Source organism: Onychomys torridus, chromosome 15 (genome assembly GCF_903995425.1).
Source record: "Onychomys torridus chromosome 15, mOncTor1.1, whole genome shotgun sequence".
NCBI lineage: Eukaryota > Metazoa > Chordata > Mammalia > Rodentia > Cricetidae > Onychomys > Onychomys torridus.
In genome coordinates this window covers 27,236,955-27,309,043 of record NC_050457.1, presented here as the reverse complement: position 1 = coordinate 27,309,043, position 72,089 = coordinate 27,236,955, and the positions used below count along the sequence as shown (strand labels likewise).

The window sequence follows — 72,089 nt, the reverse complement described above, 5'->3', positions numbered from 1 at the left end:
CAACAAGACACTATGACGAGGGCAACTTACAAAAGAAAATATTTCATTTGGGGCTTAGAGTCCATGACCATCACTGTGAGCATGGCAGCAGGCAGGCATGGTGCTAGAGCATTATCTGAGACCTTACATTTAGAAATAACCACAAGATGGAGGGAGGGAGGGAGGAAGGGAGGGAGGGGAGAGGAGAGAGCTCAATTTGGAATGGCATGGGTTTTTGAGACTCAAAACCCATCCCCTAGTTACACCTTCAACAAGGCCATCTCCAAATCCTTCCCAAGCAGTTCCACTACTGGAGCCCAAACAGGCTTGCAGCTATATCAATACAAAATACATTTAGTCTAACTTCCAAAGTCTCTTCAGAGACTCAAAGCGAACTCTTAATTGTAACACCCTATAAATTACATACTTCCAACATAGACTGACAGAATATATGTTACCTTTTCAAAAGGGAGGATGGGTGGCCTAGAGAGGAAATACTGGACCAAAGCAAGGCTGAAACTCAGCCAGCAAACTCCAAATCCTGTAGCTTCATGTCTGATGTCAATGGCTTAGATGGCTCTGCCCTTCCAGCTTTGTTGACCACAGCACACTTCTCTCTTGGGCTGATTCTATTCCCAGGGTGCAGCTCTCCTGGCAGATATTCCATAGCTCTGACACCTCCAACACAATCCAGGCTTCACTTTCACACCTTCAATGACCTCCCTGGGCCTCCATTCAGGGACTTCCTGCTACATGCCTGGCCTCGGCAGTATCCCTCAAACCTGGAGAAAGATTCCAGAACCCTTTTACTCCTGTATCCTTCATGACTGTAGAGCCAGAACCATGAGACTGTAGCTTCCAAGTTCTGTTGCCTGCTTAGGATGGAAATAGGTCCCCTTTTTGAATTACATTTGAAAACCTTTGTTACATCCAGAACAGCCCTGGAAAGGGTGTGTGATGAGCAAGGACCAGTGACAACATGCAAAGGGTTTAAGAGTCTGTTGCTTGACTTTTTCTCGTGAGTAATCTGAATTTAAGATTATTGCTGTATGTAAAATGGAAGCCCAGTGCTGTGTTAATCCCAGCAATCAGAAGCAAGCTTTAATTATGGCCAGGTCCATACCCAGCTTGCTGGGAAATCATTTTGCAGCTGCATAAGAAGGAAAATCCATAATTCATTGCATTTACCATCAGGTCCAATCATGTGCAAACATACATCCTGATGTACCTCTAGCCTGTGGACCTCCCGTTCACATGTGATCAAGCACATCAGTGGAGATGGGAACTTGTTTAGGGGAATGAAAAACATGTGGCTTGTTATCTCCCATAAACAGTAACCTCCAGCATTTCAGGAACTATCAGTCCTTGGGTTAGGGGCTTGCAGATCAGAGGCATTTTTTGTTTCTCCTAGGCATAGTCATTTCTAAGACTTAAAATATATTTTAACTTTGGCTCTCAAAGCTGGAGTACAAAGCCTGGCTTTAGTATCTTAGAAGGCTGCTCTAGCAATCCATCGTAAGGTAACAGGCACCAGCTAAGGTACAGAGTAGGGAGATTGGAGAGAGAGGGATCTATGCCCATGATAGGTAAGATGTGCACATTGATGGGGAACAACCAGGGAGAGATGGTGGAAGCATTGTGAATTGAAATCAGGAATAAGAAACTGTGTATTGGGTTTGCTTAGTTTGGAACATTTAGATGTGTTGACCAGGTGCTTGGTGGTGGGGGGAAGGAACAAGGCAGAGATAACAATTCACAGGTCTGAGTGCAAAGGTCACGATGTGACTTCCATATGAGAAGACAAGTCCTCACCATGCATTTTCTGAACTCTGCATTTTCTGAACCCTGAACTTTCCCATTCTTTGCTATTTAAAATTTATGCAGGGCGGTGGTGGCACACTCCTTTAATCCCAGCACTTGGGAGGCAGAGGCAGGTGGATGTCTTGAGTTCAAGGCCAGCCTGGCCTATGGAGTGAGTTCCAGGACAGCCAGAACTGTTAAACAGAAACCCTGCCTTGAAAAACCAAAAACCAAACAAAAAATTTATACTAGCCAAGCATTATATACACATATAACCCTAGCACTTGGGAGACTGAATCAGTAAAGCTAATCTGGGCTACATAATGAGACTGTCTCAAAAAGAAAGAATTTTAAAAATTGCTGCATGCATCAGGATCATTCTCATATTGCCATGTGTATTGTTTAGTCTCAGAAGGTATTGGGAAGTCCTTTTATGTCTACTCTGACACACTGGGTGTGTGTTAGGTTCTCAGTGCTCTCTGAAGGACTCTGCCCCTACAAGGAATTTTACACTTCACCTCTCTAGTCAGGGCAGAAGGGAGGGACAGAGGTGGAGAGAAAAGAGAAGAGAGGAGAGGTCTTATCAGAGATGTTTATATGTGTAGGCTTTTAGGCCATTGTGAGGATGGCTAGGATAAAAAAGGAAAGTGATAAATAGGACAGGAAGAGCTGTGGGCTTTCACAAAGAGCCCCATGCTAACTTGCTTTCAAAACAAGATTGGTTACATACATGCTAACGTACTCAGCTTCTGCATTCAGTACAATTTGTGAATGAATGAACAAATTATGCATGTGCTCTTCAGCCAGCAGCACACTATCATAGGCAACAGTGTGTGTTCACAGGAGTGACATTTCTAGGCAGGAACTTGTAAATTCATTGGAAACTGGTATCAGCAAATCAGAAAGTGAATCCTAACTTGGCTGGCTGGCCCCACGGGTTATAAAAGAGCTGTTCTTGGCTTCAGAAAAAGTTAAGATGTCTCCTGACTGGCAGACTCGGGGTGGCACTTCTTTAATTGCTTGAGGTATTTCGAGCACCGTATGCTGCAGCACTAGGTAGTTCCGCTGCCAACAGTCAGGCTTGCCTGACGGCTGCCAAAAATCCCATCTGCTCCCCATCCTCCGTTTCCCCACAACTCAGTACCATGTTTGCTATTTTTAGGAACAAAGGCAAAAAGATCCCTGCTTTAATTACACTATTTTTTTATTTTAAAATGAATTGGATTTAACTGGATGTGTGTTTTCATGCATTGTTTGTTGATCAATGAGGCAGCTACATTTATGTCAGGACATAGAACTTCCCTGCCTAAATATTTTCAATGCCCCTGGTACTGTGCTGAGAAATGTATGCAGCTGTAATTTCCTCTTTCACCCTTGTTATTTGCAGTATGTCTTGGATGTGTTGCTAACAAACTAAGACTTTCATTTACCAAGCATTTATTTGTATTATAAAATACATTGGCAGGGGCCAAGGAGATGGCTAAGTTGGTAGAAGATTTACCTTGCAAAAACAAAGACCTGAGTTTGATCCCCAGAAACCAAATGAAAAAAAAAAAAAAAGTATGCTGGCTGTTTTAGTTAGGGTTTCTATTGCTATGAAGAGATACCATGACCATGCAGTTCTTATAATGGAAAACATTTAATGAAGTGGCAAGGTTCAGTCCATTATCATCTTGGTGTGAGACATGGCAGTGTACGGGAAAACATGGTGCTGGAGAGGTAGCTGAGAGTTTTACATCTTGCAAACAACAGGAAGTGAACTGAGCCACTGGAGACACTGGATGTGGCTTGAGCATATGTGAGACCTCGGTGGTGCCTGCCTCCTCAGTGACACACTTCCTCCAACAAGGCCATACCTCCCAATAGTGCCCCTCCCTGTGAGCTCATGGGGGCCATCAAAGTGGTGAATACTTGTAATCTCAGTGCTGGAAATAACAAAAACTATTTTTTTTTTTTTTTTTTTTTTTTTTTTTATAAACAAGAGAAGACAGGCAGATCCCAGAGGCTCACTGACCTGTCAGCCTAGCCTAGGTGGTGAGCTGCATGCAGGCTTGTGAGAAACCCTGTCTCAAAAGCAAATTCCAAAAGATGAACTGTGCCTGGTGAATGATACCTGGACTGTCCTGGACTCCACATTCACCAGTACACAAGTGCACCAATACATTGGAAAAAGCCAATTTCTGTTGAAACTCTTAGGGAAGGATTCCACTAAATTAGTACAGTAGAAAAATTAAATAGTAACTTATAATTTGACCTCATTAGTGTCCATTTAGCTTTTATTTTGCTCAGTAACAAAACTAATAAAAATTTCCTTTATTCTAAAAAATCTTGGAGGGTTTATAAAATAATATTCTATAAATTTAAAACTAGACAAATTTTAAATTCAGTGTTGTCTAGACTGTTTTAAACTCTAGTAAGTATAAAAAAGATGGGGTGAGATGTATGTTAGAATTTTGGCTTGTTTTCTTTTTAAACTTTGCATTCCTGAGGCTTGAACCTAGGGTCTTGTATATGCTCAACAAGCAATCTACCACCTACCATTGAGCTACACAACTAGCCTAGGACATTGACTTTTGAATTGGTTATAAACAGAAGGGAAAAAAAGGAATTTCTGTTGTCCCTAAGTCTTATATGGTAGTTCTATATTTTAAAATTCCTAAACTGGTAGCCTCACAAATAGATAATGATATGAGAATAGTTAGTGAAATAAAGCAGGTATTTGGTCTATTCATAAAATTCTAAATGGAAATTAGGGAAGTAAAAAGTAGAACAATGCTTGTGCAAAACACAAGGTCAAATGGAAACCATTTTATTTATTCTTCATGTGGTATGCTGTGTTTGTGTTCAGGGATGGCACACATATGACACAGCATACCTGTGAGGGGCCAGAGGACAACCTTGGCTTTCAGTCCTCGCCTCCTGCCTTGACACAGATTCTCTCCTGCTATTCACTGTTGCATGCATCAGGCTAGCTGGCCCTGGAGCATCCCAGGACTCCCTTGTTTCCTTCCCTCTCCCATTTTACCAGAGGGGCTGTGGGATTGTAGATGCATGTTTCTGAATCAGCTTTATGTGGGCTCTGGAGATCCAAGCCCAGGTCCCAAGCACTTTATCCACAGAGGAATCTCACCAGCCTGCAAACAGCATTTTAGACAAGCATAGGTACACTGTGGTTCACTCTCCCTCTCTTTTCCCCTCCCCCTTCCCTTTCCCTTCATCTCTCAGTTTCTCTATCCCTATCCCAACCCAAGGGGTCCTATTACAGACCCCAGACTATTTTCAGTCTCCTGATCCTCCTGTTTCAGGCTCCCAAGTGCTGGGATGACAGGCATGCACCATCATGCTAGGTTCCAGGACTTTTTTTGAATGCCATACATTCAAACATTTTGAGGAAAAGAAGTCATCTTAAGTCAGTCATTCTTGAATATGACAGCAGGAAATTACCTCCCTGCAACCACCAGGGAAGTTTTTTGTTTGTTTGTTTGTTTTTCAATGCATACACATTCCACAGCATGCAAGTAAAGATCAGAGAACTTTCTCTCCTTCCAACCTTCTTCCAAAGGGGTTGTAAGTATTGAGCTTAGATTGTTGAGCATGGCACCTGGGCCTTTACCCACCTAGCTATCTTGCAGATCCCAGCAGGAAAGTTTGGATGCAGACCTTGTGTATAACTCAAAACCAAATATTGAAAAAGCTTGGAGTATTCTACAAGTACATCTCTGAATTCACTGCACCTGAAAGTTATTTTTTATACTAAATGGTTTCACTTGACTTTGCCAGTGTTACATTTTTACTTTTGTCTGCAGGCTAATACATATATCTATTCTAGAATTTAACACAGTCTTCCTGAGTGCACAAACACACTCCGAGATGCATAAGGTGACCTTCCGTCTCTGACAGTCTAATTGGAAGCCTGAGGGGGTTTTGCCGTAAGTCATTGAAAAGTTGTTTCTTCCTTGACTTCCTTGAGCTCCAGAGCATCCTGATCTGATGGGTAAGGGTAAAATGCTGTGGGGAGAGTTCTAAACAGAAAAGGGTAATTTAGTTTGATTTAACCATGTTTCCATGGGAATCTATGACACAGCCAGATACTAAACTATGTATCAAACTCTTAAAAAGGCTCAAGTTAACAGTTTTTCTCTCATTGTAAAATGCAGCACTGTTCTGTCTCTTGACACTGGGGTCAGCGTGTGTGCACAATAACCATGACCTTCACAGGTATGGTGAGAACATGGTCTCTACTTTCATTTCATTCATGTGAAGAATCAGAGAGAGACTGTGACCACTTCCTGGAGAATAGCTGTGAAGACACTTCTGGGGTTTTCTTACCTTTCTCTGTGGTAGATGATCTTCAAATGTAACAAACTTCCCCTTAACAAAGTATTTTCCAACAAATTTAATTAGTTAAGACATGATCACGAAAGGGGAAATTACTAAATGCTGAGTTCCTTGAGGTCAGAGAGTTAACTTACTCTTGTGTTATTTCTTGAAAGGATTAATTAATAATGTTAAGTTGGAGTGTGTCTTTGAGAAAGGTTTATCTCCTCAAGGACCATGTTTCTCGGGCTGGAGAGGTGGCTCAGCAGTTGAGAGGGCTTGCCACTCTTGCAGAGGACCCAGGCTCTATTGCCAGCATCTATATCTGTGGCCCACAACTGCTTGTATCTCCAGCTCTAGGGGTGTGACCCAATATCCTGGCTTCCTTGAGCGCCTGCACATGTGACATACACTCACACGTGTGTGCAAAAAAATTTGAAGGCATATTACTGTCTAGCCCGCCACCCTCTGGAAGGAATTCCTAAAACTTTGGACAGGTTCTCTGTCTATGCTGTACAACACCATAGCTGGCAGCTGCATGTGACAGTTGAACATTAAGATGTGGCTAGTGTGAGAAACTCCATTTTAAAATTACATCCAACATGAATTAATTTGCATTTAAATAGTAACGTGTGACTAGTGGTTAACTGTATTGGATGGTACAGATCTCGTGAACAGAAGAGTTCCCAAATGCTAAGCCTGACTGAAAAAATGCTGGAAAGATCAGGAGTCTCTGAAGGATCCAGAGGTGTCAGGGGCCATGAAGAATGAGTAGGCATTTCTGCATGAACAAATAATGAATTAAATAATGCACCTCTCCTAATTTACATGTTGGAGTCCTAATCCCCAGCATGTCACAATGGGACCTTATTTGGAAATAAAGTCATTGAACATGTAATTGGTTTAGCTCATAAAAGGGGAAAAATTTAGAAACATGCATACATACATATATGTACACATGTATAAACACAGAGAAAGAGAGACAAAGAGACACAGAGAGAAAGTTGTATGAAGACAGGAGGCTCCCTCAAAGGTTACCACAAGTCAAGGAACTCCCCGCAGTGAGGCTTGAGACCTGAAACAGTTCCTTCTTTGGTGCCATTATAGGCAGCATGGTCTGGCTGGCACTTTGCTCTCAGCCTCTCCACCCTAGAACTATGAAACAACAAACTTCTGTCCTTTGAACGGGATGGTTCATGACACTCTATTATAGCAACCTGAGCAATCTGGTACGGCCTCCCAGACCAGTGAAGACTCATCAGTCCCAGGTATCCTTCTCCTCAGAAGAGGAATATCGGACTTTTTTGTGTTTTTCTAGCAGTTCCAGGTACTAACTGACTCACGGGAATGAGTTAGGAATAATGAGCTTTGGGTGGCCTCAGTTCTCATACTGTGATAGTCAGGGTTCTCTAGAGGAACAAAACAGATAGCATGGATGGACACACTAACGGGGCATTTATTAGACTGGCTCCCAGGATACAGTCTCGGTGGTTGAACAGTGACTGTCTTTTGAGTACCTGGTAGCTGCTCATCACCAGGGATGCCTCAGCAGTCCCAGTCTGGCACTGAGGATGTCTGGGGGGTCACTGGTCCTCAGTGCACTTAGAAGGTGGAAGGAGCTGTCTTCTAATATCATTAAAGGATGGTACCGGTGGTGGAGTCGGCAGCAGATCATGGGGGCAGCAGAGTAGGTAGGCTGGACAGCAGGATGAAGAAGGGAAAAAACAAACCTGTTCTGCTGATCTTCCTGATATCCCGGCTGCTGGAATGTGCTGCCCATCTTCAGGGTGAGTCTCCCCTTCAGCAAATGGAACCCCAAATCCCTCATAGGTATGTCCAAGGTTAGTTGAGTCTAGACTGTCCCTCCCAGGTATGACCAAAGGCTTGTCTAATGGGCCTTGTCCAATAGATCCTGTCAAGTTGACAGTATTTCCCATCATGCTTACGTAGTACAGACACCACTGGACAAGAAGTGTGACTAATAGCGTGGCACACTGGAGTAGCTAGCAGCCTGACAAGGCTGGAGTGTGGCGTGCTCTGAAGATGAGGATGAAGGAATATAGATGCAGCTAGGGAACTGGCAAGGGCAAAGGGCAGCAGACTTCACCTGGGGACCAGGAAATGATAATAGATCTCTTTGGCGCGGGGTGTTGAGTGTTAGCAATGTGGGATATCTACAGGAGGTGACGGGGGTGACTAGGTGTTCAAATCTGGCTTGAGGTACAGGTCTGGGTTGAGAGCACTGATTGTGAGGTGTTGGTATAAATGTCAAAAGTAAAGACAATCAGGAGCAGTTAAAAAAGGAAAATCAAGGGGCTGGAGAGATGGCTCAGAGGTTAAGAGCACTGGCTGTTCCCAGAGGCCCTGAGTTCATTTCCCAGCAACCACATGGTGGCTCACAACCATCTACAATGAGAGATCTGGTGCCCTCTTCTGGTCTGCAGGCTGAACACTCACTGTATACATAATAAATAAATAAATCTTTAAAAAAAAAAAATCAAAAGTGGGCCAACACAGGGTTAGGGATAGAAAAAGGAAAAGAAGGAAAGAGGGAGATCCAGGAAAGGCACAAAACTACACAGAGAAAACCTGTCTTGAAAAACTAAAAAAAAGAAAGAAAAGAAAAGGGAGGAGGAAAATGGAGGGGAGAAGAGGGGGAGGGGAGAAGAGGAGGAAGGTAGGTGATAAGGCTTCCTTGAGAACAGAAAACTTCTAGAAAAAACATTACAGCTCCCAATCCTGCAGAATGAGAATGTCTGACGTTTTCTGAAAAGAGCCGTTAGAGTGGAGTGTGGGACACTCCCTTTGTGACACAGTGGAAGCTGAAGTCCTTCGGTAAAGGAGGAGGGAAATTGGGGTCCAATATTAGAAATACTGGGGTCTATGAGAAAATTGAAAACTGCCTATTACAAACACTAGGAAAGTTTATGCAAAACATCAAAAATGATGAGTACATTACTAAGGTCCTCCCATCCCTCTGTCTCCTCCATCCCTCCCACACACGAACACAGGAAATAGCAATCAACAACTTCCAGGAACCTAGAGAGAAATGCAGTCTGCATTTGACTAAGTGCTTGTCTCAAAGGCTGAGGCTTCGGGGACTAAGATGTGACTCCAATACCCAGATTTAGGAAATCAACAATTCTGAGGGAGGAAAAAAGAAATTCATAGGTAAACTCATCATAGTGAAACGGAAAAACTAAGCTGAGGATAAAATTCCTAAAAAAGTTACCTTCACGGCTAGGCAGTGATCATGCACGCCCTTAATGCCAACACTTAGGAGGCAGAGGCAGACGGATCTCTGAGTTCAAGGCCAGCCTGGTCTGTCTACAGAGTGAGTTTCAGGACAGCCAGAACTGTTACATAGAGAAATGCTGTCACAAAAACAAAACAAAAAAAAAGTTACCTTCAAAGGAGTCATGGTTTGATGTACAGCTGACCTTTTTTTTAAAAATCAAAAACAATACCTGACGGTTGAGTCATAGCAAGACTGACACAAAATAAACAAAAATAAAACCTACAGTGCCATAAAAACAGTCACTATACACTACAAAATAGGTGAGTCTCAAATGGGTTATACCAGATTGTAAGCAGTCTCAACACACTATGCATTACTTGGGTTCATTTCCATGATATCCTAGAGAAGACGGACCTGCAGAGATTGGTTTAATTTCCATGACATCCTAGGAAAGACAGACTTGCAGAGGTGGGAACCTGAAGAGAGGATGTCGAGGACTGGAGAGGTGAGTAGGCTTTAACTACAGATGGGTGTGTGACAGAATCTTTTGGGTGACGGGGATACTTGGCACATTTGTTGGAATGGTAGCTCCATGAAACTCATCTATCAAAACTCTTCAGTGTCTCTTCGAAAATGACAAAGGCATTCTAAGAAAACTATTGATCAGTATCATTATTAATACAGATGTGAAAAGCTCCAACAAAACTACTAGCAAATTGAACCCAGAAGCCTAGTAAAAGGATAGTAATCATGAACCACCCTTGCGTTCTGGAGTACTATCATGCTTGATCTAGAAAAAAAGTCATCTGACAGAACCCGACACAATGTTATGGTTTCAGAGCTTCATCTTTCCTGTATTATATCATAGGTGTACAGTCACCCATCTGGTACTACCTATGTAACAAGTTCTGGTCAGCTGCTCCAATCAGGCATTTAGCTCCAGAAGTGAGATTCCCTTGGGATTCAGTGTCCTGCTGCATCTGGCCAGTAGGAAACATTTCCCTACCTCGACGGGACTCTGATTCAGAGGCACTCAGTTACAATTTCACAGATGGCAGCTTCACTCCATTGGTTCCTCAGCCATGCACATACACCAAATGTTTGGACCTGCAGTATGGAGCACGATTGCCATGGCAACAACACACTATCAGATTACCTCATTATGATTTAAATGAACTAAGGTCTGTACAGGACTAATTGATCTTACCCGTCCCTGTCTTGGGCCATCCGTGCCAACAGCAGCCATGTATTTATTTCAGGAAAAGCAGTTTCTCTTTCTGGCATTTAGTCTGACTGTTGTTGGTTCACTGCCTTTTCAACACTGGTGACCTTCCAGGGAGATTCCTTCTGCATGGGAAGAACTCTAAGAAGACTTTCTAGTATGGAAAGAGACCCTTGAAGAAATAGGACCACTTATACAATAGGTTAAAACTACACCCATTACCGGTCCTTCCTTAACGTAAGTTGTTGACAAGCACAAGATGTATGGCAGCATTTTTAAAGGAAAAGAGTAAAATAACCAACAACAAGGGAAAATGAATGACATTAAACATTTTAAGTTATATCTTCAAAGGTTTTCAAAGCTCACATGTCCATACAGAACAGAGCAGTAGAGTACTGCTTGCTTCGTGCTCTGAACTCAGCTTTGATCCAGGCCAAGACCTCAGCCTTCATTTTCTGTAGTGAGCTGTTGCTTTTAGGTATCTGTACTTCTGTTTTATATTCAGTATATGTTTATCAGATGTCAGGAACTACTTGCCAGGGTTTGGATAAGGGTGACGGGTGTCCCCAAAAAGTTAAAGTTCTAGAAGATCCCCACTGTGGTAATGTTGAGATAGGAGACGTCCTAATTAAAACTAATTAGGTCATAGGCATGCACTTCTCCAAAGGAACTAATGCTAGTTTTGAGAAATGGATTAAGTCACGTGAGAATGGGTTGGTATAAGGTAAATCCGTAGCCTCAGCTTTCTCTCTCGATTTCTGTCTTATCATTTGACACAAGTTCCAGCTCTGATGCCACCAGCATGGGGCCTTCATCAGAGCTAAGCTGGTACCATGTTCTTGATCTTCCAAAATCATGAGCTAAATAAACCTCTTTTCTCTATAAAGTCAACTGTGTTAAGTACTGAAGTTATAGCAACACAAAACAAGCAAAGACATTACTGAAGTTTTCAAGAGGGTTCAACATGAAGACACTGGTGCTTATAAAATCAGTATAAGGGGACTGGAGAAATGGCTCAGTGGTTAATAGCACTGGCTGCTCCCCCATAGTCCCCAGGCTTAAGTCCCAGCACTTACCAGTCAGCTCCCAACTATCTGTAATTCCTGTCCCAGGGGATCTGATACCCTCTTCCAAGGGTACCAGGCATGCATCTGGTGCATAGACCTACATGCAAACTAAACACCCCTATGTGGAAAATAAAATAAAAAAATATTCAAAAACCAGTGTAAGACTAGATGTATGAGGTACCAAGATACATCTATTAGAATGGTTCTCAGAGCATTATTTTTAGAAAATTAGCCTGCTTAAGGAAATTTTGTTTCTGTCATGTTGGATTTGGAAGTTGCTCCTTTAGGTTATGGTTCAGGAATTACATTGTCTTAGCTGTGAGTCAGTATCAGAGCTGCCATGGGCACTGTTATAAACAGGTTATTTACATATGTGTATGCTTCTATACACATATATGTGCTTGTATTACATATGTGTAGGCAGTAATTATAACCGGGGATTGGAATCTGCTGCCACAGTACTTGTGGAGCCATTCTGCATCTGCTACATCTCCACTGATAACAGCAGCGGGTGCTCTGTGCCCTATTGCCTAGCAACCTGGAAACTCAGTACTTAAGAGTGTTCACACAGCTGCATACACAAACAGTCCTGGGACTCCACAGTCATGCTGTTAACAGCAGCATCGGAAAGATACGGACACGGGGCGTCTTCACCTCCACCTTCCACATCTAACACCTTTCCTTCCCTACATCTTCTCCTCTCTTCTCTCCACCCCCCTCCCCCCACACTATTTGGGATTGAAGCAAAGGCCTGGTACACACTAGCTGGGTATTCTACCACTGATCTCTACCCCCAGTTATAATGATATTTTTAATTAGTCATATGAATCAGGAATATTGCTTCTAGGCACTTAGTCAAGAAAAATAAAAACATGTCTACATATGACATCTTGTCATCAATGTTCTTAAACATTGAGACTGGATATTATACAATACAATCAAAGTTTCAGTAATTAAAAAAATACTAATTTATTTGTGGGGGAGGGGAGGGGCACACGCATGCCATTGGCATGTGTGTACGTAAGAGAGCAACCTTATAGATTCAGTTTTCCCTTTCCACCTTTGTGTGGTTCTGGAGGCCAAATTTAGGTCATCAGGATTGAACAAGTGTTTTTACCCATGGAGCCATCTCCTTGTCCCTCCATATATAAATGCTGTGTATAAGAGTATGACTTCATTTACATGAATATTTAAAATTATAATCTAGTAAAAATGATAGTTACTGGAGGCTGTAGAACTTGCTCAATGGTTAAGAGCACTTACTTCTTTTGCAGAGAAATGGAATTGGGTTTCTGGCATCCATGGTAGGCTGCTCACCAGCCACCTATAACTTCAGCTCTAGGGAATCCAACATACCCTTCTGGTCTCCACATACATCTGCATGTAAGTGCACATACATGCACACAGACATCCACGAAAACAAATAATAAAATAAATCATTAAAAAATAACTCCTTTGAGGAGTTATTGAATGTAAGGGATATAAGATAGCCTTGGACATGGAATATATGGATATGTTGTTCTGGGAGGATGTTTCAGGAATAACACAAAAGAAATAAGATAAAAGAATAAAGGAAATCCAAGTTAGAAAGCCAGAAAGCAGAAAAAAATACATTTTGAAATTGAATGAGATTGCTGACATTCTTTGTGAAATTGTGGAATAAAGAGAGAAGACGTGGAACTGAAAAGATGGCTCTGCATTAAAGGCTAGGGCCACGACCAAAACCAGAAGAAAGAAGGTATGGTGAGAAATGCAGAACGGGACACAATTACACATCTCACAAAGACAGAAATCACACAGGGCCGTCCTTGGTGCAGACCTGTAATCCTGGCAGGACTGTAACCAGGGAGATTTCAGTTTGACGCCAACTTGGATTCCATACAGCGATCCTATCTCCAAAGCAAAAGAAGGGCTGGAGAGATGGCTCAGAGGTTAAGAGTACTGACTGCTCTTCCAGAGGTCCTGAGTTCAATTCCCAGCAACCACATGGAGGCTCACAACCACCTGTGATGAGATCTGGTGCCCTCTTCTGGTCATACATGCTGTATACAAAATAAATAAATTAATTAAAAAAAAAAGAAAGAAAGAAAGAAAAAAAAAGAAAAAGAAATGAGCCAAGCAGTGGTGGCACATGCCTTTAGGCAGGCAGATCTCTGTGAGTTTGAGACTAGCCTGGTCTACATAGCGAGTTCCAGGATAGCCAGGGCTACACAGAGAAACCCTGACTCGAAAAACAAAACAATAAGAATGAAATGGCAAATATCATAAAATGGAATCGAAAAACTTCAGTTTAACAAAAAGCTTGTTCAAATACTCGTGTCTGGGTCTTCTATTTTATTTAACTGATCCTCATGCCTGCTTTTATGCCAGTAAGATATTGTTTTTAGGGGTTGGGGATTTAGCTGAGTGGTAGAGTGCTTGCTGAGCAAGCACAAGGCCCTGGGTTCGGTCCTCAGCTCCAGGGAGAAAAAAGATATTGTTTGTATTACTATTGCTCTGCAGTAGATCTTAAAGTCTGGAATAGCAATACTGCCAGTATCACTCTTTTTGCTCAGGGTTGCTCTGGCATCTGTGCTCTTTTCTGGTCTCATATGAATTTTAGAATATTTTTTTTCTATTTTTGTGAAGAATATTGAATGTGTTTTGGTTGAGGTTGCATTGAATCCATACATTGCTTTAGGTAAAATTGTCATTTTCACCGTATCAATTCCACCAACCCATGAACACAGGTGTCTTTTCATTTTTTATCTTAATTTCTTTAGAAATTTGAAGTTTTCATTGTAGGGGTCTGTCACCTTCTTGGTTAGTTCATTCTAAGAAATTTTATTGTCTTAGATGCTATTGTAAATGAGAGTGTGTCCATGATCTCTTTCTCAATGTGTTTGTTGTTGGTGTAAAGAATGTACTCACTCACAGGAAGATATTAGATGTAAAACAAAGATGACTAGATTGCTACACAACTCCAGGGGGGCTACCTAGAAAATGGGACCCTAGGAAAGACACAGGGATCACCCAATGACAGAGAAATAGATGAGATCTACATGAACAACCTGGACGACAGTGGGAGTAATGAAGGGCAGGGTTCGAGGGAAAGAGAGCTTAGGGGAGCAGGAGATCCCAGCTGGATCAAGAACAGAAAGGGAGAACAAGGAATAACAGACCATGATAAATGATGACCACATGAGAACAGGAATAGGCAGAGTGCTGGAGAGGTCCCCAGAAATCCACAATGATATATCCTCTGTAGACTGCTGGCAATGGTCGAGAGAAAGCCTGATCTGACCTAGTCTGATGATCAGATGGCCAAACACCCTAACAGTGGGTCTGGAACTTTCATCCAATAACTGATGGAAGTGGATGCAGAGATCCTCAGCCAGGCCCCAGGTGGAGCTCCAGGAGTCCAATTGTCAAGAAAGAGGAGGGACTGCAAGAGCGTGAATTGTTGAGACCAAGATTGGAAAAGCACAGGGACAAATAGCCAAATGAATGGAAGCACATGAATTATGAACCAAAGGCTGTGGAGCCCCCAGCTGAAGCAGGCCCTCTGGATAAGTGAGACAATTGAATAGCTTTAACTATTTGGGAGGCACCCAGGCAGGGGGACTGGGACCTGTCCTTAGTGCATGAGCTGGCTGTTTGGAACCTTGGGCTTACACAGGGTCACTTTGCTCAGCCTGGAAGGAGGGGACTGGACCTTCCTGTGCTGAATCCACCAGGTTTAAATGAATCCCCAGGGGAATCTTGGTCCTGGAGGAGATGGGAATGGAGGGGAGGGGCTGGGGGGAAGGTGGGGGTGGGGGTGGGGGGTGGGAGGGGAGGACAGGGGAACCCATGGCTGATGTGTAAAATTAAAACACAAATATAATAAATTAAAAAAAGAAAAAAATAAATGTGATCTCTTTCTAAAGAAGAAAAGGGGATATGACATAGATATAATAGGATAAAAGGGTAGATTAAGGAACTTACTTCTAAAGAGCAACAACTTGTTTAAAATGTTTTACATTGGTATAGATTTTAGTCTATTGATACAAACTTAAAGTTAATTTTGTTATACTGTGTGTATATTTCTACTCGTGTTTAAGGTATTATGTTTGTATAGCTCATTTTAAATTGTAATGGATAATTAAAAATAGATTAATAATTAGTCATCTATGATAATCATACTCATAGCCATGTTAGTTAAGTCTTCTACATATACATAGAGATATTTCAGATAGATAGGTAATCTTCAAATACTTCAAAGACCTTCAGAATAAGGCATTTAAAATATTTTTAAAATTTAGACTTTCTGGACTGTGAGACATATCTGCTCCTGGCAGCACCGATTTACTTCAGAGAGGAGAATGAGCATTGAAGACACTTCACATCTTATCTTCACCTTGGCAAAAATAGCCATTTGGGCAAGAAACTGTTCTTGCCTGGACTGCTTGATCGACTGGACATGCAGGACCCATAGAAAGGTGACCACTGAACTTTGCTTGACAAAATGGTCCTTCAGGTTCCTGCTTCACAGAGGAAACTGCCAGACGTTCTACAGGACACTGAGAGAAGTGATTGAGAGATTCTAGCCCTATGGGCTGAAGACAAATGCCCCAACTTTACAAAGGAACATTAGGTGACTCTCCAGGCTGCCAGCTGTCTCTGTCTACCCTGCAAGACCCGAAAGTTGCTTGCATCCTTCTCCCGGTTCTCAGGTAATATTATATCCTTCTGAGGTCTTTGATGTGGTTGAAGACTAGATAGTTATAATTTCCTCAGTTATGATAAAAGATAAGTTAGATATAAAACCTTAGACTCACAAATATAAGATAGATAGGATATCTTCTTTAATATTGTAACTGTAATTCTTGCTTGATAATTGTTTTGTTATCTGAAATTTTACTATATAAAAGTTAAAACCTTGCTTTTTGAAAAAAAAGAAAAGGGGAAGTGCTGTGGGATGTTCTGTATGTCAATGATTGATTAAAATAAATAAAGTGCTGATTGGCCAGTAGCCAGGCAGGAAGGATAGGGTAGGTGGGACAAGGAGGAGGAGAATTCTGGAAAGTGAAGGCTGGAGCAGGGAGATACTGCCAGCTGCTGCCATGACAAGAAAGAGATAAGGTACTGGTAAGCCAGGAGCCACATGGCAAAGTATAGATTAATAGAAATTGGCTAAATCTAAGAGTAAGAGATAGACAATGGTAGGCCTGAGCTAATGGGCAAGCAGTTTAAATAATTAAAAAAGAAAAAGAAAGGTTACTGATTTTTGGAAACTGATTTTGTACCCTGCCACTTTGCTGAGATTGGTGAGTTTTTCCCAAAAAGTTTTCTAGTGGGCTTTTTGGGATTTCTTATGTGTAGCAGCCTACCATCTTCAAATAGGCACGATTTGGCTTCTTTTCCTATTTGTGTTTTACTTTTCTTCTCTGACTTACTGTTCCATAGTGTTTCCAACACTATGTTGACAAGGAGTGTGGATGGTGGGCAGCCCTGTTTTATTCCCAGTATTAGGGTGATTGCTTTGAGTTCTTTTCATTTAGGATAATGTTGGCTCTGAGTTTGTCATATATAGCCTTTATTATATTGAGGTATGTCCCCTCCAGCTCTATTCTCTGCATTGTCTTTTATCCTCTGATATTTGACCAAAGGAAAGAAATACATGGGAGAAAAGACAGCATCTCCCACAAATGGTACTGTGCAAACTGCATGTCCATATGCAGAAGAATGAAAGCAGACCTGCATCCATCACCTTGGACAAACGTTAGCTTCGAGTGGATCAAAGACCTCTATGTGAAACATGAAGTGCTAAAACTGCTAGAACAAAACATAGGTAGGAACTCCATAAGACATAGGTATGAGAACGGACTTTCTGAATAGGACTCCATTGGCCCAAGAATTAAGACCAACAATTACAAATGGGACCTCAAAAACCCAAAGGCGGGGCTGGAGAGATGGCTCAGAGGTTAAGAGCACTGACTGCTCTTCCAGAGGTCCTGAGTTCAATTCCCAGCAACCACATGGTGGCTCACAACCATCTGTAATGAGATCTGGTGCCCTCTTCTGGTCATACATGCTGTATACATAATAAATAAATAAATAAATAAATAAATAAATAAATAAATAAATCTTAAAAAAAAAAAAACCAACCTCAAAGGCTTTGTACATCTAAGGAAACAGTCAATCTAATGGATAAGAAACCCACAGAAAGGGGGAAGTCTCTACTAGCTGTACATCTGCAGAGGGTTAATATCCAGAATATACAAAGAATGTCAACCAAAATAAATCAAGAAAACAAAAGGTCCACTTTAAAAACGATAGACTGGGGATCTAAACTGAGAGATCTCAAAAGAGGAAATAAAAATGGCAAAGAAATACTCAAAAAGTGTTCGTTCTTAGTGAGTAATTAGGGAAATGCAAATTAAACAACTTTTACATTTCATCTTACCCTCCTCAGAATAGCTAAGATTAACAAAACAAGTGACAACAAATGCTGGCAAGGTTCTAGGTAAAGGGGACCCCTCCTTCACTAATAGTGGGGATGTAAATGTGGTGGAGCCACTCTGGAAATCAGTATGGAGAATTCTCAAAACTCTAAATATCACTATACTACTCCTTGGCATATACCCAAAGGATTCCACCTTCTGCTCCATAAAACCTGCCCAGCAATGTAATTGTGGCCCTATTCACAACACCCAGGAAATGGAAACAACCTAAATGTCCTTCAACAGATGAACGAATAATGAAAATATGGTACATATACGTTATGGAATACTATTCAGCGGTCAAGAAAAATGAAATCATGAAATTTGCAAGTAATTGATTGAACCTAGAAAAGACTATGTTGAGTGATGTAATACAGACCCAGAAGGAGAAATGTCACGTGTTCTTTCTCATCTGTTATTCCTAGTTCTTCATCTTCAGATGTGAGTATAGAATCAGGAGTAACTACAAAAACCAGGGAAATATAAAGGGAACATGGGGTTAGGGCCATGCGAAGGGAATAGTAGGGTACAGAAGAACTGAAGCAGGAAATGGACAAATGGAGAGGGGGCTCCAACCAGGAAGTGGGGGGCAGTCAATGCAGAAGGAGAAGGATGGAGGAGGGACAAGTAATGTCAAAGTTGTCTGATAAAGTCTCAAGCAATCATTTTATAAAATTATTTACAATACACCTGTATGTACACACACACATACACACACACACAATCTCTCTCTCTCTCTCTCTCTCTCTCTCTCTCTCTATATATATATATATATATATATATATATATATATATATATATATATATGAACTTATGTATACATATGTATATATATGAATTTATGACACTTGGTCTGACAATGTTCCATACAAGAACCATAGACTAAAAACCCCAGTACCAAGCAAGAGAACCTTCCTTTTGAATGGCTGGTCAGGGTAGGCCAAGTCACTCCCAAAACAATACAGACTATTGCTGTTACCCTTAGTTGCTTTTCAGAGGTTGATGGTAAGCCCCTATTTGATGCAAATACCACACACTTAGGAAACAGGACTTGAATGGTTAACCCTGATCTAATCAGAAAGCCTCCTTTTATCAGTCTAACTTCCATGGCACCAGAAAAAGACTATGCAAGATGTCAAGGGAGGGAAGCAATTAATAGTCCTACCCGGCTGTGACACCTATGAACCACAACAATGACCAGCAAAGCAAGATATCTATAAAGGTGCAACAGTGGCCCTCATGTGTTTGTGGTAGCCAGCTGCTGTCTAAATGGACTTAAGGCCCACTCAACAGGAGGGAACTCAAGCCTGGTACTAGAAATACAGCCAACTTCCTGGGGCTAGTGAGGTCATGGATCTTAGAAAGATCTACTATTGCCACATTGCTAGACCAGCATAATTCCTAAGTATACTCTAAATCTTATCCTTAGACCCACAGATAATTGTAACTACCACCCCACTTCAGAGAAGCTTCTCATTATAGCAAATGAGACCATCAGGGAAAATCATAACTGACCATAATGCAGAGGTCATGGGAACCAAGCCCCAATGGATGCGTCTACATCATATTTCTTGCATCTATGGCTCAATGAACATTGCAAAAGGGGGAGAAGAAAGGTTGTAAGAGTTAGAATATCAGGAAGACTGATGTTAAAAGTCTCTCCTAGAAATGGCTGCATAAACTAGACCAGAACAAAGATAATATCAATAGATAAGGTAACACAGAAGGGGGAAAATGTCATGGGGTTCTACCCCTTGACTAAGAACTATAGGCAACTTATAACTGGGGATAAATCCCTTATTGGTCATCTAATACAAAATGGTTGGCCCTAAAACCATATACATACAAACAACAAAAACACATTTAACAGGTAGTACTTATAGATTTATGCATATATATACATACCTATATATGTAACAATGATAATCAAAGAAAAAGCCAGGCATGTTGGTGAAGCCTTTAATCCCAGCACTCAGGAGGAAGTGGCAGGAGGGTCTCTTGTGAGTCAGTGGCTAGCCTGGTCTACATAGTGAGCTGCAGGACAGCCAGGACAGGGTAGAGAAACTATCTCAAAAAAAAAAATTAATAAAAAAGAGGTTATCACCTTGAGAGTGAGGGCTATGAAGGAGTTGGAGGGAAAGGCTAGGAGAAGAGGGAGGAGGGAAAGAAATGTAATTCTATTTTAATTAAAATGTATATATGTGTGTGTGTGTGTGTGTGTGTGTGTATGTATAAAAGCTTATTCAAATTCTTGAAACACATATGCATGTACATACAAATACATGTTACTTAGTTACTTTTTTATTGCTGTGATAAAATACCATGACAACTCACAAAAGCAAGCATTTAACTTGAGGCTCACAGTTCCAGAGGGTTAGTCCAGGATCACAATGATTGAGAAGCATGGCAGCAGGCAGGCCACTAGAGCAGTAGCTGAGAGCTCACATCTGTATCCACAAGCTCAAGGTGGGGATGGGGATGTTAAGTGAGAAGGGTGTGGGCTTTTGAAACCTCAAAGTCCACTGCCAGTGACAAGTCTTCTCCAACAAGGACACATCTCCTAACCCTTCCTATACTGTCCCGTCAGCTAGGGACTAAGTGTATGGGGGCATTCTCATACACACACACAGGTGAGTGTGTATGAGTGTGCAGTCCAGAGGGGGACATCAGGTGTCCTGCTTTATCACTTTCCACCTCATGCCCTTAAGATAAAAAATTCTTGATAAACCTGGAGCTAGGTTGTCAGCTAAGTCCAGTGATCCTCTTCTCTCCAAAACTGCACGGCACCGGGGTTGCAAGCATGCACACACCTGCCTGGCTTTTGAAACACAGGTTCTGGTGATTTTAAATCAGGACCTCATGCTTGCAATTCAAGTGCTTTACTCCTTGGCTATCTCCTGAGGGGCTGCTCCGCCTACTTAATTACACCGGGTCAAGAAGAAATGTGAAACCTGAGATCGTCTATGAATAATAAATTATTAAATAAATTGTACTTGAAATCTTTTCTTCCCTTCTTCCCATCCCAAAACGAGAGAGGGAGAGAGGGTAAGAGGGAAGGGAGGAAGGGAGGGAGGAAGGGAGGGAGGGAGGGAGGGAGAGAGAGAGAGAGAGAGAGAGAGAGAGAGAGAGAAGGTGAATGAGGAGGAGGAAGTGGGAGGAGGGAGAAAGGAAGGAAAAAAAGAGACTTGAGCTGGTTTTTCTAGTGAATTTTAAAGACTCGTAGAGAAGAAAAAATACTGATAAAACAGATGCATATCTGACTGATATTTTTATCTGTGTGAGTGCATGCATGAGTATGTGGATGTGTATATACATATGTGTATCTGTGTGATGGGCATTGTGTTCCCTGAAATATTGTGTGTTCCCCGAAATAAACACATCTGGGGGCAGAGAACAGACAGCCACTAGAACAAAGCCAAAAATGGTGGCTAGAAAATGGGAAGAGTAAGCCATAATAGAAGTTGGGCGGTGGTGGTGCACGCCTTTAATCCCAGCACTTGGGAGGCAGAGCTAGCCGGATCTCTGAGTTCAAGGCCACTTTAGAAACAGCTAAGCATGGTGACCCACGCCTTTAATCCCAGAAACCCAACCTTTAATCCCAGGGAGTGGGGGCAGAAAGAGAAAGGGATATAAGGCGTGAGGACCAGGAACTAGTAAAGTAAAGCATGTAGTTAGTTGAGAATACACATCTGTGTGGAAGTTAGAGGTCAAAGCTGGGTGTTCTCTCCAATTACTCTTCACCTTATTTTTTGAGACAGGATTTCTCACTGGCCCTGGAACTCACGATTGCTTCCAGGAGTAGGCTTTCCCCTTTCATATGGTTTCTGGGGATTGAACACAACTCATCAGGCTCAAGCGGCAAGAGCATTTTTGTCTTCTGAGCTGTCTCACTGGCCCCCAAGCCTGGCTTTTTACATGGGCATTGGAGATATGAACTGAGACCTCATACTGGTACAGCAGGTATTTCACCAGCTGAGGCAGCCCCTTGGAGTAACGTTGAGTCCTAGACAACAAATCCCTTTGCATGTTTCCTATTGCTACCCAGGTGACATGTAGATGGATTTTCCTTTGGGCTGCCAGCTCACAAATAACAACATGGAGACTTCTTATCAATTATGGAAGCTTGGCCTATAGCTTAGGCTTGTTCCTAACTAGCTCTTATAACTTAAATTAACCCATTTATATTAATCTATGTTCTATCATGTGGTGTTCCTCTCTTCCATCTTGCACCTCCTGTTTCCTCTCAGTGTCTCCTGGCTTCTCCTATGTGCCTTGATCCTCCTCCTCCTCCTTTCTCTCTCTGCTCAAAAGTCCCACCTATACCTCCTGCCAGTCAGCTCTTTATTACACCAATCCCAGAAAATACATTTTCACACAGTGTACAAATATCCCACAACAGTGACCATTTTGGGATATATAGACTCAGGACTTTTAGTCACATAAATCCTTTTAGAAAGACACTTAAGGATATACTTTAGCAAAACATGGAAAAAGCAAGAAAAATAGAATTGAAGAAATATAAAACCCAAGCTAGGGGCTGGCATAGTGTCATTTTGAAAAACATGTATATATTTATACAAGACACATGCTGTATGCATGCAGTTAGTGGGCTTCTGAATGACTGACAGTAAGTGAATTGTTTCATGCTTCTGCATATTTTCTGAATACTAAGGATATATTACCTTTTTATTTTGCTTTCGAGACAGGGCTTCTCTGTGTAACAGCCCTGGCTGTCCTGGAACTCACTCTGTAGACCAGGCTGGCCTCGAACTCACAGAGATCTGCCTGCCTCTGCCTCCCAAGTGCTGGGACTAAATGTGTGCACCACCACACCCAGCTTCCTTCATGGATATTCTTACCTTTAAAGGCAGAGGAACTTAATTCTGAATTAGTTTCTATTTCTTTAAATAACAAAGGGAAAAGAGCACATGGAATTTATTTTGCAGATTATTTTTAAAATTCATATTCTATAATTCAAAACAAAGTTACTAGTGAGGGTGGTAGTGCTTGCATGGAGTCCCAGTGCTGAGCCCCAGCACTGGGTCCTAGCAGTAGAGTCCCAGTACTGAGTCTCAGTACTAAGTTCCAGCACTGAGTCCCAGTACTGAGTAGGCTGAAGCAGAGGGTCTAGAGTTTGGAAACTGTGTTAAACACCAAGATTCCACCTCAAAGTAAAACAGGATTAGAGAGATGCTGGGTGGTAAAGAGCAAGGGCTGCTCTTGCAGAGGAGAAATGTTCAGTTTCCAGAACTGAAACTCCCATGGCAGCTCACAAACATCTGTAACTCCAGTTCCAAGAGATGCAATGGCCTCTTCTCCACCACTCTGACACCCCACCCCCTTGCGGGAGGGATGGGGCATACATGTGGTGCACAAACATACATGCAGGCAAGACACCTAAACACATGTAAAATAACAGTAAAACATTTAAGAAAGCAATACAAAACAAATACACACAGATAGGCAGAGAAAAGGACCTACTCAGGAACCTGCAAGACTCACCTCACTTGATACAGAGAATCCCTCACCAAAGCTCTCATGTGTTTTGCCTAAGGCAATGTATGTATATATAAGAAGCTTGGCTTTTACTTGATAATAAAAATTTTCACACAATAATATTTTGATCATATTCTACTCCTCCCTACTTCCCTGCTCACTCAACTTCATGCTTCCCCCCCCCCACTCAGGTAAAAAACAAAAAACAAAACAAACAATAATGCAAAAAAGCACACACACAAAGCCACAGAATCCTTTTAGTGTTGGGTACCTACTCCTGGGCATGGTTACTGCCTTGGGTTGTGATTGATATACCCACCATCAACTCATTTTCCCTATAACAGCAAAAACAGGTTTTTAAGGAAGTCACATCATATAGTTAAGGTCCTTCTTATAAATTAAAAATCATTTTTTGGGTGCGGCTCAGTGGTAGAGCACTAGCTTAACATGAGAGAGTTCCTGAGTTCAATCCCAAGCACTTGGGGAGAGGTGACTCCCAGTATTCTTAATTCCTATACTTTTTAAAATTATGTTTTTGTTTTTTTTTTTTTTTGCTCCTTTGCTTTTTGGATAAACAATACATACACCTGAATTAAACTAAAATGTTTTAAAAGTATGTGTCCTCTGTGTGATGACTAATTTCAGTTTATGAGATATGGAATGATCCGGGACACAGACCTCTGAGCATGGGTGTGGAGGAGTCCCCTGGCTAGGTTAACTCCTTGGGAAGACATATCTACTGTGGGTGGCAGCATTCCCTGGGCTGGGAGCCTGGACTGTATAAGGAGGAGAAAGTGAGCACAGGAACTCATCTCTCTCTGCTTCTGGATGGCAAGTATAAGGAGATCAGCTGCTCACACATCTACTGGTGTGATTCCCCATGATCATGGACTGTAATCTGTAACAATGAGCCGAAATAAGTCAGTCCTTCCTTCCTTTCTCCCTCCCTCCCTTCCTTTCAGTTTATTTGTCAAGAGTATTCTGTCACAGCAGCAGGAACAACAAAGCACTTGGTTATTGGCTTGTTTTTAATTATGGTGATTGTTGTGCTGGGGATTGAATGCAACTCTGGCCTCTGTGGACACCAGGCGTGCATATGTTACAGCCATGCATGCAGGCAAACCTTACAAACAGTTACCCTTGGGGCAGACTTGAAAGCCACTTGGCTTCTCAGTGACTCCATGGGCATCCATGGGCAATGACTGATTGCACACATGTCAGCTTTGAGGTGTGTTCATTTTCTCACTTGATTTCTCTACCAGACTATGCAAACAGAGGGGCAAATCCAAGAAGCAAGCTAATTCATTAAAATAAGAATTTTTTAAAGATTTATTTTTATTATTTTCTTAAGTGCACGTATGTGTGTGCGTGTGTGAACAAGGCCCATGGAGACCAGAGGGGTTGGACCCCCCCCCCGCCCCCCACAGCTGGAGTTACAGGAGGTTATGAGCCTCTTGACATGGGGGCTGGGTATCTAACTCAGGTCTTCTGAAAGAGCAGTGCATACCCTTAACTGCTAAGCCATCTCTCCAGCACCCAACATAAGAATTTTAAACAACTGCAGAGAGGCATTAATGGTCACATACTGTAAAGGAGACAAATTTAGTTGCTTTCCCAAATTTACCCTTGATTTTCAGTACTGAAAATGAATGAATGGTGGTGCAATATTAAACACTGTCAACAAAGGGTGCTAGAGATCCCCCTCCCCCCCATTCTGGCGGGCTTTTACTTACTGGGGCACTCCTAGTGTAATGCACAGTTTCTTCAGAAGCTCCAGTACACGTGGTTACATACCACCATGCTTTAACAGCAAGGGCAGTGTCTTTAGGGTCCTATTGAGCATCCCCCACAAGGAAACAAGTCTTGAGCAACATTATCAACCAGCTTGACCTAACCTAAGTGACCGGAGGGCTAATTTGGGTTCTCAATATGATACACCTGGGAAGAGGGAGCCTTAATTAAGGGAATTACTTCAACCAGACTGAAACTATGGGCATATTTGTGGGCATTTTCTTTATTGCTGATTGATAAGGGAGGGCTCAGTCCACTATGGGCAGTACCATCCCTGGGCAGGTGGGCTTGGGATGTGTAAGAAAGGTAGCTGAACCATGAGCCTGGGAACAAGCCAGAGTTCCCATGGTTCCTGTCTGCTCCTGTGTAGATATAACCGTCTTGTTAAATAAGAAACACAGAGCCAAATACAGAGTTAATAACCAAGAGGTCAGAGCAATAGCTGAGAGCTGAAAACCTTACCCTTCACTGCTGCTGCTGTCTTTCCTCTCCGCAAGAGAGCTACTCGCTGTGTGATTTTTTCCTTTTTATAGACTTTCTGTTCTGCCTTCTCATTGGTTGTAAACCCAACCACATGACCTCCTCGTCACTGCCTGTCTGTACAGACCTCCAGGTCTTCTATGGTTGGTATTGAGATTAAAGGCGTGTGTCTCCATGCTGGCTGTATCCTTGAACACACAGAGATCTGCCGAGCTCTGCCTCCCAAGTGCTGGGATGAAAGGCGTGCACCACCACCACCCAGCTTCTGCTCTGGCTTGCTCTGACCCCAAGGCAACTTTATTAACCTACAAATAAACATCACCATACTCCTGCTTGACCCCCGGCTCTGAGTTGCTTCAGTGATGGACTGTGATCCAGACGTGTTTAAGTCACGTAACCCCTTCCTCTCCAAGCTGCTTCAGGTCATGGTGTTTGTCACAGCAAGGAAAAGGCAAACTGGGATAGTGGCCTAACACTCTGACTGCAGAAGACACATTCTTTTCAAGTCCACAAAGAGCATTCTTCATGATGTGTGCTGAGTCAGAAAACAAGTTTCAGTGAGTTTAAATATTGGCAAACTGCAAGTTCAAGGTGGAATATACAAGTCCAGTAAACCTTGTATTTCATTTGAAATCTCCAACAATAATACAGTGTGTTTTGCTGGAGACAACTGCTTTACCTGTACAGAAGTTCTTGCTTTTCTTTGTTTTTGTTTTTGAGCTGAGGGTCAAACCCAGGGCCTTGTGCTTGCTAGGCAAGTGCTCTATCACTGAGCTAAATCCCCAACCCCATCTTTGTTTTATATTTATAATTAAAAAAAAATTATGTGGCCAGGTCCACAGTGGCACACACCTTTAATCCCAGGGACTTGGGAGAGGTGGATCTCTATGAATTCAAGGCCAGTAGTTGATGCATTTCATAAAAATCAATGTTGCATTCCTTTACAAGGAACTTACTTTAAATTTACAAGCAATGTCGTGTGAGTGGATAGAGGTGCAGAATATAAAATACAGACCTCAGAGTTTAGAAACACTGCCTTGCTTCCTGATCAGGTGTCAGCCCTTTAACCATTACATCCATCCATCCACCCATCCATCTATGCATTTATTGGCAGAATCTCATGTAGCCCACCCAGTCTAGCCTTAACTTGCTTTGTAGTCATGGATGACCTTGAATTTCTGATCATCCTGCCTCCACCTCCCCAGTGCTGACATCACAGGTTCATGGCAGTTTCAGGGTTATGGAATCAACACTGGGCTTTCAAGTACACAAGGTGAACATTTACCAACCTAACTACACTCTCAGCCTTCTATTGCTCCTAGACCATCAGTACAAATGTTAATGTGAAAAGGGCAACGAAGCCTTAATAATAGTATATGTTTTGATATTTGGGCCCACAGGAATGGGCTCTAGAACCGTGCACTTTGGATATAGCTGCTCTGGTTGAATACTACTGTGCCATATTAAGGTGCAAGTTCTGTGTGAACCGTCTGTGGACCGCAAGTGACTTTGTCTAACAGTATAAATATTAAGGCCTGCTAGTGAGTCTGCTGCATGTTATAAACAATGACCGCAGAGACGTTCATTTACTCATGTAATTCACTCGGCACCTCCACACTTGGTGTGGAAATGTCCAGGAACTCTCACAATCAGGGTGCAAGCCAGGGTAAGCGGGGCAGCAGCCTGTATCAGTAAAGCTATACTTTATACTGTCCAGACGATATTGCTCTTTCCCCTCTGCTGCCCTGGCCTCCTGATTCCTCCTCCGTTTTCGGAGCTGACCAGAAAGAGCCGGACGACAGAAGCACAGGTGATGGAGTTTGGGGGGGGACACAACCTCCGCCGCATCTCTGAAGACCCAGGGAAGCTTAGCAACAGCCGCCGCGACCAGGCCCCGGAGGCAGAGGCCGCCGGGACCCGCGGGAGCCGCCGCGTTGCCAGGGCGACACTTCCGGCCGGCGCGCGCGCGCAGCCGCCCCCAGAGCAGGCGAGTTGCGCGACGGGCGGCTAGAGGCGCCCGGCGCCGCGGCGAATTAGCCCGCGGGAGCGCGCTCGCGGCCGCGCGCCCTCGCTTCCCAGGCTCCGTCGCTGACGCGTCGTGGACGTTGGGGGAGCGGGAAGGCAGCGAGCGGCAGCGGGGCCGGGATGAACAGCGGCGGCGGCTTCGGTTTGGGCTTAGGCTTCGGCCTCTTCCCCACGGCGGTGATTCAGGTGACGAACCTCTCGTCGGCGGTGACCAGCGAGCAGATGCGGACGCTCTTTTCCTTCCTAGGAGATATCGAGGAGCTGCGGCTCTACCCCCCAGAGTGAGTGCTGGAGCCCGGGCGGGAGGGAGGGGGGCGGGGGGGAGGGGCGCGCCGCCATCGAGACCTCGGGCGCGGAGGCCTGGGGGACGGGGAGGGGAGGGGGGGGAGAAAGAGAAGCGCGGGCGTCACGTGACCGCGGGCTCTACCTAGGCGGCCATGTTTGATGAGGGCACCCGGCCCGTTGCCCGGCTCTCCGCGTTGGGATTTTGTAGATTCACCTCTCGGCGCAGAGCCTGCGAAGGACTTAGGAGGGGTGGCCCATTTCGAGCCTCCGGGACTGTGGTTGATGTCCGGGCTTCGACTTGGGTGCCCCCAGCCCTTTGGGTCTTCCTCCCCCGCACCCCCCTGCCCCCGAACTTAAGATGGCCGCAGGTGGGCCCGCAGCAGCCCTCATGGCAAATGCTCGTAACGTTTTTGCTACGGGAGAAATCGCGGAGAACGGCTGCAGCGGCCCAGACCTCTAGGTCTTAAGTGTCAGGGTGCTTGCTAGTGCTGATGCCGGTGACAGCATGAAATAAATCAAGGCTATTTTTGTTCTCCGGGGCGATCAGACATTGACCATCTTTTTGGTTTTTCTAACCGAGCCCGTATCTACGATCTTCAACGATCACGTCAATACCTCTTTTTGGCAGCAGCCTGAATTTTCCTCCTAGGAGGTCACACTGGCTCAAACCTTTCTCAAAGTATAAGTCAGTGCAGAAGTATCGTTACTGCGTATATGTGTTTAAAATCCAGTTCTTAATTGGCATTTTTATGTCGAGATCGCTTCTCAAGTAGTGTACTTGAAGTGGTAAATCTCCTTATGCAATCAGGAACTCGTAATCAGAAAATCGTAATGGTTTTGCCGTTCTTAACATTCTCGAATTCATAAACTTTAAGAAAAAGATCCCAGTATTTTGTTCTTCATGCTAAAATCATTTGAAGGAAAAGGGAAGTTTGGTAAAAGAATTCGGCTTTCATAGTGATGCATATAGAAAAATTCTTCTAAGTGTTGGAACCACAGCCATATTGATGTCTTATGCATTTGGATATTTAAAATTAATTTTTTTGAAATAGTTCATGCATCCAGAAAAGTTAAAATAATACCTTTAATGCCCATCAATATTCCCATCACTTGTATTCATTGATTTGTTGGCACAGTTGGTTATTAAAATTTCATTTGTTCTAGTTGGGCATGGTGGTGCACGCCTTTTAATCCCAGCTTTCTAGAGGCAGAAGCAGGTGGATGGCTTGAGTTCAGGGCCAGCCTGGTCTACAACGTGAGTTCCAGGACAGCCAGGGCTCCCTGTGTACAGGAAACCCTATCTTGGAAAACCAAACCAAACCAAAGAACAAGCAACAAAAGAGAATTCATTTGTTCTAATAATGCAGTCCCCCTCCCCCTCTTCCCACTTTGTCTGGTGTGTCTTCAAGACCACATGATACTTATTTATCTCAGTCTAGAACAGGCCCCTCCCTCACCTTAAAAAAATACTTCATGAAGTTGACATTTTATGAGGTAGTTTATCTTGTAGAACGACATATAGTCAGAGTTTGTACAGGTTAACTTCATCATGCTGAGATTCAAGCACTGTATTTTTGATGAGAATACTGCATAAGGTTTTATTTAACTGTGACATTAAAATTTGCACCATCTTTTTTTAGCGATTCAAGTTGCTTTCAGCTGTCTCTTAAGTACTTAACATTTAGTAATTGAGGAGTGTTCAGAGGAGGGCTGTGTCCTGAAAGGGTTGGAAGCCAGTCAGTGAAATACTCTGCCATTGAACTCTTGTAAACTAACTTTAGTATAGTAGAGTATCTGAAGAAATACATCACAGGCTATTCTTCATTCCAGGGAAATGCCATCTGTATGGTTGAAACTAGTGTTTGGGTAGTAACACTGGCAGTTACTAACTGACACTTGGCAAGATGCATCTTGAAGAGTCTACCCTCTCTCTCTTTCAGGGTTGGCTTGATAAACCCATCTTCCTTCCTGCTTGAGAAAATGTGTTTTGGGGTTTAAAGGTCAAAGGGAATAAAAAGGTTTTCTATTTGTGTTAAGATAGAGTCAATATGTCACAAACTAATTCCTTTTGCAAAGTTGTTGCCAGACAAAAACTTTTCCCTAGTTTTCGTAAGTGCGGGAGTGGAGGAGCCTTGGAGGAGCCTCGTCTGGCTTTGCAGTGATACTGATAAACTTGATTGGCAGGTTTTCCACTCCGTAGTGCAGTTATGCTAGCTGGTCCTATTCAAGTAGGATATACTTGCAGTTTGGCGTTGAAGTGTATAAAACTGCAGTCACTAGTACGTTTGTCAAAGATAGTGATAGTTGTTTTGATTGTCAGATAAACATTGTTTTGTGATGAATGTTTAGAAGTTGGGTAGTTATTTACTTTAAAATTGGAAGTACATATCTTTAGCAAATGTGGAATAGGTCCACATTGGGTGTCCTCCTCTTTTGCTTTCCACCTTATTTATTGAAGCAGCCTGTCACTGATGCTGAAGCTCCTCCTATAGACTGGCTTCGCTGGCTCACTCCAGGGATCTGCTTGTCTCCATTCCCGGTGCCCCAGATGCAGACCACCACACCTTGCTTTTGTGTGAGTGCCAGGATCCTGAAGATCCTGCTTGCTTGAGTTCAAGTGCGTTACCACTGAGCTGACTCTTCAGAGGCCAGTTTTTCATTGGAATTTGTAAACACTAATCATTCATGTAAACGGGCCAGTAACATGGCTCACCAGGTAAAAAGGCTTGCCTCTTAAACCTGATCCCTTGAGTTGAGTCTTTAGAACCATTGTGGAAGGAGAGAATTCAGCTCCTCAGAGTTGTCCTCTGACCTTTCTCTACAGTCCACCCCATGTGCACACACTTGCACAGATAATACAGAAAATTAAAAAATAATTTAATGTAGACATTCATTGAACATCTTAAGGATTATTTATCATTTTTTTGTGTTGCCAGATAATTATATCCAGAATTATTGTCCAACTTTTTTGCACAATAGTTGAATTTTATAGTCCATGAAAACCTATTTATACAAATTGCTTTTTTCACTAAACTTTTCATTGTGATATAATATTCATACAGAAAAATGAACATCTTGGTGTGCAGCTCAGTGAATTTTTAGAGTATAAACAGAGCAATGTAGCAAACACACAGAAGGGCAAGTGTCTGCATCCTATAAGTTCCCTGTGCCTTCCTGCAGTTGACTAACACCCCAGCCCTCCAAGGGTAATTCTTTTGATTTCTAACGCTGGGGAGATTTTCACCCGCAGTCTTTCTTGCTTGCTCTGGTTTCTTCTCTGGTTTTTCAAAGTTCAAAGAACAAAAGTAAAAGCCTATAACTACTTAAAGTAACTTAGTTCACTTAAAGAAATAACATGCGCTGTGTCTGCCATTTTTTGTTACCATGGCAACACATCTACGCTCATCGTTCAGGGAGTTCCTTTGGTTCAGGGTTTCAGAGGTTTCAGTCTGTGCTGACTGACTGCTGATCAGCCTATGGGTAGGAACTAGAGACAGACCCCAGGAAGGAGCCAGAGACAAGATAAAGTCTCCTTAAAGCTGCATCCTAGTGCTCTAGCCAGCCCGCACTTCCTTCCAGTGCACTCACCTGTGTAAGCTGAGTACCGCCCATAGCTGAGGAGGAGCCTTCAACACCAGAGACCCTCCCCCCATGGTGGGGGTGGGGGAACTGCAGAACCTAACAGTAGCAGCCACTTTATATCGAATGGAGAAAAAGAAATAAGGTCTGTGTCCTTACATCACCCCATCAGACTCCTTCCATTCGCGTGGTTTTCTTCTGGTTCCCTATATGTGCTTATTATAATACAGTGTGATCAAAGGATTCATACACTGTGATTATAAGCCTTTTTTTAACTTAATCTGTAATAAGCATTTTGCATATTGCTGTGCTTTAAAGTAATATTTAAAGACATGTGCTGTGTTGAGTATTTTTTAAAATTCTGTCCTTATATGTTGGCCATGGTTTTAATTTTTGATTATAAATGAATGAGTTTAAGCTACATTTGGAAGTGTCTGGTCGTCAGCAGTCATTGTAGGTCTGTAGGTAATGTCAGCAGTTCATAGGAAAGGCTTAGAATTGTGCCATTCAAAGTGCTATTAGAGTCCTTAGATAAATATTATATTGCTTAATAATTTCATGCATACAACTCTTTGTTCATGTGATTTTGATAGATCCTCTACAGCAGTTCTCAACCTCAACCTCTTTGGGGTCACATGACCTTTTCACAGGGATTGCTTAAGACCATTGGGAAAACAGATACTTACATTATGATTTGTAACAGTAGCAGAATTGTAGGTATGAAGTTGCAACAGAACAATTTTATGGTTGGGGGTCACCACAACATGAGGAACTGTATTAAAGGGTCTCAGCATTATGAGGGTTGAGAACTGCTGTACTGTGTATATATCTTACATGATAGTGCTCTATAGAGTAGACCACTTTTAAATCAGTTCCCAGGGTTCTCAATCTTAATCTTCTATATAATTTCTTTACAAATTGGACTGTTTTATTAAATGTAAAGTGAAGTGGGTTTTAACTAGAGATATCTAGGATGCATTTTTTCATTTTCAGTAGTGACTCTTGAGGTTTGCATTTTTTCACAAAAGAGTCTGCCAACTTGGGAATTGTAGCTCTAATGATGGCTTGTCAGACTCTTGATTAGAGGGCTAAACATACTCCTGTTGCAATTCCTAGACCTTTAGTAGGTTTTTGACTTGCTTTAGCTGGGAAGGACAGAAAGTGTTATCAATCCCACATAAGTACCGACATTGTTTAATAAAGATCTTTGCTAAATTGGAGAATAAAGGCTGTAATAGCCATAGAGCAAGGAGGCTTCCTGTGTGCTGGGCCTGGAAATCTGAAAGGTGGCAACAAAGTGACTCTGCCTTTTTCTCTCAAGAGGCTGTTTGTCTGTGTGTATCTTCTTGGTATCTTTGTGGTCCTGCTCCATACTCCTCCCTCATGGACACAAGCTACTTTCCAGAAGGAAGCTGATTGTTTAGAGTTCATTTGTTAGGTCAAGCCTGCCTACCCAAATTAGGTGGTGTTGGTCAGCCAGTGAAATGAACTCTTGTGGCAAATGACGAGTCATTCGTGCCTAGAGAAACTTATAGAATGTGTTGGGGTTTCAAATAAATTGTAGTAATGCCCGTGCTTAAGCTGCGTATAATGCTCATCGAGGGGTGCTTGTGGCCTGTGATATCTTTGGATGGTTTACAGAGGACTTGAAACTTGAGTCTTGAAGAAAAATGGAATTCGTTTCAGGAGAGAGAGAGGAGATCTGATTCCGTGTGAAGCAGCATGTACAGAGTCCTCATGTTCAGAATATGTCCTTACTCAGGATGTGTTCTAGGACCCACATGTATGTCTGCAGTTTTGGATAGATATCGAATGAAGCAGGAACACAAAGATGCCTCCAAGGAAGTTTAATCTCAAGGGATGTGATGCAATTGAGGGTTTAAGGATCACAGTGGCACTTTTGTGGAAGGCCATTAATAAGGGATTAAAGTTAGACAAAGAGTGATTGGTTAGGAAACTAAAATAATCTAGGTGTGCACTGCTGAGGTCCTGAACTAAGAGGAAAGACTGTGTGTTTGGGAAATGATCTCAGGATTTATAGACAGGTTGGATGAGGAAGTTGGAAAGGTCAAGGATCAGGAGTGACTCAGGATTGGCAACCCAAGCCTCAGTTTGACAAGAGAGATTGTTTCTTAACGTGCTTTGGTAGTTCTCAGTGAGACCTGGCCTCAGTGAGGCGCTCTGAGGTGAAGTAGACATTCAGCTTGTGTCTCTTGAACATTGCTGATGGCTGTGGGAGGAAGAGAGCTGAACTGTGGCTCTTAAGGTTTCTGCAGAATCGAGATGTTAGTTCTGTTAATCCACCCAAGCAAATTGTTTGCACATAACTAAGTTCATGAAGCAGAAAAGTGGAATTTTACCGTGCACTTAAAAGGAGCATTGGAAATTTTGGTGAATAGTGTCAATTACTACAATGCTAGTGACTCCCAGATATCAGACCAGAAAAATGTGACTGTTACTTTTAACTAAATAGAAAATACAGGGCGGGGCAGAAAGAGAAGGTAGTGAATGGACTGTGAGCTTACTGAGGTAAGGCGCATCAAAGTATAGTTAATATTCAGCAGGCAGGCTCTGGGGTCTGGCTGTTCAGATGTCAGGAGCCACCTAAGTTGGAGATTCGGTGATGTCAAAGTGGCGGGTTAAATCTGAATGGGGCTGTATTGACTTTGGTGACACTGTGTAAAAGGCTTTGGCTTAGGTGATTGCTGAGAGGGGCTTTTGGTGAGGAGCTACTATGAATTGGTGACCTTACCTTAGGCAGGGAGACGTAAATGGAGTCAAATAGGAAAGAATTAGTATTTTTAAAAACAACTTCAGTGGCCCCGCTACGTATATTTATAACATTGACTCCTAAACACTAATACCTTTTATTTGGCTGTTTTATATAAATAGTCAACTATTGTAATAAAATTTATTACACATATATGTCTTTTGCCGTGACAAGAGCAGCTTAAGGAAGGAAGGTCTTACTCTGGCTTTTCTGGGATACAGCCCGTCATGGAGGAGAAGATACGGGGTAGGAGGAGGGGCAGCTGCACACACTACATCCCTGTAAGGAAGCCCTGGCATTCTCCTTAGTGTCGGGTAGGGCCTTAGCCCAGGGAACGATGCCACTGCAGCCACTCTAATCTAGACTATGGCACACACACAGTTGTCTCCTCGGGGATTGTGGATCCAGTCAATTTGATAACTGACCTGTGATAACCATCACAGGTTGATAGTGTAACTGTAACTTTAACCATTTAATGATGGTCTGCATTGCTTTAAAGATGGATTTGTTGCTATATGTGAAGGATTACAGAGAACAAATTTAGTCATAAATGACGGTGGAGGGGCTGGGAAGATGGTTTAGTGGTTAGAGCACATACTCGTATTAGGTTCTCGGCACCCTCTTAGGCAGTTCACTTGTGACTCCAGTTCCAGCCTTCTTCTGCACTTCATGGCCACCAGCTTTCACATGTGTACACACACACTTAAAAATAAAGTAAATCTTTTAAAAAGGTGACTTTGTAATTACTAAACAGTTACTCAGTGTTTTAATGAGAAGTAGTATAGATAACATCATAGTGCCATGTAAGTAGTGATATAACGAGGTATCACATCACTTTCTTCAACGTCCTGGTTCCTTTTTACTGTAGGTCTGTTTAGATTGAGTTGAATCAAATGGACTAGAGTGTCTACTATTTTACAAAATAAATTACATTAACATTTGTTTGTAAAAACCTTTTGTTTTTGTCCCTAAAAGCACACTTTTCTGTAGCCTAAAGCCATCTGGTATATGCAGAAACTCCTTGTTTAATTCCATGTTACTTGATGGAATGATCATTTTGAAGTGATTTCCTTTTCATTGTTGGCAATGAACCCAGGGCCTCCCATGCTCCCACTAGCTATGGCTTTAGCTCTGGTTTTTGTGTTATAAATGTTGTGTAATAAGATAGGGTTGGGAGAAGCTACAGTGTGAAGTCTTGAAAATTGGTGCTTTTGTAAAGGAATTTTGCCTGAGAACATGTTAGCTCTTTTGGAATGTCACTAAAGGACTGATTGATTTTATTTTATTTAATTTTAATTTTTTTTTTTTTCCATTTTTTGAGACAGGGTTTCTCTGTAGCTTTGGAGCCTGTCCTGGACTAGTTCTGTAGACCAGGCTGGCCTCCAACTTACAGAGATCCACCTGCCTCTGCCTCCCGAGTGCTGGGATTAAAGGCGTGCGCCACCACCGCCTGGCGGACTGATTGATTTTAAATTTCACTCGTCAGGTTTTGTAGACAACCCTAGATTGACTTCTGCTTTGTCAGACAAGTCAGAATTAAATGACTAAAATTTGTTGTTTCATTTGTTAATCATCTTTACCAGTAAAAATTACCTAAGTCTGATGTAAGAAAGAAATTTCAAATGAAAATCATCAAACCATGCAAATGTTTATTAATCCATTTGTTTTCTTTTTATCTTGCAGCAACACACCTCTTGCTTTTTCCTCCAAAGTATGTTATATTAAGTTTCGTGACCCATCAAGTGTTGGTGTGGCCCAGCATCTAACTAACACGGTTTTTATTGACAGAGCTCTGATAGTAGTTCCTTGTGCAGAAGGTTGGTATCTCATGTTTTTTTCTTACTGTTTTAATATCTGTCCTGTCTGTTTGACTTTCCTAGAAATTGGCCAGTACTCTATGTACAAGTCTGTGCACACTCACATTTGTGTGTGTGAAAACGAGAATGAAATTTGGAGAAGAAAAAACACCTGATAGAAAATTACATTGAAGTGGTTAGTTCATTGCTTATGGATATTTGAAATTTTACAACTGAACATTTAGAAAATTTATCAAATATTTGCCCTTTATAAGTTGGCTTTGGCTTTTCTGTAGCCAGTTTGCATATTGTAAGAAGAGCTTTTTGGACTTTAAAAACTTAAGTTGGTATGGAAAAGTATTTAAAATGCATATGTAAGTATATACTCATGGGACAGAGTTAAGAGTTTCCCAAGCAAAACAATATACATTCAGCCAAATTGGGGTTGTGATATTTTTATATTCATTTGAAAAGTACTCGGTTTATTTTTTCAAATATCCTATTGAGGTAGTTTCTCTCAATTGTTACAAGATTATGGTTTTATAATTTAGTGTAATTTTTCTATACACCTAGAACTTTGGATTGGCTTCATTGGGGAGGATAACTGGAGAGCAGTCTTTAAAGCCTCCATCGAGGAGTGAGGTCAAGGGTGGGAGCGCGGCCAAAGGCCTTCTAGTTCTCTGTTAACTTTTATGTCTTATTTTGCTTTAAGAGCTAATTATTATTAAAAATTTTGTTCTTCTTGAGTCATTCATGTATAAATTGGCTTGTGATTTTGACAGTTTTAATGTACAATTAACTTAGAGTACTGACTGGCATATATATATATAGTTTAAAATTTGGTTATTTTCTAAATTTAAATGTCCTTAGAAATGAACTTTTTTTTTTTTTTGCTAGCTGGTAGTAACTATTTTATAGCATAAAAGTATGCTAGAAACAATTCAATAAACTTTTTATATGTAATTTTAAAATCTTGTTATAGTTATTAGGTTAACATTAAAATCACTTAGTGCACAGGAATTTGCTGCACTTTGGGAGTTTTCTGCTTGTTTTAGAATGCCTGTTTTGGAATGTTAAAAGCTATAAGATACAGCTCCTCCCAGACTGGTAATTTTGAAATCCCAAAACAGGAAGTTCTGCTTTCTTTTTTTCCCCAGATAAATTTGAAAGCATATTTCTCATGTTTCAAGGGTTAGAGTAGAGAGGGAAAATGGATTAAAGTAAATTATTTGCCAAGTAGAGTCTTATCTGTTACTCTTTAAGAGCACAGTGAGCCCCAAGTTGGGGAGTAAGTTGGGAGAGGAAGAGGTATTAATTCTACAAAGTTTCCTGGCGTGAAACTGCACAGGAGATACTTCAGTAGATTTCTTAACTGGAAATATCAGAAATTTATAGTGTGGACTTTTATCATTGCTGATTTTCAAGGAAGAATTTTAAATCATTGTTGGAACCTTGCTATAATCCCATACAGTCAGAGAAACTCTGATTTGTATAAAACTTTCAAGGTTATGAGCACATGGAAGTCATTTGTTTACTTGGTAGAAATTTATAAAAACACAATCAGTTATAGCTCTTAAATATTTTTAATACTATCATTTTGAGAGAAAATTTTACCATTTTTGGACATGCAAATCTAAACATTTACTGCATTTTTGTATTTCCACATAACTGGTGTCAGGAAGAGACTGATAGACATTTTTATTAGTTTTGTCAACTACAGCTGATGAAGTTCACAGCTATGAGGCCAGATTATGCACTACCAGCAAAGACATAATGCATTGTTATATGGAAAAGAGCAGAGTGAGGAGCAAATGATGTCTGCCGTGGAGGGGCTCAGAGAGGAGGCGGCATGGCAGTGCTGTGTGTGCTCTGCACTTGGATCACTGCACGCTTCCGTGCCGTAGAAACAGACTGGGGTGGGAATGAGAAGGGAGGGCCATGTAGAACCCTGTACCTGTTTTCAGAGACAGTCATGTGAGGAGAGGGTGGAAAAGTGGTGTTGATACCCACTGAGCATGGACTCTAGTTAAGAAAACATGCCATTTTGAATACAATATACATGTCTAAATAAGACCTCTTTTTGTTGTTGCGTGCATTTCAGATTTCTTTTTATAAATGTTAACACTTAGAAAAAATAAGATCAACATAGCAGGTGTGAGCCTAATCATCAGTCGTAACTTTATGTCCACATTTTCTGGTAGATGGATTTTGACTATTAATTTGGTTTTGTATGTTTTCTCTATGTGATATTTGTGCATTATTAGATGACTAGACTGGCCAAGGCAGACCTGTTACACTTGCCTGAGTCAGGCATTGTTTGCCATGCCACTAACCTGCCGCCAAGTGAAACCTTCATTGGGGAAATGCCATCGGAGTCTGAACCGCAGAAGATGGACGCCCTGTCTCTGTTTTTATTGTTTTACTTTCATTTCATTTCTTTTTATTTTGTCCCTTTTTTGTTTTGTTTTGTTTTTGTTTTGTTAAATCTCTCTCACTTTGAACTTGTGAGCTGGTTTTCCAGTTCTTTGTAAATGGTATTCCATTAAGAATTCATAACGTGTTGTAAATTTATGGGGAAGGATTAACAGCTCAACCTTGAGATGAACTGACTTGCCGTGCAGTAAGGTAGAGTGCAGTCTGTGAAGACAGGTGCTCAGGGACTGTTCATTGGTGTTGGAGGGTTGAGGAGCACTTTGATCTTCAAACTTGAAACACTTTACTAGAACTGTAGGGACATTTCCTGATGGGCTCAGTGCTTATTATTTTTCCCCAAGTCTACATCTCTCATAAAACCAACTGATGGCTTCCATTTTTTATCCTTCCCTAGAACTGTAGGCATATAAAAGCACCAAGGAAAATTAAGTGCATTTCTTTTAATAATCCAAAGGTAGGGGGAGGTCTTGTCTTCTATTAGCTTGGTCTTAAGAAGCCTTCTGTTGCCTCTGGGGAATGGATATTGGAGAAAACTGTTGGTTATTTATTTGCATGCATGTTTTTTTGTTTGCTTGAATTTTTTTGTTGAGAAGTCTTCAGAGGTTACTAGCTTTTCAAGTGGATTCTGAAGTCAGGACTCACAGTCATGTGAGAGATGTTTGCCTCAGTTTTCTTTCAAGTGTGGTTTGGGGAAAATGCTAAATGCTCACTTGTTTTTACTCCATATACCCTACCAGAGTTTTAGAGGATAAATTTTATTTTGGAAATAAAGCAATGGAAATTTTCTTAAAGTATCTTTAATAGAATAAGACAAATAATATTGAGCTTATAGTTAACTGATTTTTAACAGTTTATTGTTGTGAATGGCAGGGAGAATCTGATAGCCTGCTAATAATTAAGATAGAACTGAGGCCTCACAGTTCGAAGTAATGAGCTTGGCTCATGTCTAATACCTTATTGTCTGTGCAGCCTCTGCTGTCTGGATAGCTGGGTTTGGTTATTGACAAACATTATTAAATCGGGCACATGACTACATGAGAACTCTTTTAGGGGCATAAATTAGGGTACTGAAGCATAGAGGGCACACCTGAGAACTAGTTACTCATCAGAGGTGTTCAGGTTTTACATCTCAAAAATATTTCTAATAGATAAAGGGAATGTGGTAATATACGTAGGATAGTATATATGTGGGCACATGTAGATGTATAGTAATAGTGGTAACTAATAGTTCATTGTGATTTGATATCTTTAGTAAGGCCTACCTTGTTATCATTCTGCATGTTAAGAAATTTGTTCTCCAGAATTTAAAGTAATAACCTCGTTTTTGAAATTAGTTAAATTTTGATGCTGTAAAATTAGAAAGTATGCATTTGCCAAATCCACTAAACTGTAATTCTAATTTTCTTTCTATACATATGCTAAAACTGTTATCTAAAGTTTTAAATTCCAGCTTGAATTCTATCCATGGTTAGAGGTTTTTCCAGAAATTGTTTGGAGATTTCTCTCTGACATCTGGTTGTTTTAAATAGGATTTTACCACTGAAATCAGGCATAATGCCTTTGAAAACTTGCCACATATGTTTTTCAGTATATTTGATTTTTAAAGTACAGTTTTAAGACGCTCTTAGTAGAAATGATTATTTATATATGCAATCAAGTTTGAGAAATAGACCTTTTTTGCTAAGAAGATAGGGGAAAATGTGAAAGTTTTAGTCTGTTAATTTTTTTTTTTTATTCAGAAACAAAATATGGCAGATCATGAACTGCAAAGTAAATTTTACATTTTTTAAGTTGTGGGCATTTTACTTCACTTCTAAAGGGATTTTGGTATTATTCCTGTTAGAAAATTGCAGGCTTCATAAGAAAAGCGTTTTTAAGTATTAGTTACTGTTATTCAGATAAATATACCGAAATTGCATCTAAAAGTTAGTATTGTAAGTTTCCTGAGACTGGGGAAATGTTGTTCATCCCCATGAATTTTTTTTATCAAATGCCCAAGGCATTTTCTTTGGGATTGGATTCTTTCTAGGCATTACTGATGTTGGTGAGGTGCCTTACTGATGAATGGGTATGGACCTTTTTTAATTGAAGCTGATTGCATGTTCTAGTTTTCTGTTCTTGTGTTTATCTGAAATTGAGTGGAGTCTTGGAGGGTGTCAGAATTGTCCGCTCACAAGTAGGGGCTTCAGTAACAGGGCAGAGACACGCATTATGGAACAGAGTTCAATTCGCACATATTTGTTTTTTTCTTTTTCTTTTCTTTTTTATTATTTTTTTTTTTTTTGACTAATTTGGTTATTTGCCATTTCTGGGGATTAAACTTTAAAAAATGTTCTTCTTTTCTGTATCTGATGTTCTGTGTGCTATTAGTGACGCAGCCAACACGAACGGTTGTCATGTGTAACACAACTTTCGATCACCGCGAAAACAGCGTCCTGGGAAAGCGTCCATGCTTGATATCGTTTGGTTCATGAACATTAAGTTTCCAGTACAGGTGACCCATAGCTCAAAGTGTTAAATAATTGTCTACATTATTCAGTTTTTAAAATAATATTCCATTAATGAGATTGTTAGTCTTTGAAGTTTTGCTCACTTTTATTTTTCCTAATAGAGCAGGATAAAAGGAAAGACTTATGTTCTTATTTGTTTCTTTGTACGGATCTGATAGATAGATTCATTTATTATTATTATTTTTTAAGTGCAAGGGTAATTGTAAAATCATAGTGTAAAGCTGGTGTGGTGTTTCTGCTCTCCATAATATTTGGAACTTGCCTCTGCAGGTAAAATCCCAGAGGAAGCCAAAGCCCTTTCTTTACTGGCTCCTGCTCCAACCATGACAAGCCTGGTGCCTGGTGCAGGATTGCTTCCCATACCGACCTCCAGCCCTCTGACGGCAGTGAGTAGTGTAAGTCCTCTCAGTGGGTAAGCACTGACCTGTGCAAGCTGTGGTGGAAGGAGGGAGAAATTATTTTTACTTTCTTTGATGGCAACTATTCCAAATCCATGCTTAAGAATTTACCCCATGTCATCTTACTGGAGCTTGTTTTGGGGATTACTTTGAAATACTGGGGATTGTTCAAATTTGAGACTTCAAGTAGGTGTATTTAGTAGAAAAATCAGTTATGGAAACTTGGTGCTTTAGGTAGCATAGACTTGGAGGCGCTAGGTCACTTGCCAATTCTGGAGGACCAGAAAAAGGAGTTAAGTATTAGTCATGGAAAAAAGCATTTCAGAGAAGTGGTTACCTGGTGACTGAGAAGATGGAACAAGGTGTCACAAACAATCTGAGTGTTTCTCTGTAGAATTTCAACAGCAATTCATATTTTGTGATTTCTTAGTAAAAGACCTATATAACCATTGCTGGGCTTTTGGTTTTGTGTTGAAGACTGCAGCCCCAACTCCTTTAACAGTAAGGACTGTGGCTCTAGTGTTCCTTCCACAGGGAGTGCAGACTTCGTGATGGTCAGTTTGTCCCAGTTCAAGAAGTGCCTTCTGAAACTTTGAATCTTGCATAACAGTCTTCCACTGGAGACCTTTACAATGATCCAAGGAGAAAAATGATTTTCTTTCCTCCTCTGAGACGGTTTCTCTGTGTAGCCTCAGCTGTCCTGGAGCCTCCTCTGTGGACCAGGCCGGCCTTGAACTCACAGGATCTGCCTGCCACTGCCTCCTGAGTGCTGGGATTAAAGGTGTACCACTGCTCAGCTTTTGCAGATTTTTTTTTTTTTTCAAAATGACTTTTAATTGAATGTGTTTGAGGAGCCCATGCTGGTCACTTTGGCTGGAGCATAGTGAGAAGAGAAAACTAGGTGTTTGAGGTTGGATAGGACACTGACTTTGTAGGGCCTTTTAGATCATAGAAGCATTTGAATTTTATTTTTAAGTTGATTAGACGCTGGCATGTTTTCCGAAAGATCAGACTGGCCACTATGACAGGGATACATGACATTGGTTTTTCACTTTTGAAGCTGCTTTTATGTGGCAGTTGTTAAGTCTAGTCGTGACAGAGCGTTTGCACACGGTGTCAGTGATAGTTTCATGAGGAGCACAGGTAGAAATGAAAGTGGTTGTACGTTTTCCTCGAAAACCTTTCTTTTGTTACTTCTGCCAAATGCAGAAAACGTTTTCAAATTCTGAGATCTTCTATCTCTTCTAGTTTAAAAATACTTTGAAATTAACATGTTTCCTAATGTAGGTTCTGAAAACTGCTTTTACTAATGTTCTAGAAAGATTATCCCATGGGGCCTAGAGAGATGGTTCAGCAGTCCAGAGCACTTACTGCTCTTGCGGAGGACCTGGGTTTGGCTCTGAGTACATGTGTGAGGTGGCTTACAATCTTCTGGAACTCCAGTTCTAGGAGATCCAAAACCCTCTTTTGGCACCTTTGTGGCTACATAAACTCATACACACCCACATAAATATAAATGTTATATTTATATATAAAAGAGCCCGGCTGTGGTGGCACACACTTTTAATCCCAGCGCTTGGAGGCAGAGGCAGGAGGATTTCTGTGAGTTTAGGCCAGCCTGGTCTATAGAGTGAGTTCCAGGACAGCCAAGGCTGTTACATAGAGACACCCTGTCTCGGGAAACCAAAGAAAAAAAAATTGGATTCAGTAATACTGATCTCTTATTAACTTAACAAGGATTAAGTTAATACTTCAGTGAATTTAGATGGTGTAATAATGATCAGAAACTCATTCAGTTGGTGTTTTTGAATGACAAGGTACAGTATGTTGATATTTACAAATTTTGGTATTTGTGAATTGATTCACTTAGTAAAATGTTTTGAAGCCCCCAAATCCCTGTTTGCTGTGGGCACCCTCTGGAGTAATGGCAAACTTCAGTCACATGAGAGTGTATATATATTCAGATGAAGTCAAGCACTTCCTGCCTTGTTTTCAGTTCTCATGCTGCAAATGAGGGATGGCACTTGGTGTGGAGTGTTAGAGTCTTTGAAATTTTGTTCTCTTTTTTCAGCATGTGATTTTGCTCTTTAAATAGTTCTCTACACATAGTGCTTTTAAAAAAAAAAAAAAAAGAGTCCTTAATGATGAAAATGTAGAAAAGCTTCAGAGTTGTTTTGCTGGCCATGGATTCAGTGTTAACATGTGTTGGCTGAGGGAATATCGGACAGAAAGGCAGCACATGAGAAAGTTCTGTAATGAATGCATGATGGACTGGGCTATTGTGACTACAGGCTCTCAGAAACTTAACCTTCCCTCTTTCCTATAGTGTCCATACAATAATACTGTTGAAGGAAATTACAGATTGTAACTACCTTGAACACTGAAAACTAGTATTCAGTTTTAGTATCCGCTTAAGAGTAAAGACATTGTTGCATTAAAAACTAATGTGACCTCACTCCTGATAACTCAGACACATGTAGCTTAGATCAAGGAGTCCTTTTACTCCCATGCATATGAGTTGATGCTGGTAGCAAGATGAAAGGACAATGCTTTGGTCACTAATGAAAACTGTGCCTTAGGGTCTACTTTTGTTTTTTATAGCTTGGTGTTTCGCTTAGCAGTTTGGGGGCCATACCGGCAGCAGCACTGGACCCCAATATTACAACACTCGGAGAGATCCCACAGCCACCACTTATGGGAAATGTGGATCCTTCAAAAATTGATGAAATTAGGAGAACAGTCTATGTTGGAAATTTGAATTCTCAGGTAACTAAGAAGAAACTGAGTGGCAGTAGCTGCTTATTCTTTCTTCTTAAAAATTCTGTTGATAAAGTATTGTTTACTTATTCTTAAAATTTATTTTTATTAGCATATCTTACATAATGGGTTTCATGATGTTTTCATGCATGCATATATTTTGATCATGATCATTTTCCCCATTACTCTCTTGTGACTCCCCCACCCCTACTGGTCCCCTTTTCCTCCCAGCTAGTCCCCCTTCTACTCTCACGAGTTTCTGGTGATCCAGGAAGTGTAATCAAGATCTTAGAGAAGCATAGGTAAGAGGCTGTTGACAGGAGCATGGGAACCTGGCCAGTGGCCCCGTCACTAAAGAAAATGTACTCCCAATCTCCCTGCAAATGTAAACTGCTTTATTTACCTGATTTTAAAAAGAAAAAAAAAGTATACTGTATTAAAGTGTCCCTCTGCTTCCTCAGACAACGACAGCTGATCAACTACTTGAATTTTTTAAACAAGTTGGAGAAGTGAAGTTTGTTCGGATGGCAGGTGATGAGACTCAGCCAACTCGGTTTGCTTTTGTGGAATTTGCAGACCAAAATTCTGTACCAAGGGCCCTTGCTTTTAATGGAGTTATGTTTGGAGACAGGCCACTGAAGTAAGAAATCTTCAACAAAGACATTTTAATGGTTTTGAAAAAGTTATAAAGTGTTTGATTTAATTAAGGTTTTTAAAAAATAGTTATGGGCAATTTATTTGGGAAAGGAAGAGACTGTTAAGTATAAGTGAAATGAATGACACTGTAGTAGCATGTTATATTTGAAGATGTCTTTTCTGTTTTTAATATCTAGTTGGCCATTAACTGTTTGTATATGATACATAATGGCTTCAGGTACTTCCCTGTACAGTTCTGTAAGTCAGGTTTATTTTGTGCTGATTGTAGATTAAGGGCAACTTAGTTTGTAATTGAACTACAGAACTTGTTATAATAAGAATTTTTGGTAAATTCCAAATCCTAGAAAGAAAGTAGTGTTAAGTATTTAGAAGTGTTTTAAATGAGGCATTGTGACTAAATCTGCTCATGTCCGTCCTTGTTTGTAAAAATTGCATATCAATTTTCAGATACTCAAGACCAGAACTTATATTTCATGCAGGTTATTAAGGTGAATGTAGGTTTGAGTTTTATAGATTGATCTGTTAATTAATAGTTGGGATTTTACTTTTTGTTTTGTTTTTGTTTTTGTTTTGGTGTTTTTGAGGCAGGGTTTCTCTGTTTAGCTTTGGAACTTGTCCTAGAACTTGATCTGTAGACCAGGCTGGCCTCAAACTCAGAGAGATCTGCCTGCATCTGCCTCACAAGTACTAGGACTAAAGGTGTGCGCCACCCCCGCCCAGTGGGATTTTACTTTTAAATGATGAGTCAGTGTTATTGGGTACTCAGTCTACTCAGTGTGGAATGGGTAAGATAGACCTAGCGGTGTGTCTGTGTGTGTCGTAGAAGCCACCTTGTCTACTAGGGGAGATTTACCAGATGCCTTTCAATTTTGAAGCTGTGTCTGACTTAGACATGGGGCAGTGTTGAATAAAATGGCCATGTGGTCAGCTCCCCCTTCGTCCTGTCGGGGTATGCAGGTTATTAGCAGAATCTAATTAAGGATAGAACTGGTCCATGCCTTGTGGTGGTGGTACACTTTTAATCACAACACTTGGGAGGCAGGGGCAGGAAGATCTCTGAGTTGAGGCCAGCCTGGTCTATAGAGTGAATTCTAGGACAGCCAGGGCTATGCAGAAAAACCAGGAGGAAAAAAAAAAGTCATTTGTAGCTAGAGTTTTTTTGGTCCTGCCTGGCCCACAGTCAGGACAGATCTCTCTCACCCGCCAGTCCCGCAGCTGTTCAGACCCAACCGAGTAAATACATAGAGACTTACATTTTTTATAAACTGTATGGCTGTGCCAGGATTGTCATTTTTTTCTAAAGGTATATGCAGAAGCACTTGTAATAGTCTTTCAATTGTGGAAGAAGTAAGGTAGACTTCAGTTTTTCTTTTGTTTATCAAGAAATGATGGTCGGTGTAGATGAATAGTTAAGCATGGTTTTCTGAGGTTGCTGTTGGCTCTTCTGTATTTAGCTATTTTATTTCCTTATGTGCTACTGAGATACCTACCTTAGATTTATAAATATATATGTATTATACTAACAGTTGGTTCATGTTTTATAAACTGTGGTGTGTTTGTGATATACTAATATTTTTAATTTAGAATAAATCACTCCAACAATGCAATAGTAAAGCCTCCTGAGATGACACCTCAGGCTGCAGCTAAGGAGCTAGAAGAAGTAATGAAGCGAGTGCGGGAGGCTCAGTCATTTATCTCAGCAGCTATTGAACCAGGTAAGGCCCACGGTGGTGTTGGATAGTCACAGTCTAAAGAGCGTAGAGCTTAGAGCTGGAAGGAGTTTTAGGATCACACTGCTCAGTTCCTTCATTGCACATTTGAGAAAAATCAAGAAATAATAAGTGGACTCAGAACAAGTCAGCGCAAACCGACTTTTCCCTACTAGTGACCTGACACCCTAGCTTAGTGAGTTCTCTATGACAGCAAGTTGGTGTTGAAGGTGGTTTGCTAGAAGCAGAGTGTGAGTGTTGTTATTGTGAGGCTAAAAAGGAAAGAATAATGTGTAAAGTGCTAAAAATAGGCAGCTTGACTTTCCCTCGAAGTTTTAATTTTAAGACAAGAGAAAGGACATATGATTTAGAAAAAACACTCAGTTGTGCAAGATGAAAGTAAAACTTACTCAAATTTTTGTGTTGCTAAATACTTTAAAATCCACTCTAAAAATGTCTTTGTGATTTAGCTTTAATTAGATTTCCTAAATTAACACTTGGAATTTAGCTTCACTTCTAACAAAATAAATGCAGGAAGGTCTTAGCCTCACTGTCGTAGGAATTGCAGACATGTTTAATCGTACGTTATCGCAGCAACAAAATACTACGAACAGCTGTTTATAATCATCTGGTTTATATGTACTGCTGCAGGGTGGCTGCACTCAACGAGTTTATGCAATGACTTTCTTGGATGTTTCTGAAGGATAATTGCACAGGAGGAGGATGTACAGAGAGTAGGCCCCTTGCACTATATGTGGTATATTCCACTTGTGCCTAATTATTAACTGGGATCTTTAATTGTTCTGAGCTTACGCTGCAAAGTGGTTTTTTCCTCCCAGAGTCTGGAAAGAGCAATGAAAGGAAAGGCGGTCGATCTCGTTCCCACTCTCGCTCAAAGTCCAGGTCTAGCTCAAAATCCCATTCTAGAAGGAAGAGGTCGCAGTCAAAGCACAGGTGAGACGATTATCACTGCTGTCTTCTTCCAGTTCTGTATCTTAGATGGTTTAGATGTTAAAATGTTAGAACTGTCTATTTACTTAGTGTTGGTTTCCCTGGGAGTGTGCTTACTGTCAACCAATGCTCTACTGATAATGGTGTAGTTACGGGGTACACCAGTTGCTTACTGTCAACCAATGCTCTACTGATAAGGTGGTTGTGTAGTTACGGGGTGCACCAGTTGTTTACTGTCAACCATGTGCTACTGATGAATGGATGTAGTTACGGGGTACACCAGTTGCTTACTGTCAACCAATGCTCTACTGATAATGGTGTAGTTACGGGGTACACCAGTTGTTTACAGTCAACCAATGCTCTACCGATAATGGTGTAGTTAAGGGGTATACCAGTTTACTGTCAACCAATGCTCTACTAATAATGGTGTAGTTACAGGGTATACCAGTTGCTGCCTAATCCATTTTCTCTCTTGCAATGTGCTCAAAGGAAAGAAAAGTTTTCAGATTGATTCTTTTTTGTTTATTTGGTTGGTTGGTTTTTGGATTTTTGAGAACTGGTTTCTCTATAGCCCTGGCTCTCCTGGAACTTGCTCTGTAGACCAGGCTGGCCTCAAACTCAGAGATTGGCCTCTGCCTCCCAAGTGCTGGGATTCAAGACATGAGCCACTGTTTCCCAGCTCAAATTGATTTTTAATTTTTGATAATCTTTAGTTTTAGAAGTGTTTTTCCTATTTGCATATGTTTTATACTTGATATTTTTGTAAACTAGCCTTTTTTGGGGGGTGGTTATCGAGACAGGGTTTCTCTGTGTAGTTTTGGTGCCTGTCCTGGATCTTGCTCTGTAGTCCAGGCTGGCTTTGAACTCAAAGAGATCCCCCGGCTCTGGGCTCTGTCTCTCGAGTGCTGGGATTAAAGGTGTGTGCCACCACCTATAAATGAGCTTCTATACTCAGCAGAGTGTTTTCATTCTCCTTTTTGAGAAGCTAGTGCTGGAGGTCGTGCTCAGGCTGCAGCTCTTCTCTCCATGCACTCCGTGGTCCAGGCACTAGTGCTGTTCTTTTCTGAAGTTCTTTTTCTTCTGCTTTTGATCATGACTTGAGTATCCTTTTTTATATGTAATTGCTTTGTGTTTGATGCAAATGATACCTTAGAGTGCAAATTGCAGCAGGTCCTGCTTTGATATGCAAGTTACTTGAGGACCATGCCTGTCCTAGTCAGAGTCTCTGTTGCTGTGAAGAGACACTGACCATGGCAGTCCTTGTATAGGAAAACATTTCATTGGGACTGGCTTATATAGTTCAGAAATTTGGTACATTATCATCAGATTGGGAAGCATGGTGTCATCCGGGCAGACATGGTGCTGGAGAAGTAGCAGAGAGTTCTACATCTGGATTTTCAGGCAGCAGGAAGAGAGAACCACACTGGACCTGGCTTGAGCTTCTGAAACCTCAAGCCCACCCCTAGTGACGTACTCCCTCCATCACTTCCTAATAGTGTCACTATAGGCTTGTGGGGGCCACTTCCATTCAAACCACCACAATGCCTGGAATGTGGGGAGTCTTCATTGCTGCTGAGTCACTCAAGTCTTGAGACAGGGACATGGATGTGTGCAGGCATGTGCAAAGTAGGGGATGAAAGGAGGAGGGCTTCAGGAGAAGCCTCATGAGCACCTTCCATCTTGTTTGTTTTTCTGTGGTGATCAAGGAGATTCAAAGAGAGAGGAAAATAGAGTTTTCTTTCTTTGACTTTGGTAAACTGTACTTCTGTCCCCTTTAGTGGTATGATACATAGTTTACAAAATCCCCTTTGGGTACTTTACTGTCTCCAAGTTCTTATTGAGGCAAGCTCAAAACCAAGTGCTTCATATGTAAGCCAGTGTGGTTTCCATAGCGAGTAAATACCAGCTCTACCAAGCCTGTATAGCAAAACATTGTCTCAAGAACGCCCAGAAAATAAGGACACTAGGAACCAGAGTTGAAGCAGGAAAGTAGAGCAGATATAGCAGTGTAATGACTAGGAATACCAGGATGAATGATGGGTTGCCACATGTTGACCGGATAAAGAGTATCAAGGAAGTATGAAACTGCTGAAGAGTAATAAAAGACTGGTATCTTAGTTAGTTAGGGTTTCTGTTGCTGTGAAGAAACACCATGACCACAGTAATAAACCCCTGAGACAGGGTTTGTCTGAGTAGCTTTGTGCCTTTCCTGGAACTCACTTGGTAGACCAGGCTGGACTCGAACTCACAGAGATCTGCCTGGCTCTGCCTCCTGAGTGCTGGGATTAAAGGCATGCACCACCACCGCCCAGCAAAGATTTATTTATTTATTATATATACAGTGTTCTGTCTGCATGTATGCCTGCTGGCCAGAAGAGGGCGCCAGATCTCATTACAGTTGGCTGTGAGCCACCATGTGGTTGCTGAGAAATGAACTCAGGACCTTTGAAAGAGTAGCCAGTGCCCTTAACCACTGAGCCAGCTCTCCAGCCACAGTAACTTTTATAAAGAAAACATTTAATTGGGTGACTTGTTTACCATTTCCTAGGTTCAGTCTATTATCATCATGGTGGGACATGGCAGCATTCAGGCAGACATGGTGCTGGAGAAGTAACTGAGAGTCTTATATCTTGGAAGCAACAGGAAGTGGACTGAGACACTAGACAGTATCCTGGGCATAGGAAACCTCAAAACCCGCCCCCACAGTGACACACTTCCTCTAAAAAGGACATACCCACTCCAACAAAGCCATACCTCCTAATAGTGCCACTCCCTATGAGATTATGGGAGCCAATGTAGCTGGAAGTTTCTCATCCCACCTGGCCCTGCAGTCCCGCAGCCGCTTATACAATAATTATGAACTTATATTAATTACAGATTGTATGGCCTAAGCCTATGGCTTTAGCATCTTGCTTACTAGCTCTTTCATCTTAAATTAACCCATTCCTATTAATCTATATGTTGTCATGTGGCTTTGGCATTACCGGTCTGCTGGCATATTGTTGTTCCTTGGGTGGTGGCTGGAGTTTCTCCACATTTCGCCTTTCTCTCCTCTCTCTGCTCTGATTTCCTGCCTGGCTGTAAGCTTTCTTGCCATAGGCCAAAACAGCTTTATTTATTATCCAATGGTAGCTACACTTACTCACAGCATACAGAAACACATCTGTAGAAGGAAATTTCTCAGGTCCTGCCTTGCCCAGCAGTCTGGATGAATCTCTCCCACCCGAGGTCCTACAGCCACTTATAAAATAATCACACAGAGGCTTATATTAATTACAAACTGTATGGCCTATGGCTTCAGCTTCTTGCTAGCTAGCTCTTTCATCTTAAATTAACCCATTCCTATTAATCTATATGTTGCCACGTGACCGTGGTGTTATTGATCTGCTGACATCTTGTTGCTGGCGGCAATGCACATCTGAAATAATTTTTATTCATGTGTTCTTTGACAACTTTATGCATGTTTATAATGTGTTCTGTCGGTCACCCTCTGATCTCTGATCCTTTATACATTCTTCCTAATGTTTGTTATAACAAGTTGTGCATGGCCATTTATAAATACGTTGTTGAAGGATATAACCTATTCCCCTCAGAATGACTCACAACCAGTTTACAAGGAAGCCAGGAATTTAAGATAGTTGGCGATGTGAAAACTCGGCTGAAGTCTCCAGATCATCCCTGAAAATACTCACTAACTCTGACATAGGAAATAACTATTAAATTATAGCTAGTCAATTTTCCAGTAAGTAAATTCATTTCTGGTATTATAACTAAAACATTATAGAAGGGTCATTTAAAATATTGGTAAATAGGATTGACTTTCTAACTAATCTTGTCTTAACTTTGTGCAGTTGAAATTCTAAGAATAAGTTTTGATCTCCTTCCAATTTGTTTTTCTTTAGGAGTAGATCTCATAACAGGTCACGTTCAAGACAGAAAGATAGACGTAGATCCAAGAGTCCACATAAAAAACGCTCTAAGTCTAGGGAGAGGCGGAAATCAAGGAGTCGTTCACGTTCACGGTGAGTTCTGGAGATATCAAGAAAATTTAAATTTGATCACTTTTCACTCATTTGAAATTGTGGTTTAGGTTTATTATCAGAGAAAAGGGGCTTTCTTGTCGCTCAAGTGTCTAGGCCTTTGATGCAAACATGATCAGTGTGATTCAGCTCAGCCTGGAAATTGTTCTGCTTAGCATTTTCAGGTACACATGTGAATTACACAGAAATTTCTAATGTCTGGAGTTGTTGTAGGTGATTTGGTATTGGTAGTTCTGGGAAAAGAGAGGTCTTTTTTTTTTTTTTGAGATAAAATTATTTTAGCTAAGAATTTGTTTTTCAAGGGACAAGAGAAAAGATACTCGAGAAAAGGTGAAGGAAAAGGAAAGAGGGAAGGAGAAGGAGAGAGAGAAGGAGAAGGATCGTGACAAAGACAAGGAACGGGGTAAAAACAAAGACAAAGATCGAGAGAAGGAAAAGGACCATGAGAAGGAGCGAGACAAAGACAAGGACAAGGAACAAGACAAAGACAAGGAGCGGGACAAAGACAGATCCAAAGACGCCGATGAGAAACGGAAGAAGGATAAGAAGTCCAGAACACCACCCAGAAGTTACAATGCATCGAGAAGATCTCGTAGTACCAGCAGGTTTGTGTGTGCGCAGGTGTGCGGGTCTGTGGTTGGTTGTGTGTAGAGGTCACAGGACAACCTTGGGTCTGGTTCATTGGCCAGGATGCAGTAGGCTAGGCTGGGTGGCCAGTGAGCTCCTGGGGTCCACCTGTGTCTCCCTGTCCAGTACTGGCATCTGCACGCTGCCACAGCCTATACTGTTAATCATGCGCTGTGCTTTTCCATATGGGCTCTGGAGGTAGAACTCAGTCCTCATGTTTGCCCGGCAAGCTCTTTACTGATGAGCTCACTGTGCCTGCTTCAGCTTTTCACCAGGAGGGTTACTGGTGACCAGTGAGTACACTTTCCACCAAGGGGGAAGGATTACTACTCTATGCCAGTGTAGTAGTAGTGACATTTACCCTTTATTGAACAAGTGAACTTTTTTCCAGCACAGGGGTCACTACATCATTGGACCTCCTGGGTGAGATATTTGGATAGACTTAACTGTCTTTTGTAATGCAATATTTAAATCTGGTTAATTATTACTTATTATTTTTCTTAGAAGATGGCATGCAATGGAAATGGCTATATAAAAATTCTTAGGTGTAATAAATAGTATGACTTTGATTCTCTTTGTTAGTTTTGAGGATTAGATCTTTCCCTCTTAGGGCTGTTGTTTCCACTTCATATTAATTTATATTAATAGATACACTGCCACTAGGTGGCAGCATGTTGCTATAGTAACAGCTACAAAATGAGACTCTTCCTCAAGGGTATTTTTAACCTTCTTATCTCTTATTTCAGATGATTATAAGTTAAGCTGAGTCTTTTAAAAATATTTAAAAATAAATGTTTCAACAAATTTTAAAGTTGACTTTTCACTGCAAACAAGTTGATGAAGGAATATATTTCCTTTTTAAAAAAATTGTTATTTTGTATCTTTTTTTTTTTTTTTTTTCTTCGAGACAGAGTTTCTCTGTGTAGCTTTGCGCCTTTCCTGGAACTCACTTGGTAGACTAGGCTGGCCTTGAACTCACAGAGATCCATCTGGCTCTGCCTCCCAGTGCTGGGATTAAAGGCGTGCACCACCACCGCCCGTCCTATATCTTATTTTTTATGTTAGCCTATTAAAAGATAATAAAAGCTAATTGCAGTGTTTATTGAGTATTGGTATAACAGGCCAGTTCTAGTTCTTGGCTGACTTTGATGTCTTGCCTTCTTTTGTCCTTCCAGCAAGCTTTTGAGACCATCCTACCCTGGTAAAGACAGGCTTTTCCCTTGCCCTCGGCTCTGCTGTCAGAAGTGGAGCACCGTGTTTCCTTTTTTGAAGAAAGTGGGAAGCTGCCAGGCAATGATAGTTCACGGCTTTAATCCTGGCACTCAGGAGAGGCAGGTGAATCTCTGTGAGTTCCAGGCCAGCCTGGTCTACAGAGCAGGTTCCAGGACAGCCAGAGCTACACAGAGAAACCCTATCTCAAAAAAAGAAAAAAAGAAAAGAAAACCCCCCAAACAGGTGCTTGGAACATTGACAAGAAAGGAAAGGCAAAAAGAGTGGATCAGTGCTTTTTACCATATATGAGTAGATTTGGGTTCGATTTCCCCAACATTCTGTTCCTGCTCCCCACAGAAAAAGAGAATCTGGGGAGCTGGAGAGATGGCTCAGAGGTTAAGAGCACTGGTTGCTCTTCAGAGGTCCTGAGTTCAATTCCCAGCAGCCATATGGTATCTCACAACTATCTGTAATGAGACCTGGAGCCATCTTCTGACATGCAGGGATATATGCAGACAGAACATTGTATGTATAATAAATAAATAAATGAAGGAATGAATAATAAATAAATAATAAAAAGTTCCCATTCTTTAAAAAAGAAAATCTGTATCTCTCGAGCACTTGCTATGTGCCAGGCTCTGTTCCTGCTGCTTTACATGTGTTAGCCTCTAGCCTCCAAATAACCATGTAATTCTTGAGTTGTCTGTGGATTTCTTTGTTTCCAGTTGAAAAGGTAGACCCAGTTTAAACAGTATTTGTGTGGTTACAGTCTTTGCTTTAAAATGACAACCATGTATACAATTAATAATCTGTGTGCTTACATTTTATGAAAGAAAACTAAAAGCAATAGTAAGGACAACTTGAATTTCATAGGATTGCTATTTTTGTTGTGTGGTTAGTGGTTATCAGAGCTGCTGTTCCTTTTGTATGTGTATGAAGTGTGTGTATTTATATGTATATATGTTGCTGTTAGAGACAGTGTCGATGTCTCTGTCTAATAATACTCCCAGCTTATTTTTTTGAGACAAGATCTCACTGAACTTGAAACTCACTGACTGCCTAGGCTGGTTAGGTAGTCTCCCAGATCCTTCTCTTTCTGCCTTCTGGTGCTGGATTACAGGTATGTGCCACCCTGCCTGGCCTTTTACATGGGTACTTGGGCAACAAGCCCTTTCTCCAACGAGAAGTCTTCCCCAGCCCTTATCAGAACTTCTTATATAAGATCATTGGCTATATTAATTAATCATTTGATAAATGTATCCTGATACTTCATCCCTTGGGCATGGTGAAGTTCATTGTTTGACCACTCTTAAATATGATGTAGTTTAGAATATGAATTGTATATTAATGGTAAAAATTTTTTATTGAATATCACTAATCTTTTTCTTTTTGGTAATTATTTGCTTATCTAAATTTGAGATTTTATCTACTTATATAAATGTTTTCATTCAATTTTAAATTACTAGGACAGTAGTAATGGTAGCAAGCTAGAGGAAAAAGTGGTTGTTCAATAAAGTTCTTAAACACCTTTTTATTTTTCTGACACATCTCAACCTTAGCAAGATAACTTATCTTTCAGTTTTGGCAGACTTTGCTACTTTGTTAGAAAATCTTTTCAGTGGGGCAGAAAGGAGGAGACAGAGGTGCAATGAAGGATCTGATGGGAAAGACTTTAGTTGCTGTGAGAGAAGACACTTGGACCTGAAATATCTGGTGAAACCCATCACTTTGTATACTAACTTAAAGAATTAAAAAGCGTCTAAAGTATGTCAAATGAAAAGGCGATTATCCTGTATTTTTTCATGAAATTTTAGATGGTGGTTTGTCAGTGATAAAACGTATGGTTTGTAATTTGATCTACACTAAAGTCAGGTAATAAAACATGCTTCTAGAAAGAGTTTAATTGGCTCTTAAGGGGTTAGGAGAGTGGCTTGGTGGCAAAGCACTTGTCTGTCATGTGGGAGGGGGCCTGGATTTGACCCAAGGGTTCCTTTTACCCCTCTCGCCTGTAATCCCAGCACTTGGGAGGCAGAGGCAGGTGGATCTCTGTGAGTTCGAGGCCAGCCTGGGTTACAGAGCTAGTCCAGGACAGGCTCCAGAGCTACAGAGAAAAAATAAAAATAAAAATAAAAACTAGCTAAGCTGGTGATGTAAGCAGCCTACAGTGTCAGCACTAAGGAGCCGTGAGGCTGGTGTCAAGGTCTAAAAACATGAAAAAGTTAAACTAATCAAACTAGCCTTGGAGAGGTGCTCTCACTAATTTGAGGACCTTTGACTTACAATTTGAACTGTCCTTTATTTCAGTAGCTAAATTTAGAAAGTGACATGTTTTGTCTTTCAGGGAAAGGCGGCGGCGAAGGAGCAGGAGTTCTTCGAGATCTCCAAGAACATCAAAGACTATGAAAAGAAAGTCTTCCAGGTCTCCATCTCCTAGGGGGTAGGTGGAATCTGGTGAAACATAAAGAGGAGCAGGAAGTGGGAAAACACTCCTCCTTTAATCTGTTTTCAAGTTTTGGTTTTCGAATGGCTAATATATTTGTATTCTTCAGAATTGATGTAAGACGTTAGTGTTCAAAAGCATCAGCTTCCACCCATGTGCTCATCCACCCTGTCCCTTCAGGAATTGCCTCCTCTCCCCTGTACTAGTTACAAGATAGAAATGGGTCATTTTTTCCATAGACACAATGTAGTGTGAAATAGGGAGGGGCTGTACTTTTCTGCCACTCTTAACTGAGAAATGTGGTGAGAGAGAAAGTCCCCTATTGGTGAAATTATTAAGGCCACTCCACGTAGTTAAAGGGGAGGTTTATTTTGTGGGGTAACTTACAAATGAAGGGGTAGGTTGCAGGGTCTGGCAAAGGTATAGCACAGTCCGGCAGTGTTCTCTGGAGAACTCTGCTCGGTCTACCTCCAGCATCCAGGGTCCTGGAACCAAGAGAGAGACCTCCTCTTGATCCTCGGTCTTCGGTCTTCCGCTTCCTCCTCCACCCTGCCTTGTGGGCGTGACCATTACCGAAGACTCAATGGGGGTTGGAACTTCCAGGCCAATGCTGGGATGGCTGTCCACTACAGTCCCCTTTTCTTTTTACGATGCTGGGACTGGTTCTGTGACAGTGCCTTCATCCCACTCACTGTTTGGTCCTGCTTTTGTCTGTTTCCCACTTTCTATTTCTTCACACAAAGGATAGCATACCCTTGTGTATTTGTGTGCTCAGTGACTGTTTGCCAGTAGACCAGACTAATTGAAAACTTGTGGTGATGAGCTGTCATGTCTGTTTTTGATCTATTTTTGCATTTTAAATTTCCTTTATTATTGTGTGTGATGTGCATGGAGGGGCATGCATGTGTCACAGCATGTGTGTGGAAGTTGAAGTGCATCATTGTGAAATTAATTCCCTCCTGCTTGTATATGAGTTCCAGAAATCAGACTCGTGGTTCAGGTCATAAAACACTTGCTGTTACTTTCAGCCCTTTCATGAGGTAATTTTTATATATGGTTGGAGGTAGGATTTCAGCTTCATTCTTTGACATGTGAATTTTAAGTTTACCTGGCACCATGGTTGAAAACATCCATTTTCCTGTCTTTGAAATCATTTGATCTGGAATGCAGGAGTTTATTCCAGGCTTTCCATAGACCTATATGTTTGTCCTTAGCTAGTACCATGTTTTCAGTTAATGCAGTTTTGTAGTCATTTTTGAAATTAGAAATTATGTCACCTAACCCTATGTTTTTTTTCTTTTTTGGTTTTTCGGGATAGGGTTTCTCTGTGTAGCTTTGTGCCTTTCCTGGAACTCACTTGGTAGACCAGGCTGGCCTCGAACTCACAGAGATCTGCCTGGCTCTGCCTCCTAGTGCTGGGATTAAAGGCATGTGCCACCACCGCCCGGCCAACCCTATGTTTTCTTTTGCTTTAAAAATATTTGGTGTATTCATTTACTTTATGTGTGTGTGCTTGAGTGTACGGATGTTCACAACCTGTATGCAGGAGCCTGTGGAGGTGGGATGTCAGCTTCCCTGGAATTGGAGGCTGTGAAACTAAACCAGGTCTCTGAGAGCACTGCCGTCTCTCCAGCCTCGACTGTGTTCTTTCTTAAAAGAACATTTTGGCTACATAGAGAGCCTTCAAGATGTCATACGAGTTTTAGGACAGATCTTTCCTGTATCTGCTGCTAAAATGGTTTTTGTGGGAATTGCCTTGAGTCTGTATTGCTTTTGCTGGTGTTCTTAATGGCACTCACATCTTGCCTTCTGGGAGTTCTTTCATTACTGTGTTATGGTGGTTAGCATATGAATTGTTTTATTTTGTTACATTTATTGCAACGGGTTTTCATTTGCTTTTGGATCTGCTTCATAGTTGTCTTCATTTGTTCCATTAGTCTTGTATCTGTTGTTAAGCTACTAACAGGGGACTGCTCATAGTATTAGAGCTATCTCTGCTAGATCGGAGCACTCAGGCTTCTCAAGTGATATGCCAAGTTTTCCCTCAATAATCTTGGGATTTGCGATTTTTTTTTTTTTTTTTTAAAGTAGTGTGTTGTTCTGTGTGTTTTAGTTTTGCTCTTGAATTGGTAGTTCTTGTTTCTAATAGTAGATGAGGTGGGCAAGGAACATAGTAGGTTATTTGAAATTCTAAATGTTGCTGGTATCTATTCTCCCACATCTAATTCTCTGTCCTTTTTATTCTCTGTTATTTTTTTATTTTTATTTTTTTGTCTATTGTGTGTGAATGTGGGAGTGAGAAGATAACTTGGGGAATTGCTTCTCTCCTATCGTGTAGGTCCTGGGGCTCAGACTTAGGCCATTATGGTTGATGTCAGCTAAGCCATCTCACTGGTCCCTTCTTCTTCCCTCTTGAATGTTCGCTATATTAAATTGAGAAGGTACATAGGAAAACATACAGTAGTATATAGTATATTCAGAGAATTATGAAAAGAAAAAAAAAAGTCTGTAGGGGTTAGGGATTCAGTGGAAGGGTTCCCATTACCAGAAAAGAAGAACGTTTGTGTTTAGTTCAGATGCAGCTTTTTCCTACATACTTTTGATTGGTGGTTGGGTGAATCTGTGGATAAGGAATCATTCCAGTATATGCTGACTGTAGTTGGTTTTTAATCTTACCCTTATTCCAGTAAGTATATTTTGAGCATTTAAACAGTGGTAGATTGACAATACCAAGTTGTGTCTTATAGGAACACATTGGTGGCTGCTGTAGAAGCGACCTTAACACTGAAGCAAAAGGTGGACTGGGGCAGGTTGTAGGCCCTGGCTTTATACTATACTAGTCCAGTTTACCAGTATGCTTATTTACAATGCATTGTTTTGGATAGCATGTGTTAGATAAGGACTTTTCAAGAGTACAGTAGGTCTTTAAATTCTTGAAAGATAACTTCTATATTTTCAACATAGTCGAAATAAGAAAGATAAAAAAAGAGAAAAAGAACGGGACCACATTGGTGACAGGAGAGAAAGAGAGCGTTCCACGTCCACGAAAAAGAGTTCTAATGATCGAGACGGGAAGGAGAAGGTGGAGAAGACCAACACACCAGTTAAGGTGAGCTGCTCAGCCAGGGTCTGGGTGCAGAAGGGCACCAGGGCACAGGGCACTGCTGCCATTCATATAGATCACATTTGAAGAGATGAGAACCTGTTAACATGCAAGCAGCTCAAGTCCTTCTTTGGAGAATCATTAAGTAACGTGTAAGGAGAAAATTGTAGAGAACTTCTGGGTAACAAATGTATTTGATAGGTTATGATATTGAGGTTTGTGTCTGATGCTGTTTTCCTAAGCGTACATTTGAGCACATTTCATGAGTCTTGGTTGTCATTGTCAATTTATAGTTAAAATTAGATTTGTTCACATGCAATACAGAATTGAAAAACCAAATTCCTTAACCAATACAGAATTGAAAACTAAAACTCCCTAATTAAACCTTTTTCTTGAAAATTGTAAGTACTTGTGAATTATGTTCCTTCTCTTTACTACCTTGTATAATTCTATTTGGAGATAAAGGTTCTGGAATTACTTTGATACTGATGGAAGTTTGTCTTCATCATCAGTGACATTGGCATTATTTACTAAGCATGTATTACTTGTTAAGCATTCTTTATTCTCACATAATTCTTCCTAAGGCTGGGGGCAGAATTTGGACTACTTTTGAAGGCTTTCCTAAGAGGAACAGTGGCTTCCTTTTATACATATTCACATTTATTTCTTGTGTTTTGGAAAGCTCTTTGGTTTTTTTGAGAGTTTTACAAGGCTGTTTTTGAAGAACTAAAATTTCTGTTTTCCTGTTGTATTTGATTTTGTTACCATGAGTTGCCCATCTTTTGTTGGAAATAACTTATGAAGGGCAAATTGATCCATGTACTTGCATGGATTTTCATGAAAGAAAACAATACAATTTTTCACAAAAAATATTCACAAAGGACAGTTATATCATTTAGCCATATATAATCACAGACAATTCTTGTGCAAAGTAATGAGCATGCACTTGCTGTTTGTTGTAGAAGGAACACAGTAAAGAGGCAGATTCAAGTGTGAGCAAAGACACAGAGGAGAAGGACTCACCAAGGACTGAGGAGGAAAACCAAGTACAGCAGAATGGGAATTGCCAACCAAATGAAGAGAGCCTCTGCAGCAAAGCCGACGGGGTGTAGGACCACCCACTTGCTGCGTCTCCCTCCATGGTGGGATCAAACCCAAAGCTTTCAGTTTGCAACAAGGTGTAAACGGGGAAGAAACCCACATATGGGAACTAACAGCTTTTCCGGCTATGAGGTGACATTGTGGACATCTTGTTACTGAGCATGGACATCATGAAAATAATCAGATGTTACCCGAATTTACCATCTTCTGAAGTCTGTACATTTCCATGGTGGCTGGCACACTTGTCACATGGTCATTAGTGTTTGCCAAGAAGCATTGCAAATAAATTGAACGTCACAGATCCAAATTGAACTATCCCTAAAGACTGGAGATGAGTGTTAGAAGCTCTTAAAGAAAATGCTAGTTACTGAATTTTGTATTGTTTTACTTTTTTAAAAAAAAATTTTCAATATATACAGTTTGATGATGTGCTTGAAATTTGTGCAAATATATACACACACTCTTGTAAAGTGCAAAGTATGTAAGAAGTTTTAACATTTACTTCACAGGACTTAACAGTGATTGTGGTAAATACTCACTCTTGTATTTTCTTTGGCTCACTGTTTTGGATATCCGTTTCCCTTTAAAACAGTTTTACAGATTAAAGTTGCTTAACTCAATGGATTACAAACCAACTGACAATGCATGCTACTGTTCTCTTCCAAAAGAGGAGCAGCTATCAAATACTGATATCAACATGTTAGTATTCAGTGTTGAGAATCATTGGGTCTGCCACGGAATGAGCATTTCTTCTTGAACTTTCTTGACATTTCCAAGCTCATGAATAATATTGCAGTGTGTCTTGTCAGCTGTAGGTGGCAAAGATGCCCTTATAAAAAAGAAACTGAGTTTTCAAAATGGGCTATGGGAGCACAAGCTGAAGCTTTAGTGCCTTCTACAATGTGTGGTATACTGTTTTCTAGGATTTTATATGTGCTAGTCATTCTCAGTTCATATGGAATCTAGATGGCTGTGTTCTGTTCACAGCTGTGGGGAAAGTGTGCGAGGGGAGGGTCAGAAGCACTTCTTAATTCAGTTAAGAGAAGGAAGTCCTGTTTACAAGACTTGTGGAGTTTCAAACAACAATGTAGTTTTGGGACCACCAGTTTTATACTGTGATGATTGAAAAGGAGACATACTTTTACTTCACATCAGAGGCAACCTATTAGTTGACTTCATTGGATGGCCTTACTATTACCTCGCAATCATACTCTTCTAATGATACAGAAATTATACTTAAGGAAGGACTAGGGGCATAGAGAGGTGGTTTTGTGTTTAATGATATGCTTATGCAAGTTTAAGGTGCGGTCGTTCACTGATCTTAGGCTCAACTTCATAGAAGGTATGCAAGTAGTAAAATGAGAACTTAATGTTTCCTGTAAAACTCTAAATTCTATTAATGCACTATTCATTATTGTTGCATTTCCCAAAAAACTCTTAGTTCGCAAATCTTATTTAAAAGTCAATTTTAATTTTATTTAATACAACCTAATACAATCAAATTACTCAGTTGCCTTACCTCTTGGGAAGGATTGCTGTCACAGATTTAAAAAGTCAAGTAGTACTTCAGTTACTTGGTTCCAACTTGAATCTTGTTTTCATATTAATATTGTTGAAACTATACTTTGAAGAATAGAAAGGCCCATTCTGTAAGTCATAAAGCCTGGTTCGATTATGAAGCTGCTTAATCATCTTCAGGTGTTCAAATTACTGTGTGTATGTGTGTGTGTTTTTGTTGTTTTTTTTTTTTTTGGTCACTGTGTACATTAAACTTTTGGAAAATACTTTACTATGTAAAGTATAGATGGCCATTTTAATCTTTTAGCCACATACGGTTGGCTGGTAACAGCTTATTCTGATACAGAAATGCTTGGGCACCTGTGGAAAGATTGTGAAGGAGTGTGTCTCGCTTCAACCGCTGTCTTATTTATGATATGTAAGTAGAATAGAGCAAATGTTTGAATCTTTGTTATTTTTTAGTACCATTTCTCTAATAAAGTTCAGTATTTTAGAGGAAAGAGTCTTCAGTTTCATCCTGCTCATTTTGTTTGGCACACAGAGGGTTTTGACATGGCCAAAGCAGCCTTGTGCAGTGTCTCTACAACAGCCCTGTAAGATGAGGTGTTTTCCTGTCCTCTGCACTGTTCAAATGTTTTCATGGTGGAAATTAACATTTATTCCTATTGCTAATTACTTTTCATGCAGGGTTTTATTTTGTTCAAATAACCATTAATGTAGAAAAAGATTTACAAATTCAGAAAAAGTAGGGATTACCTGAGAAAGTAAAGTCAATGCTGTGGGATTGGTGTATGTGTTGTGAGGCACATGAGACAGCCACACATGTTCTTTGCTTTTATTTGTTTGCTGTTTTCTAATAAGGTACTGTATTTCTTTCAAGAATTTTTCTTGTCAGCCAGGCAGTGGTGGCACACGCCTTTAATTCCAGCACTCAGGAGGCAGGTGATCTCTGAGTTTGAGGCCAGCCTGGTCTACAGAGTGAGTTCCTGGACACAGGGCTACAAAGAGAAACCCTGCCTTGAAAAACCAAACCAAATCAAACCAATCTTTGTCACTCAAGATCCTGTCAGGGAAACCCGAGGTAGGATGGGCTGAACCCTCCCACTGCCTGCCAGTGCGGTGGCTCTTTGCCTCCCTCTGGACAGGCTCTGACGCTGTCGATGGTTTCGTGTGCACACTGAGCTGTTACAGGCACTGACCCGGTGGCTTTGCAGGTAGACTGCAACAGGCCCTTAACTTCTGTGACTGTTGCCGTAGTCACTGTTCCCATCTTAATCTAGTTAATTTAGACTGAAAACACTACGCAGCCTATAATCTCCATGTTTAGAATTCTTTTTGGATTCAGTGCTTGTTATGTATTTATCTTTATGTTAGAGGCTTAAATTTTGGTATACTCAGTTACAATAAAAGCCAATGTTTATAATCAAGATGTTTTATTATTTTTTTGGTCAAGAAAAGTTCCCTTTAAGATACTAATATTGTTCCTTTGTGTTGCTGTCTTTTTTCAGATTTCAAAGATTCAACCTTTTATCTACACCTGCCTTGACTATGAGATTATTTGATTTCAAGGGTTGTGGAGCTCACTAATAGGCTTTAAAATATTTTCAATTTACAGGGCATTACAGATGGCACTTGGTTTCACTTCGCGTTAGTTGAGTTAGCAGCTAGCACTAGTCCTTTCGAAGGGAAGCATTGGGTAAGGAGCATCTGTGAGTCATTGAAAAGAGGATTTAGCTGAGTGGATTGTGAAGTTGAGCCATCGCCATGATGGAGAAATGCAGTGCCTGTTCATTATGTATTTATGTTTTCCCACCTTAACGCTTTCTCATGTTTACTTGCTAGTAGTCGCTTAAATTATTTTCAGATTACAGATTTAGCACTCTCCAAAGGGCTTCCTCCTATTTCTGGAAGCAGGAGCTTGATATAAATGTAACAAAATAATCTTTTAAAATAAAACTTGCTTCTTACGTCCTTTGTAGGTCAGCCTTTCCATTCCTTTTGTCTTTTATTGTACCCTTAATGCTGTTTCACCTGAACAGTGAGTGATGCATAATTAGAAGCTTAAAAACTAAAGCCACTGGAGTTGGGGATTTAGCTCAGCGGTAGAACGCTTGCCTAGCAAGCACAAGGCCCTGGGTTCGATTCTCAGCTCCAAATAAAAACAAAACAAAACAAAAAAACCTAAAGCCACAGTATATGACTTCTGGTCTATAATTAAGGTTAGATTTAGTAATTTTACAGCTACTAGATTTACCAATTACAATCTTGGCTAAGATACACTTGTAGTTTCTGGAATTGATTTGTTTATAATTTTTTTCTTTCTTGGTTTTGGGGATTAAACCCAGGGCTTCAAAGTGTTCTGTCATTGAACTGCAGTCCAACGCATAACAATATTTTAAAGGTAGATTTAAAAAAAATCTGTAGCATGATATTTAAGTTTATAGGCAGCTAACATTTAATTTGGAAAATTGCCAGTTTGGGAGATACTGACATTTAAATTGTAGGATCAAAACAGGGTAGTGGTCTCTGTATTCTTGATTCACTTTCATTTGCTGACAGAGACAATCCTGACTATGTAAGATCAGACTCACCAAACTCAGCCCTGAGAGAACTGTAGAATTCTAGCAGTACATGGTATCAGTGGGCAATGCATGATTGAGGGATAATGCAGAGGACTGGTTTCCATACAAGATTAAATAGACTGGGTAACTGTATAGGTCAATTTAGTAATTAAAAGTACCCTCTTGGTCTCAAGTCATTTAATAGAAGAGTGCTATAGATCATCAAGTTAATGTAAGCAGAAAGGTACTGCCTAGGTGTGTCTGAGCAGAACTGCTTTTACACGGTACTAGTAGAGAGCTATCAAGTGCTGCTACAACTATGTTGCTATAATTTTAATAAAATGAAAATCTTGAAATCCACTGTTGAGTAGTAATTTCCTGGATCTCACAGCTTGTTTTTATGACTGAAATGTGATTTGCTCCTCCGGGCTTCAGAAATGACCACCCAGACAGGTTTTTGCATATCATGCAGTCCTGTCTTACAGGTAAATATAATTGAGGCTTTCCATATCAAGCATTTGGTGGCATTCTAAGTGATAGCTGCTTAAAGTCCCCTTTGTTCATTTCATGGCATCAGCTTCCTGGGGGTTTTTGTGTAGTGATCATTGCCACCATGTTTTAATAGCAAGTGAAATGCTTTCTTTGATTTTAGGAACTATGGTTCTCCATGAGGCCAGTGAATTGTGTGTTGAGGGTGGCCTTTGCCTAAGTAAGATTAACCAGTTAGTCATAATTGCCTCCTGAAAAGTCAATTAACTAGGGCTGGTAAGATGGTGCAGCAGGTACATGTGCCGACAAGCCCAGTGACTGAGTTTGGTCACCAGGACCCATGTGGTAGAAGAGAATTGGCTTCCAAAGGCCATTCTCTAATCTTGTGTGCCATGGTGTGGTGTGTGTGCACAGTAAATGCAATAGACTTCCAGCCAGGTAGATTGAGGATTTAGTATGACCTTGTGGCTTGGCTGGCCCATCTGGGTGAGTGAGGCCCTTGTCTTAACTGCCCTCACAGATAAAACCTGCCATTTTGGTTTTCCCGAGGCTTATGTGACATGGGCAGGGCCTGGAGGGGCTTCCTAGGAAACTTTCTGGTTGCAGATGCAGATTGCAGTGTATAGCTTTTTTCACTTGACTTCATACAGTGATGCCAAGGTGGAGCAGCCACTTGTGACAGACTGGATCAAAAGTATAATTATAGTATTCTAATGTGCTTTTTATAATACAACTTTTTTTTTTTTTAAACATTGGGAGAGCCAGCCTAAATGTAAATGGCTAGCTGGTCCTCTTTAGAGTATGCCACTGTGTTAATGGATTAGCCACACTGTGCTCACTGGAAGTCAGAAGTGAAGTTCAATAGACATGATCTCACCCTGAGCTCCAGTCTCCAAATCTTTTGACACAGAGAGCTCACTGAATGTTGTAAGACTGGATAGCTGACTCTTCAGTTCGCCAGTACCACTGTCCATTTTAACTTCCGGCTTGAAACTACCCTCATAAACCTTTGCTAAGTCTCTCAATTCCGGTTTCTTCTGGAAGGCCCTGGTTACTGTTGTTTTGAGACTTGAGTCTTGTGTAGCCTGGCTAGATTTTAACTCCTTTGCACCATCAGGCCTGCACCACTGCCCAATCCATGCCCCACCCTCACCCCCGCCTCCTAAGTATCTCAGCAGGAGTGATTGTAGACACGCAGGATAAATTCCTCTTGCAAGAAGGTAATTACAGTATTGGAGTTAAGTCCTTTTTGTTTTAATCTAGTTTTGTAAACTCCTAATTGGTCTGACCCCGAGTTATTTCAGTGTATGAGGCTACTTAATTCACCTTCTTTAAACTGGCCAGGCTTTCTCATTTTGGTAAAAGGGTCATGCTAATCTAATTGCATAAGTTAAAAGTTCCCTCATCTTTAATTTTTTGAGGAAATTTGTACTACATTATTAAGTGTGATTCCACAGTGAGGCCAATTTGAGCCTGGAATATTATTTACAGTTATGTTGATATTTGTGTGTGTGTGTGTGTGTGTGTGTGTGTGTGTGTGTGTGTGTGTGTGTAGGTTGGAGGACAACTTGAGTCTGTTCTTCCACTATGGGGCCTGGGGATTAAATTTAGGTCCCCAGATGCCTTTATCACTTGAGCCATCTCATTGACCCTGGAATTGTTTTTATTAACAAGTAGACAGCGTTACTCATGGCCTTTTAAAGATAAGCTGTTGTGTGATTGTTTTTAAGTTGATTTGTTTATTTGTGTGAAATTGTTCGTATCTCCTTTAGAGATTTAAACCTGCCTTTCTGTTTATTTGGATGGGTTTAGTAGGACATCTGTCAGTTATTTGTCTTAAGTCACATTGTTTTTATTGTCTTTCTGTAATTTTGTGTACAGGGTTAGGTATTTTATTATTGTTTTAATCTTTACTTTCTCCCCTGAAAGTATGAATGGGAACTCTTGACTTGAGACCTTTTCTATACTGAATATTTGAGTGCTTTGCACCCCTACAAATCCGATACATTGTTTCTTTGTTTTCCTTCAATTCACAACACCTCATAACTTCCCTTGGGTTTCGTTTTTTAATTCATGAGTTATTTAAATGTGTGTTATTTAGTGTCCAAATATTTGGAAATTCCCAGTGATCTTTCTTTCCTTTTTTTTTTTTTTAATTGCGTTGTAGTTAGGAAACATGCAGTTGGTTGTTTTTGGTCTTTCTCTTTGGCTCTTTAGTCTTTTGGGGGTTTTGTGTGAGGATTTTTTTTTCATTTGCATAATATCTTTTTACCACCATTTTACTTAAGTTTTTTTAGCGTGTTAATATTTAAATTATTTGGGGCTGGAGAAATGGCTCAGAGGTTAAGAGCAGTGGCTGCCCTTCCAGAGGACCTGAGTTCAATTCCCAGCAATCACATGGTTGCTCACAACCATCTGTAATGAGATCTGGTGCCCTTTTCTGGCCTGCAGGCATACATGCAGGCAGAACATTGTATACATGATTAATAATAATAAGTAAATTTAAAAAGTAATAAATAAAAATATTTAAATTATTCATCTATAAGGAGTGTATAATTTGTTTTTTTTTTTTTTAAATTGCGTCTTAGCCAGGTGTGGTAGTATAGGTCTTAAATCCTAGCATTTGGGAGACAGACAGGGTTGTCACACAGAGAAACCCTGTTTCAAGAGCCAAAAGCAAACAAACAAAACAAAACTTGGATTTTAATATCTCCTTCTTTGAAAATTGCAGTGTTCTATATCTGAGTTTACTAATACTCTATGATTAACAAGGCTGATGAAGATGTGGCTTTTCTTATCAGTGTATAAACATCAAAGGGATGTTTCTGTTTCCTTTCTATCTTTACAAGCTTAAATGTGAAATGCAGTAACATGTCATTTGTAAAATTTACCATATTGATTGTTGAGTATTTTTGTATCTTGTGGATATTGAGGTGTGTGTGTGTATGTGTTTTCCTGAGGCACCTAAGTTCCTCGGACTTTCAAAGTGTAGTTTTTGTTTTTTGTTTTTGGGTTTTTTTTTAAACGATAAAGCTCTGGCTTATTTGGGTACTTTCAAATGTATACAGTTAAAGTAGACAAATAAGAACAAAGTAAACCTTACAAACACAAATGTTTGCACTTAATGGTGAGATCATGTCATGCTGAAGGCGAGTGTCTACACCGCACAGGGAATCCAAAGCGTAGTTTTTAAAGTTTTGTTGAGGAAGCCCTGATTGGCCTTTTCTCTGGGCTCATTTTATCCACTACTGATGCAGTAACTCTTCCAAGCACCTGCTGTGCTGGGAATTGTCTTTCTTGGCCTCCCATTCCCTCCCCCATGCACTCTCCCCGGATCACAATTGCCAGCCATATTCCAGCTCTGGGGAGACTGATTGTTCAGAGGGTTTTTTCAGCTTTTTTTTTTTTTTTTTTTTAGCTGAGGATCTAACCCAGGGCCCTGCGCTTGCTAGGTGAGCGCTCTACCACTGAGCTAAATCCCCAACCCTCAGAGGGTTTTTTCTGGGCTTTGGTTGGAGGATTTTTTTTTTTTTTTGGCACGGGCAGTGCTGCAGAAGTTTGTGTACTCGTACTGGAGTACATGTGTACAGGTATGTTCATGTGTACTTCAGGTATGGTTCTTCAGGAGACAGCCACCTTGTTCTTGTAGACAAGGCCTCTCACTGGGACCTGGCACTTGTTGATTCAGCTAGGGTGACAGCCAGTGAGCTCCAAGGGTTTTCTTGTGCCTGACTCCCCAGGGCTGGGATGACAGGCACATACCACCACACCATGTTTGTCCAGGGGAGCACTGGGGATTGAACTCTGGCCCTCATGTACTGCATATAACTGACTAAGCCATCTCTCCATCTTGGACTTTGGTGAGTCTCTTGGCTGTTCCTCAACCGACAATATGAATGGCCCTATGGTGGTCTGCAGATCTTCAGAGTTTGTTCTGTGCAGCTCTGTCCTCCACATTCTGCCCTATAATCTCTGGCTACCTTGACCTTAGTGGACTTCTAACTTCATTTCCTTCATGCAGACTACTAAGTTGGGCCTGGGTTCCCCTCCCTTGATTTTATTAGTAACCTTCCTACAGGAGTCTAGGGCAGGCAGTGCCTACCTTGTTTGTTGATAACATGCTCAGTGACTTGCAATGCCTGATGTTCAGTTTCTACTTGTGTTCTATCTGTCTGTCTTTCTGTCTACCTTCCTACCTACCTATCATGTCGCAATGGTTGTATATATGTTTTTTTTACTATATCAAATGTGATGGTAAATTTGTTTATAATTGTTGTTACTCTATTTTAGCCATAAGTAGAAATCTGCTGTCATAATTTTTAGTATGTGGTTTTAGCTGTATGGTGTGGTGTGGTGTGGTGTGTGTGTGTGTGTGTGTGTGTGTGTGTTTGTGTGTTTGTGTGTGTGTACACATGCTTGTGTATGGTATATTATGCAGGTGTATGCCTTTTCTGGGGCATGCTGTGTCCAGAGCAAGATGGCAAGTGTCTTCCTCTATTGCTCTCTGTCTTACTGCTTCCAAGACAGGGTTTCTCACTGAACTAGACGTTCACTGGTTCAGTTAGATCAGCCAGCCAGTGAGCTCTCTGAATCTACCCCTCTCTGCTCTTCAGTGCTTGGGATACAGTCACGTGCAGCCATACTGGCTTTTTACATGGCTACTGAGGATTTGAACTCATGTCCTCATACATGCAGAGCAGGCAGTGTCACCCTCTGAGCCACCTCCCCCCACCCCAAACTGCATACTGTTTTGTTTGTCAAAAAATTACTTTATTAAAAAAAAAAAAAAAAAAGAGGCAGATAAGGAAGTACATCTGTGATTCCAGCACTTAGTCAAGGCAAAAGGGCTGCTGTGAGTTCAAGGCCGCTTTGTGCTACATAGCAAACAGCAAGACAGTCAGTGTTGCCTAGCACAACCCTGTCTAAAAACAAACAGCAGCAACCAAAAAGGATGGTTCAGACTGCTGTGGGATGTCTTTCTGTGTGCTGTGAATATAGGTTGCTCCCACTGGTTAATAAATAAAGCTGCTTTGGCCTATGGTAAGGCAGGATAAGAGCCAGGCAGGAAATCCAAGCAGAGAGAAGGGCAGCATCAGGGCTGATGCAGTCCAGCCGCCCAAGGAACAAGATGCCAGCAGACCGGTAACGCCATATCCACATGGCAAAATATAGATGAATAGAAATGGGTTAATTTAAGATGTCAGAGCTATCTAGTGTTGTGCCTGTGTCTCGAGACCCCCAAGTAAGACCACCACAGAGCTGATACCTGATGCAAAACAGGGGTTTATTGATAACAAGCATGCCCAGGCTTGATCCGTGCCTAACACTGACTAAGCAGGTGGAGGAGGACGGCCCTAAGCTAAGCTCTCAGGGTGAGGGGTTTTTAAAGGGAAAAACTGCAAGCAGGGCGGTACAAGCCTTTGTGTCATGTGATTGGGTGAGGGTATGTAACTTTTGAATTTACTGGTTGGGGATTACAGTTAGCATTTTTGGGCAGGCCTGGAAAAGTCCCAGGCTCTGTCCTTGAGCTGCCATGGAGACTGGCTGGCCTAGCACATACTGACTGTGGGGGCTGACTCAGTGGCCCAGGCTCTGTCCTTGACTCATGCAGGTAGCTCTAAGTTGGTGAGGGGTCCCAGACAATAAACAACGGCTGAATCTTGAGCAGTCAGAATACATGCAGAAAGGGTTATGTCTTTTGCTCACAGCCCTCCCAGAAGCTGCTTGCTCAAGTCTCAGGAAACTGAAATTGAGGCCTGATCTCCGAGAGAAGATTAAGCAGCCTGTTATGGCATCTGCTTGGTCCTTTAACTAGCAATAAGCCTGAGCCATAGACCAAACAGTTTGTAATCAATATTAAGCCTCTGACTAGTGATTTGGAAACAGGCAGGTGGGAGAGATTCATCTGTTTACAGCAGACATACTGTATGCTATAAACATATTTGTAGACAAATTCCCCTCGAAAGGATCAGAACACGGTAGGTTAAACTGTAGAGGCTTCATAGTGAATCCTTCCCAGGTCTTAAGGACAGAGGAAGGAGCAGGTATTAGCAGGATTGATGCCTCCGCCCATGGGCTTCTTGTCCTTGATACATGAAGGAGGGATTGGTTTCTAGGAAGATCACAAAAACTCACTTTCTTAAGGATTCCAGGAATCTGGCTCAGCCAGAGGCTGATCTCATTGCCAGGGGACTTGGATTCCATAAGGCTTAGGAGCATATGCAGGTAGGCACTCTTGATACAAGATATGGAACTGCAGACGTTGAATGGAGAGTAAACCAATGATGGAACAAGCTGTTAAACTAACTACTTAAGCTCCAACCAATAGCTTAGACTGGCTTCTGATAAAGTACTGCTTATTTCTGTTAGAATTTTGTGTGCATATGTATAAATATGTGTGTGCAGTATGTATAAATACGTAGCAGAGAGGTGTGATTGCACCTGTGCACACATGTAGAGTTGAAGGGAAGATGCCAAGTGTCTGCTTTCCACCTTATTCCCTTGAGGTGGAGTCTATCTCTGCTAGCCCCAGCTAAATCGTATTGTCTCCACCTGCCCCACCCAGCAGGGACTTTTAAACGTGGGTTCTGAGGGTTTGAACTCAGGCCCTCACACTTGTAACTCTACTGCTGTGGAAATCGCTCTGTATAAATAAAATGCTGATTGGCCAGTAGCCAGGCAGAAAGTATAGGCGGGACAAGCAGAGAAGAGAATTCTGGGAACAGGAAGTCTGAGGCAGCTGCCTCCATGAGAAGATGTTAAGATACTGGTAAGCCACGAGTCACGTGGCAACTTATAGATGAATAGAAATGGGTTCATTTAAGATATAAGAACAGTTAGCAAGAAGCCTGCCACGGCTATACAGTTTATAAGAAGTATAAGTCTCTGTGTGTTTACTCGGTTGGGTCTGAGCAGCTGTGGGACCCGCAGGTGAGAGATTTGTCCTGACCGGGGGCCAGGCAGGACTGGAGAAAACTCCAGCTACACTTTACAAGCCATCTCCTGGTGCACTCCACTAGAATGTTGATTATAGCTGGTCTACTCGGCCTGCAAGCTCCCTAAATTCATGTGTTTGTAAGTTGTTCATCAAGTCTTAAGAATAGCGTAATAAATTAAGGGCAATAAAAATAAGTATTTTTTTCACTTCTTCTCTCAAAAATAAGCATGCTCCTTTACAGTATTCTTGGAAGCAAAGGAAGAACCTGGTGGCCCACCACGACCTGAAGTTGATGACAGTAGGGGTGAGGCTTCTGCTAGCCCCCCTGGTATCCTGT

General features: G+C 41.1%; 1 protein-coding gene across 3 annotated transcripts; it reads left to right on the top strand.

Annotated features, from left to right (window-relative positions):
• The first annotated feature begins 27,882 nt into the window (after positions 1-27,882).
• Positions 27,883-62,268, top strand: Srek1 (splicing regulatory glutamic acid and lysine rich protein 1). 3 transcript variants are annotated; one of them, XM_036206744.1, is made up of 12 exons: positions 27,883-28,160; positions 36,197-36,330; positions 41,523-41,638; positions 44,252-44,416; positions 44,869-45,047; positions 46,649-46,779; positions 47,613-47,727; positions 51,627-51,746; positions 52,067-52,369; positions 55,945-56,040; positions 59,008-59,152; positions 60,109-62,268. In XM_036206744.1, exons 1-12 carry the CDS (start codon positions 28,000-28,002, stop codon positions 60,256-60,258), a joined length of 1,815 nt encoding a protein of 604 aa, XP_036062637.1. In that variant the 5' UTR covers positions 27,883-27,999; the 3' UTR covers positions 60,259-62,268. The 3 variants fall into 3 exon arrangements, with proteins under 3 accessions (XP_036062637.1, XP_036062636.1, XP_036062638.1); XM_036206743.1 differs by having other exon boundaries at positions 27,884-28,160; positions 41,523-41,647; XM_036206745.1 differs by lacking the exons at positions 27,883-28,160; positions 36,197-36,330 and adding an exon at positions 41,171-41,236 and having other exon boundaries at positions 41,523-41,647.
• The last annotated feature ends 9,821 nt before the right edge of the window (positions 62,269-72,089 follow it).

Coding starts and splice junctions, on each gene's coding strand:
- Srek1 (XM_036206743.1), top strand. CDS start 28,000: ATGAACAGCGGCGGCGGCTTCGGTTTGGGCTTAGGCTTCGGCCTCTTC. Junction 47,728..51,626: donor AGGTCGCAGTCAAAGCACAG/GTGAGACGATTA, acceptor GTTTTTCTTTAG/GAGTAGATCTCATAACAGGT. Junction 56,041..59,007: donor AGGTCTCCATCTCCTAGGGG/GTAGGTGGAATC, acceptor TTTTCAACATAG/TCGAAATAAGAAAGATAAAA.